Source organism: Leptosomus discolor, chromosome 2 (assembly GCF_034619465.1).
Source record: "Leptosomus discolor isolate bLepDis1 chromosome 2, bLepDis1.hap2, whole genome shotgun sequence".
Lineage (NCBI taxonomy): Eukaryota > Metazoa > Chordata > Aves > Leptosomiformes > Leptosomidae > Leptosomus > Leptosomus discolor.
In genome coordinates this window covers 78,143,839-78,215,121 of record NC_141392.1, presented here as the reverse complement: position 1 = coordinate 78,215,121, position 71,283 = coordinate 78,143,839, and the positions used below count along the sequence as shown (strand labels likewise).

The 71,283-nt window shown below is 44.0% G+C and overlaps 1 protein-coding gene across 2 annotated transcripts; it reads left to right on the top strand.

Annotated features, from left to right (window-relative positions):
* The first annotated feature begins 39,805 nt into the window (after positions 1–39,805).
* PRDM1 (PR/SET domain 1) lies at positions 39,806–70,470 on the top strand. Of its 2 annotated transcripts, none has more exons than XM_086461333.1 (7): positions 39,806–39,865; positions 49,458–49,706; positions 56,560–56,679; positions 59,874–60,126; positions 67,918–69,026; positions 69,335–69,463; positions 69,895–70,470. In XM_086461333.1, exons 1-7 carry the CDS (start codon positions 39,806–39,808, stop codon positions 70,468–70,470), a joined length of 2,496 nt encoding a protein of 831 aa, XP_086317459.1. The 2 variants fall into 2 exon arrangements, with proteins under 2 accessions (XP_086317459.1, XP_086317460.1); XM_086461334.1 differs by lacking the exon at positions 39,806–39,865 and adding an exon at positions 43,409–43,447.
* Positions 70,471–71,283: the final 813 nt, after the last annotated feature.

Sequence of the window (71,283 nt, the reverse complement as noted above, 5' to 3'; positions counted from 1 at the left end):
ATACAAAAGTTGATGTTGGTTTCTTTAATACTCTGCATTCCTGCAAATACAGGATTATTTGCTTTCTGGTTTTTGAATGGAACAGTAGTATGTATAATATATCTGTAGATGTGTTCACTCACAGTGAATGTGGAAATAGGGGAGACCTGAGAAGGATAAATGAAGAGTCAAAGTGAATCTCAGAGCAGATAAGTGGTGAAAATGGGTAAACAGAAAACTCCACTTCTGTGGGAAAACATGGAGGAACAAAACCACAAAAAGGAGAGGAAACAGCCAAATCTAAACAATGAATTGCAGCAGCAGGCTGCAGCAAATGTGATTCTAAAGAACACTGTGTTCATAACAGACAGGCATCACTGCTGAAGATCAAGTATGTCAGCACTGCTTTCCCGTTTCCCCATCCCCAGTACCTCCATGAAAAGCTCAGCCTCTTCTGTCTACCGTATTTGTTCAGTAGTGGACTTCATACGACTGATTCAGTTCTCATTAAACTGATTTACTGGGCTCGCTGGCTCTGCTCAGCTTCAGTTTATTCCTACTTTGTTTAAAATTCGGGAAGTGCTGGGGGAGGGGACAGGACACTAATGGCCGTTCTCGTGCAAGTGGAGTGGTAGCTGATTTATTGCAAAGGTTATAAAGGAAAAGTATTAAGTGTGTTCCATTCTGCTTGGCAAAGCCATCCTGCACAATGTCCAACAAAACCCTGAGAGCGCTGGTTTGTACCAAAAAAAAAAAAAAAAGGGAGGAGGGGTATGCGTGTGTGTGGAGGGGGGACGCTCCACCAAAGATGTGCTCTTCTTCTTTTGAGCATTAATTAAGACTGTAAATCACAGGCAACATGAAACAACTGTATTCGACGGAACGTGGACAGTTCTGGAGTTCTGCTTGCTTGCGCGATCAGTTCGAATACCTACACTGAAACGCTAATGGGAGAGCAAACTTCAAAGAGAAATTTTGGCATGAAGAAGCGGTCTGCAGGACCATTACATGGATAAAGTTGTAAAATAGACTCCTCTGTGCAAACTGGGAAGGGAGGTGGAATGAAAGTTTGAAAGGTTTATAGGAACTTGGGCTTCTTTTCCTTTCATGCACAAAGTCAGTCCCGCATTAATTTGGTGTCGTCTTGAAATAGGCTTGTGTATTTGTGTTTTGAATAAAAGGGGGGAGAGGAGGATGACAGCAAAAAAATGGTACTTGGATAATGAAAAGCTCAGTTAATAGTCTTTAAAATTAATTTTCCTATTCTAATAAATAGTTGAGGGAGCTCTTTTGTCACATCATAAGTAACAGTGGATCACATTCCCAGGTTTATAGAATTTAAAGCCTACATTTATTATAATCAGGTAGTTTTATCTTCAGCAGAACAGCAGTTATAGAAATTCACCCAGTATTTTCTGCACAGATCTCATGTCTTAAACAAATGTGCTAAAGCTTGTTTTTAGGAAGCCATCTAATCTTGATTTAAAGGCATTAAGTAATGCAGACACCCCCCCCCCCACCCCCCTGACTCATGTCAGATTGGTGTCTTTGGTATTATTTATTTAAAATAAAACTTAATCTTTAAAATTCCGATTTATTTCTTCATTAGTTCATCTAGTTTCAGTTTCTTGCTAATGTGTCTGTACTGGGCTGTAGTGGGGCTGCTCTAATGTAGTTGAGAAGATGATCTTCACCCATTGTAGAATATGGTCCATTTGTTCTTCATTTTACTTTGGTGTAAAGCTACTGGATGCAAGTAACATCTTAATGAAAAATGGTCTATCCTTAATAGCTAATTCACAAGCAACTTATTTCCCAGGACAACATATTTACGTAACTATAAGTAGACTTCTGTCCAACTACTTGTCCGGGATTCCTCAAAGCGTTTTTTGTTTGCCAAGTGTGGTTTGAGATGTAATTCATAACGTGGGGGATTCCAGAATGGCTGATGAGGTTAATTTTCCTTTTTGTAGAATACAATACTGTAATAGAGACGCTCTCTTTAGATATACAAGATGTCAAAAAAAAAAAAAAAAAAAAAAAAAAGAAGAAATTAACTTGTAAAGAATAACTTCGAAAAAAATATCTGGAGTTATTTATATTTAGTATATAACAATAAGAAGCTCTGCTTGCAGCAGTAGTCCCCATGCTTGCCATAAAGCTGCTTCTTCCACTGATCTTATTAATTTTATGCCATCAAAGTATATAACCATCTGATGTCATGATACTACTCTGAAGACTATTCATTAATAAAGATACGTTATTTTTATATTTAAATATAGTATAATTTTTTCGCAGTAAGCGGGGGAAAAGAATTTGTTCTATCACAGGAATGTGCATGCTAGAGGGTTTATGGAACAGGAATTCAAGTGCCTTAAACCAAAGGTACGGTTTGGAGTAATTGGACTTGTTGTAACTTGCAGAAAGAGCCAATTTACCTGTATGCTACTTATGTTGTCAAGGAAAGTACTTGATGTAAAGCACAGTGTGTCCACTGCTTTGCCACTGTACTAGTACTTCAAAATAGTACCTTTCCCTTCTTTAATGACAGAAAAAAACACATGATCTGACCTTCTATTACATTTAAGACAGCATCTTTTTTCTTAATTGGGAACCAGGATTGTGCTGGCTTAGCATGCGGTGCCTTTCAGAGGTACTCAGATGGTCTTGAGCAAGAATAAATGCACGCTGTTTGCTAAAAAAGGGTTGAACCATAGCACAGTCATGTGTTTGAAAAGGCTTACACTTGCATGTAAGGCTTATGCTTGCATGTCCAATTGTAAATAGTTTAAAGGGTGCACAGTCTTGAACTGTACCTATGCTGGGAAAAAAAAATAGTCCTGTCAAGAAGGCTGAGGTAACAGTAGACACCTCTGTTATTTCCCCACTGTTCTCTCTCTACCAAAAAAGGAGACACAGCATAAATGAACACTGTATAAATATTTCTTTTTTAAAAAAGAAATTTCAGTGTTATTACAGAAGTTCATACAAGAGGCACATTCTTGGCTTGCCTAATTCAGTGCATTGCCACTGATTTCCGTGGACCTAAACCAGCGTTTCTTAGACGCAGCCAGAGTGCTTGCATTCAGCTGCTAAGGATATCATGTGCAGTCACTTGTTAATCAGTTGTCTTTCTGGCAATGCTGTGGCTAGTTTAGATTGGCTATGGCTAAATATGTGGTCACAGGAAAAACATGCATGAAAACTTCTGACCTGAAATGTTGGGCAGATGTAAGGATCTGTCCCAGGCCCTTTAAAACAAGCATACTATGACCTTGTTTCCCTGGTTGCCCTGGTGTATATATTCCTGCCAATTCTTGGATCATGCAGAAAGAATACCTATCCATAGCCCAGGGATTTATGTCAATTCATAGATATTTTATATGTACAGGAAGCAGGCGAACATTTCTGAATGAGAGGTGATAAAGGGAAGCAAGAACCAAGGAAAGCGCTGGGTTTTCCAGTTCTTGTTGACTTCAGATCAAGATCCAGTGCGTTCCTGGGAAGTACACTCCATGCAAATGAAGTGCATGGAATTCCCAGCCAAGTGAAAAACACCAGCTAGTGCTATGTAAATGAATGGGCTTTCTGCCCGTGCTGGCGGAATCTGTGACAGCAGAACAGCCGAGCAAAGGCCCTTCAACAGCATTTGTTGCCGATGCAGTTGCTGTTCCACAGTGATCTTATATCTCTCTACACATACAGGTAAGCATGCTTAAGTCTTACCTTGTGGCAAGCATAGTGACTTAGAAGAGAGAACATCCAAAATGAATTTTTTGGTCTCCCTTTGTCTCCAGGGTGATTCTGGGCAGAGAGCTGCAGTAGTGTATTTTTCATCCAGCTTCACATGCCTGAATTTGAGTCAGTTCTCTCAGAGCTCTCTTTACTGTCCATGGAGAAAATCAGCCAACATTTGTAACACATTTGTCAATCTTTTTCAGACATCTGCAATGGCAAAGTTCACATTTAGTCAGATGAAACCAACACTCTAGAACGTGTTTAGATGTTTGATGATGCAGGCAGATACACCCTGGACATATCAAAATATGGTGGAGATCACTCTAGGCTATTCTGTGTTCCCCATGGAGACAAAATACCTTTAACAATCAGTCTCTGAGCCTCCGTGTTAATGATGCTGGCCTACTAGGTATAGGAGCTCTAGGTGCTGGAAATCTATACTGCTGACTGGTGGGGATGGTTGCTACTAGTTTTGGCCTGACTGAGCCAACACTCTTTGGACAATTCCTGGGCACAGTTGTGCCAACAGCCTAGGGGTTGTTGCTGGTAGGTGACTTGGATGCAGCCCTGTCCTAGAGGCTAAAAGATGCTGGTAGGGTGCCTCTTCTGGGCAAGTAGTCTGCAGTGCTGTAGAATGGTTGCAGCCATGAATGACTTTCCTTTGGTTGAGAAGGATTGGGTTAAAGATCATTTAGGCAAACTGGACACCCACAAATCCATGGGCCCCAATGGAATGCACCCATGAGTGCTGAGGAAGCTGGCAGATGCTATTTCTAGGCCGCTCTCCATCATCTTTGAAAGGTCATGGCGAACAGGAGAGGTGTCTCAGGACTGGAGGAAAGCCAGTGTCACTCCAGTCTTCAAAGAGGGCAAGAAGGAGGACCCAGAAAACTACAGGCCAGTCAGCCTCACCTCCATCCCTAGAAAGGTGGTGGAACAGCTCATTCTGGATGTTATCTCCTAGTGTGTGGAGGAAAAGGTTATCAGGAGTAGTCAACATGGATTCACCAAGAGGAAATCACGCTTGACCAATCTGATAGCCTTCTATGATGGCATGACTGGCTGGAGAGATGAGGGGAATGCAGTGGATGTTGTCTACCTTGACTTCAGCAAGGCTTTTGACTCTGTCTCCCACAACGTCCTCATAGGTAAGCTTAGGAAGTGTGGGATAGATGATTGGACAGTGCGGTGGATTGAGAACTGGCTGAAGGACAGAGCTCAGAGGGTTGTGATCAGTGGCGCAGAGTCCAGCTGGAGGCCTGTGGCTAGTGGTGTTCCCCAGGGGTTAGTATTGGTTCTGATCTTGTTCAGCATATTCATTAATGACCTGGATGAAGGGACAGAGTGCACCCTCAGCAAGTTTGCTGATGATGCAAAACTGGGAGGAGTGGCTGATATGCTGGAAGGCTGTGCTGCCATTCAGCGAGACCTGGACAGACTAGAAAGTTTGGCGGAGAGGAACCTAATGAGGTTCAATAAGGGAAAGTGTAGGGTCCTGCACCTAGGGAGGAATAACCCCATGCACCAGTACAGGTTAGGGGTTGACCTGCTGGAGACCAGCTCTGCGGAGAAAGACCTGGGAGTCTTAGACAGCAAGTTGTCCGTGAGCCAGCAATGTGCCCTTGTGGCCAAGAAGGCTGATGGTGTCCTGGAGTGTATTAGGAAGAGTGTGGCCAGCAGGTCGAGGGAGGTTCTCCTCCTCCTCTACTCTGCCCTGATGAGGCCACACCTGCAGTACTGTGTCCAGTTCTGGGCTCCCCAGTTCAAGGGAACTACTGGAGAGAGTCCAGCGGAGGGCTACTAAGATGACTAGGGGACTGAAGCATCTCTCCTATGAGGAGAGGCTGAGAGACTTGGGGCTCTTTAGCCTGGAGAAGAGAAGACTGAAAGGGGACCTTATCAATGCCTATAAGTATCTGAAGGGTGGGTGTCAAGAGGATGGGACCAGACTCTTTTCAGCGGTGCCCAGTAACAGGACAAGGGGCAGTGGGCACAAACTGAAGCACAGGAAGTTACACCTGAACATGATGAAAAACTTCTTTACATGGAGGGTGACAGAGCGCTGGAACAGGCTGCCCAGAGAGGTGGAGTCCCCTTCCCTGAAGATATTCAAAACCCACTTGGCCACAATCCTTTCTGACCTGCTGTAGGTGATCCTGCTTTAGCAGGGATGTTGGACTAGATGATCTCCAGAGGTCCCTTCCAACCCCTGCCATCCTGTGATTCTGTTGCTCTAGCCTGTGTGTCCCTGTTCCTTGTTTATTAAATCATGGCCGTAGTGTTCCCTGCCTTGGAGTTGTTTACAAGCATAAGTTAAAGCTTGTGGAAGGGTAGTTTACAGTTGGAGCAATTCCTTGATCCATTTTGCACACAGCTGTACAAATGCTTGTGTCTTTATCATTGGGAAAGACTGGGGTGGGGGAAGGTAAATGTGTCTGCGGGTGGAGAGATGGGCATGGCAGCAACTGCTTTAAACCAGCATTGCTGCCAGAAACTTGTTCCTCAAATGACCCCCTGTTGACTTCACCTGCCAATCCATGTTCGTTTGCATAGTTCAGTATATTGGCTTCAGGGAGCCCCAGAACAAAGGCTTTCCTTAAAAAACTCAGACCTTACTCAGATAAAACGCCCACTCATGCCCCGGGGAGTTTTGCATAAAGAAGGATTACGGGATGGTGTCTCAGCTTTGCAGTGTGTACTGCTTGTAGCCGCTTTTTAGTTTTGTGGATGAGCAAGACTGTGCCCATTAGAGGGAAACTTAGTTTCCATTTGCTCCTGCTCAGTTTGCCTTTTTTACCATGCGCTTTGTAGGCTAGAGGTGGGGCTTTTGAGGAACCTACAGGTGAAGAGGAAGAGCACCCACCAGAAGGAGGTACCTTGGCTGAATGTGGGGAAGGAGAGGGCTTTGAAGATCTTAGCAGGCAAACGGTGGCATTTGAGTTTCGTAAGTCGCCCTTACTCCCACCACATGGGCCCCAAGGTTTCAGAGGTGAAGATTTACTCAGCCCTGGCAGGACTGCTGTTAAGCCTGAGCTCAGCCCGTGAGTCTGTTTAGTGTTTGGGCATCCTGAGATGCTTTTTTCCCCTCCTTTCCTGGTGTGGCAGGTATGCTGCATCAGGTCTTCGGCTTCTCTGATTCTGTGATTACTCATTGTTATTTTGTGTGAGCAAAGCAGGCACATGTTACAATAGCTTCCTCATCAGCATGTCCTGCAGTTTCTGTTTCCTTGGATGAAGCAGTAAAGCAGTCACTTGAGGGCTGGAGAATTAGGCCTCATTTCATCAGCTAGAAGGTGACTAGTTAAAATCTAACTAGCAGTCTCACACCCAGTGCCTGACAGGAACAGTCTTTGAAGACTATTAAGAAAATAAAAATTCCCTGCTCTGTCATATAATGGAAATGAGTATACTTCAACAGCGATCCGCTCTAATCTGTTGGCCAGCCCTTAGCAGCTTACCAAGCCTGTATTTAACCTATTTCCCTAATGGCAATTAAGAAATGTTTTCATTTCCCAGGGAGAGGATTGTCAATGAAATCCCCCTCTCCCCCCCAATCCCCATCCTGTGGCTCTGCTCTCTCCCTCCTCTTCCCCACACCCCAGCTCCTTCTTCCTTAGCCCAAGGCATCCAAAGCATTCCCCGTGTGTTTGGGTAGCATGCAGTGAGGAAGAAATGATTAAGCAGCTGAATGTTTGAAATCCAGCTAAATGCACCGATTATTATCTGCTTAGGGCTTTCTTATCTCGAACTGTGTGGTGCTTAATGGCAGGCCCATTGTTTTCAGCTCAAAGGTATTAATGAAGGAATCAGGGCAGCAGGCTGATGTCATAGGTGGCTGAAAGGTGACTCGCTGCACTGATTTCCCTTACTCCACCCCTTCGCAAGTCCCTTCCAACTAGTTCAAGAGAAGGGTTAGTATTTTTAGAGTGGAGGAAAAAAATAAGGCAAGCAGCCAGGTTGCATTTGTGTGTCTGGTAAAAGGATTGCAGAGGCTCCTAAATATCCTGCTTAAAAGATGTACTCTCTTAGCTTCTGCTCTACTTTCTCACTTCATAAAGACTCTGAACTGCTGGCGCAGGTCTCAGTGTGAAAGCGGCCAGCCGGCCCTTGGTTCACACCTGCCCTAGGCACTGGCCAGCAGACAACACTTTATGTTCTGACCTATATCCAAGGTGAGGCTTCCACTTCGTGTTTTCGATGGGAAGAGTGAGCTGTGAGTAAGTAGCTGCCACCAGGGGTTGCTTCTTGAGGTGGACGCAGCCCCCAAGATGATGTGCAATTTAAGGAAGTGCATATGTAGTCAAGTGTCAGTTGTACTTTTTGTCACTCTTCCAAGTTAAATTACGTTTGTTTTTTTTTTAAAGGTACATAGTTAATAGATGCAGAGCAGTGTATGCTGTGTGAAGAGAGACTCGTCTCTCTGGGGTGGGATGTTGTGAGTATATTCAGTTTTTTGTTACACAGCACAAGCCGGGAAAGAGGTGAAGATTCAAAGTAGATTAGATTTCATTGTCATTGTTTGTATTTTAATCATACATTGTTATTTCTGTAATTGTTTTCGTGACAGATTTAATCTGACATTCCCTTTTTTCTCATAGTCTTGAAAAACGCTGCCGCTTTCTTTGACTTTAAGCTTAAGAATTAATAGTATTGGTCTATGCTGTAAATTTGGCATCACACAGCCTACAGAAATGGCAAACACAAATAAGTAACATTTCATCGACTTTCTCTTTTTTTTACGGACCCAGCTAAGAATTTCAAGAGATGTGTGTTATCAGAAACTGATTTGTGGAGCTTTCGTTCTTTTATGGAACAATAAAAGAAAAATAGCTTTTAGACAGTGATGTCATAAGGTAGCAGGTAAAGAGTTCTTGAGTGCATACGTATCCAAACAGGTCTCAGACAAGAATAAAAAATAATGCCTTTTTTTTTTTTTTTTCCCATTTTAATGAGACAGTCTTTTTGTGTAGTATGTAATTCAATCAGAGTTTTTGTGACTGCAGTTAAAATTAATGTCTTTGCTGGCATGTGATTAGTAAGATAGTATTTCTGTCTTACCTACAGGAGTGAGTGAAGAGTTTACTCCTTTTTCTTAGTTTTGATCGGTTTTGTTTATTTTTTGTCCATTTCAGTTTAGTTTTGGTCTGGTGAACATGTAATAGCTTTCACTGTACACTGGAGTATTTTTTGCCTGTTGAAGGAGCTGTCTAAATACTCTACTAGCAAAGGCTAGACCTCAGAAGAGAAAGCAGAGGCAGAAAAAGAGTGGCACTGAATATGCATACATGCATCAAAGCCAGCTGTCTTGATAAGTAAGATTTGCTTCACAGCAAATCATCAAACATGGAAATGTTCCCTTCAAATTTGCTTTTTCCTAAGGAGAAAAAAAAAAAGTAACTGTATACCACTAGATTTCTTTCTTTCCCCCCCCCCCCCCCTTTCGACTTAACTTGTTCGTGGTTGTTTTTTTGCTATTGGAAATGAAATCAGCTAGTGTTCTGAAGGGAAAAATGGGGAAATTTTAAACAATGTTAGCTGAGGTGTGCCAAAAGGCTTGAGTGAACTGACCGGCACTTCCAGTCCTGTCCTCTCCCGTCCCCCCTCCCTATTTGTGTAGGTTCAGCAGTAAAAACCTATTGAAATGTGAGATTACCAAACTGAAGCAATCAGTCTAAAATGATTAAGGAAGATGACTATTCTTTTCTTCAGATGACCAAAAGTCATCTTGTTCAGAGTTCCTTATCTTCGAGCTGCTATTTCACAACTGTTTCTTTCTAAGTTTGTATTTCCTGTTAAAAATCTAAGAGTGCTTTACCTCATATGTAAGCTTGTATGTAGAAACCATCCCCAGTTATAAGAAGTGGGGTCTGTCTTTCCCCTAAAATTACATTGAGATTTTTTAAAGGAAAAAGTGTTTGTTTATTTCTTCAGTAATTTAGCAGATTATGTGTCAAGCCCAGGGTGAAATTTTGTTTGCTGAACTTATCTTAAACCTCAGGAGGGTAGGAAGGTTCTGTTTAAAGGTCAAAGTGTTTCAGGATTTCAGTTCAGTATATTTTTTACCTTTAAAGTTTTCCCTTACCCCACCCAGACCTCAGGTCCTAGAAGCTTTTCAGTTGTCTTGCACATGTTTGTCCTGTATTGAAATTTTTTAAACAACTCTACATTAAGTCCCAGAATAGTTAAATATCCAGGAACATATTATTATCCACTGTGCACAAACATAGCTCTGGGAAGAAGTTCAGTGTTTGAGGTTAGGGGAGAATGCTGGAGCTGACAAAATTCAGATGCTAATGATAATTAATTTATGTAGTGGCAAAGATAGGTGCACTGCCAGGTGCTTTACAGGCAGATAAGATCTGGTTTCTGCTTCAGTGAGTTTACAATCTGAGGCCCTGGTTTTGCACATAGTTATACACATGAGTTATGCCACCAAGTGCAGTGACACTACTCATGCATGTGAAGTTACTCACCTGTAGTGAGCGTATCTGTGTACAGTTTCAACTACATTAGCTTTTCAATTGATTTCGTGGTGAGTCAGTAATTGTTTAGTGTGATAATTGAAGTTACTTAATAAACTCTGCAAGTCAGAAGTAAAAATAAAACACAGGAGTCACCCTTCCTTAAGGGAACTGAAAACTGAGATTTTTCTGGTAAGTTTTTTAGGATGCAAACAATCCATGTTAGATCTGTCACTTTCATGTCACACTGGCTTAAATTATGTCTATTTGCTTACAAATCACACAGAGAAAAAAATCACCTGATAATTGGAAGGGAAAAGTGTTATTCCCTTCCTCATTTGTTGCGATGCTGATCTTGAGGCCACATTAAGAGTGTTTCTAGTGAAATTACTTTCAAGTCTGGGAAAATTTAATCAGCAAAGGCCTTGGTAGCTGTAAATTTGTGGCAACAGTCCCTAATTCATCTTGTAATTCTGTGACAGGCTCTGAATTGCCCGTATTTGGCCAGGGATCACCTCAGTGGACAGTTAATGAAAGAGTAGAGGGAACTTGAAGGTCAGTTGCACTGAATTCTTTTTTCTTCCTGGATGTGTCTTTTTTATTGCAACCTATATAATTTATTAAACAAAGCCCTTTTTTCTTTCCTGCAAAGGCAAATCTGTCCCTCTTTGTTTATCTGCCTTCTTTCCTTGAAGCATTTGTAAAATCGCCAAAAAAAGTCTCAAAATAAATGTTTCTGTTGAAATTACTAGACAGAATTACACTCTAGCCAGTTTATATTTCTTGTCTGAGTGTGGTCATGAGAGTAAAACAGCAACAGATGCTGCAAACAGGTATGTTTTTGAGAGTGGAATTTATACATTAACATGTAAATCTAATCTCAGTACAATGAGAAGACTTTAGTTATTGGCTCAAGCCCAGAATAAATGAATTTAAACTTCAGAAAACCATGAGACGCTAATCAAAATAGCAGCAGAAAATGCATTTGGGTCTGCTGGATTCAGACTAACCAGCAGATAAGCTGGAATATCTTTTTTTTTAATTGAAACACTATAGTAAAAGGGTGCTGACTTAGCAAAACACAGGATTTTCTTGTGACGTGTACAGCATAACAGATGTGTTGAAAATAAAATGGAAAAAATCAAAGAGAGGGGCATGGAATAAAAATTATAATGGCCTTTTCTTTTTCTTCTTTCCTCTTTCTTATTGAATAAAGTAAGTGCCTGTTAATACTATTTTCTCTTTTTCAGGATCTTTTCTTTCTTTGGAGGACATTAGCCTTACCTCTTGTTTTATCTCATTCACTTTCTTCCTCAGAGTACTTTCTGTCTTAATCTTCTCCCTCTAGCTTATTGCTCCACCTTTTTTGCCTCCTTTTTCTATCATTTTCCTACTGCCTTTTTTTTTTTTCCTTCATTTTGACTTCCATTCCAAATGCAGTGTCTTCCAACCTCAGAGTACCCTTCTCCTGTTCAGCCTGTGTCAGGAAAAAAAATTTGTAGGGCTCACCATGATTTGACACTTCAAGATCAAGTGTTTCGAATGACCACTGTGGCTACATCGGAAAAGGAAGTGTTGGTAGATGAAGTAGTGGTTTTTCAGAACCTAAGCTGTTGGCATCCTTTCAGTCACAAGAAGATCACTGCTACTTCCTTGCAGGTTGAATTCAAAATACTTTGCAACTTTTGGGAAGCTTCATTTACTATTAAATTAAACCTACAAACCTACAAATTAAATTAAACCTACAAGAGGTGAGTACATTTAATTAAAACTAGCCATAAGAATTACCTGCATTTTTATGGTTATCATCTAGTTAACGATGCCCTTAATGTAAATACAGTACGACAAGCTTTTCTCTTTGTAAACTTAGGATTTCGTGTCACTTTTTAATAGGCTTCTGAAGCACACATCCATTTGACTAGCTCTGATACAGCAGAGGTCATTAATAGCTGCAAGACCTGCTGCTTCGTGTGCACTCGCTGTGCCTGTCTCAGGTGGTGGGACATCTCTTGTGGACGGTCTGATTGTGACCACTTGTTATTTACCAGCACCAGGGGATTCCCAGCTTCAGCACTTTTGCAGATCACAAATGTGGAAGCAAGATGATGCCTTCTACCTTGGTCATGCTGTTGTGTCTGTGCAGACAAGAGGGGGTTTTGCCTGTATTGAACCCTTTCAAAATGATGCCAACACAATCTCAGTCAAGTCCTGTGGAACTAAAATGGTCTTGCACAAACCAATGTGGGGAACAAGGCGGCCTCTCACAGTGTTAGCAGCACTGCATTTCTACACGTGCTGAGTTTCCAATATTTGTACAAGAAGCCACTCTGAGAAGGTTGATTGGAAGTGGTTAGGATTGTTTTGCACCTTGATTTTGCATATTTCTGTTTAAAACAGAGTAAGTGGTTGTATTTGAAATGCTGGAGTTGACAGTAACTGCAGAGTAGAGATTGCTTGGAGGAGGACATGAAAATCTTCCATTTGTAGAAGGTTATTGTTAATGTAATGTAATTATGTGTCAAGCTTCAAAAACCATCATGTGCTACATGTTTATAAAGTACTTTTCTTAATGGTATAAAAAAAATCCAATAACAATGCGAGAAAATTCTCATTGTGAGAGGAGAAAAATATTAGTGCCTTTCCTGACAGGGTTTCTTTTCATGAGAGATTCCTCTCTGGAACACTAATCAAGTCCATTCAGAAGGGCCTTAATTAATTTAATTAAAATCTGTCAGATCAAACTGATTAGCCTGACATCCAGCCTGGCAGGAGGAAGGAGGCCGGTACACGCGTTGTAACTGTGTTGAGGTGGGCTTGCCTTCTGCAGAGACGTATGGCCGCTGCAGTGATCAAAGCCGTCTTTCATTGTCATCAGAATAAATGTTATGGCTCCCCCAGGCAAATTATCCAGTTTCTTTTTGTTAGGAAATATTTTGTACCTCTGGAGCCCTGGCAGCTCAGGAGGGGATGGCAGGTACCTGGCTCTGCGTGTGATTGAAGGGGAGCACCAGGTGACCCTTCCTACCCTTCTGACAATGGGAGAACAGATTAAACATTTTTCATCCCTTCACCATCCTCTGTCTTAGCTGTTTGCCATGACCACTGCTGCATGGGCAGGAGAGAGAGGACATGTTGGCAAGGGTGGCTGTGCATGTTGATAGAGAGCGTGGGTATTACTGCAGCAGAGCCTTCCAAGGAATGGTGTGTCCATGTGGGACACTTCCTTTCGAGGACTAAACTGAGGTGGGAGCCGAGAAACTGCACCCTCTGCTATCTGGCTGTGCTCGTCCAAATTAGGAGGAACTACCTCAAACACATAGGCTTCTTAATCCTACAGCTGCTAATAATGATGTGTGGTTTCTATGGCAAACATCAGGGCAGCCAGTGCAATCTGTGTTTGTAGCCCTTTCCCCTTCCCCTACCCCACACATGTCCTTGCGGAGTATCTCTCATCTTCAAAGCTTTTTTTATAAACACTTTTATCCATCGTTATAGAGGGATGGATCCATCAAAAGGGTAATAGCTAGTAAATGCTCAGGTTTTTAGGCCCAAATCCTGCAGGCGCTTAGGCATATGTTTTAGCTTTATGTACTGTAATTCAGGCTTCAGTGGAAGCATTCGCAGTGCATGAAGTTAAGCATATGTGTATGTTAGGAATTGCAAAGATTAAATAGCATTTCTGTTTGCTGGAAATCAAAAGGTAGATGAAACCAGTGACCCCAGCTACAGAGGAACTTGAAAGACTTGCCCACAGAAGACCTGCCAGTGACACATGTTTGGTCTTTATTTGTGAGAAGGACCTTTCTTCTGGCAAAATGCTAATGGGCCAGTTTCTCTGAAGGTGAAAGTCATCTGAGGCATCCAGTTCCAGTTGCAAAGGCACAGACATGGTGAAAGCATCTTTCTACAGTTTAGCAGTTATGTTTCCGATTTTATACTTGGGCTTGACTGAACTTTTTGCCAGTGAAATGGTAGAGATGCTTTGTTGGAAGAAACAGAACGTAAGTTTTGTCTGCAGATATTTTTCCTGACTTGTAGCGTCCTGATATTTTCTAGCCGTGTCAGTTGAATTGATACTGATATCCCTGAAACAGGCAAGGTAGCTTTAGTTTGAACAGTGAGCCTGCAGTAAAAAGAGTATGTTTGATCGGTTTAGGATCTTACCACTGGAGAAGCATGCTTTATGGAATGATTCAGGGTCATAAGGGTAGGGCAGACAAATAAATAAGAAAATAATCCACCAGCCAATATATTTGGCTTTTTTGAAATAAAGTAGTATTTTACCTTCTCTCCTATCTAAGCGTAAGCTTAGACGTGTAGACACATTTTTCCCTACCTACTAAGGGCTTCTTTGATCCTGATCTAGTATAATCTGCGTGCTGGCCCAAGGATCCACCCATGATGAGACCTTTTTGCAAGGGAAGGTATTACACAGTGTCTGCACAGTCTTTGTCAGTGACTAAACTCTATCGGTTTCTTCCTAGTGGAATACCAGAGTTTTATAATTGTTTTTGTTCTTGCTTTTACTGGGGTCTCTTCCCTGGTATCTTCCCAATTTCTCCATTATTTTTGTCTTAAGATAATACTAAACTGAATTTAGTTCAACTGTATTCATTAAATTGGATTCTGCTCCAAATTTTATTTTATGCTTAATCATCAGGTACCTAGCTTGAAAAACTTCCAGACTCCAGTCGTGTAACTGAGAGTCAGTAGTTGGTTCAACACATTGATATAATGCATGTTTATAGATACAAATGGGCAACAAGAAAGAATTTTTAAAGAGCTATTTCTTGGTAGGATTTTATAAAATTTGTCTCTTCCCATAAAACAACTGTACTAACTGTATGTACTACTTGAGTCAGAGTGATTTTTATTTTTATTTTTTCTTCATCTTTTCCTTTCAGCTAGCCTAATATTTGTCAGGAAATAACACTGGACATTATTGATCTATTTTTTTCTTTTCTTCCTGGCTCCTAGGTCACAGTTTAGGCCCTAGTTCAGCAAAGTACTTAAGAAGAGGCTTATCTTTAAGCACATGTTCAAGTCTCAGCGGAGTAAATGAGAATTAAGCAAATACTTAAGTACTTTACTGAATAGGGATAGAATTAAGCATGTAGTTGAATGTTTTGCTGAATCAGGGCCTTAAAATTAAAAATTAATCTTATTTGTGCTACAAAGATTGAAAAGCTAGGCACTAGATTTGGATCCTGAATTAATATAAACCAGGAACAGGGTAGCACCAACTGTCACAAGAAGAAGGGTGTATAGGTGTAAAAATGGGGTAAAGCTGGGGTTGTTAAAATTGTGGGTAGGACATAGGAGAGATGCGCGTTCAGTTCCTACATCTGTTTTAGACTAAATTGCTGGAGACTGACAATCCCTTGTGCTTCAGTCCTGGCGCCGGTGAGCCTTGGCATGCACCAAAAGCCCTATAATGTTAATAGCTGCTGTGATAAGTCTGAAGTTGCAGGAGAAGGGGCTTAATCTTTCTAAGCCTCAATACATACTCTACGTGTCCTGAGAAGTAAAGGTAGTGCCACGTCCCTTCTTTCACTTTGTGTCTCCCTTCTCCATCTGATTGCAAAGTCTTTGAGGTGGTGAGGTTTCTTTGTAGGCATTTACGTGATGCCTGGCATGGTGCTCTTGCTTGTGGCTTCTAGATGGTTTTGTAATAGAAGTCCATAATAATTAATCTTATGCATTGGGCTTGACGAAATAATTTGTGTGACATGACGGAGTACCATTGCAGCTAAGGTTTTTTGTCAAGATTTAGGTTAATAATGCAAAATAATGGCAGCACTAAGTAGTTTTCTGACCAGCATGAGTACATTGTGAGACTCTAGAGGAAAGACTTGAAGAAGCATGGTAACTTTGCACCATTTTTTAGGAGGACAGCTGCTGTTTTCAGCCTCTAGAGTTGAACAGTTTATGGATGAATGTAGGGGAACGTTTGCGTGGACTGGTTTTAGGGACGTATGTTAAATCTGCAGACATTTAATGTGAGTTTTTAGTGCCTGAGAATTCCTTCTGAGCAGTTTTTGCTATCGGTAATAAACATTTGAGTTGTGCAAGTGAAGTATTTGACAACCGTTATTTCTACAAACATGGAGCTTGTGCCCAAGGCTGGCTCAGTGTGTGCATCATAATGTTCTGTGTTGTGGCAGTCAGTGTTACCCATTAGCGATGCTGAGAGAAGACTGACTGGCCCAAGTGCTCCTCTTAAACTGAGCCTCATTTAAGGATACCTTAACAAGTATGCACAGCGAGTGTAATACAATCTGTATGAGTGCTAGCTAATGGTTAACCGGCTCTGTTGAACCTGTGCTCCTTAAACAAACGCTATCAGTGTGGGATGAGTTGTCTTATTTCTGCAGACAGGCGTAGTGCAGGTTGGAGACTAATGCTTTCTTCTTAGGAGTAGAAGACGGCAGGAGGGCTTTCACTGCCTGCTCAAACAGGGATGGGAAGGAAGGCATCACGTTACTAGAGCTGCTATTTTCAAATAAAGACAGGAATGATGAGGGTAGTGGGGTCTCTGTCCTGAAGTTCGTAGGGTGGCTGACCTCAACTCAGCTGTTACTTTGATTTTTTAACAGACTGTTGTCTGAACAGGTGCTTGATGCAGTCTAAAGCTTCTCAGGATAGTTGGCGTAACTTTGCTTTCAGGCTTTGAGAAAGGGGAGAGAACTAGGCAAGATCATGCTTTACGCAGGAGGTTACTGTGTGGAGATACTCTGTACGGTGAATGAAGGGGCAAGATAGTGCTGAAACTTTGTGAGCTTTCTGTACAAGGCAAAAACCTAATAGATCAGGTGAGTCAAAACTCCGTGGATCTTGCTTATATGCTGGGGGCTTTGAAAACTGAAATTGCTTGTCATAAGGCATATGGGATAACATTCGTGTTTTTTGAACTTTTACGAAGGTAAAAATTTTCACTTTATATATGGGAGAGACCTCTCACCCAAGCACCATTCTTGGAGTGACAGCATTGCATGGTCAGCTTGGTTTATAAATGGGTTGAGTTAGTATCTTTAATCTGAACGGTTCTTCAACTGTTAGGAAAATGCTGGTTCTGGATGAGTCGTAATTGTCTTATTTATTTTTAAATAGCAAACACAAATCCCCTCTATGCATTTGAAATAAGAAAAGTAGGCTTTTGTTGAGCATAAGCAAAGTATTCACTGCTACAGCTGGAAACCCAGAACTCAGCATGGAAGGCTTCAAAAGAACATCTACAGCAAAACCAATGTATTTTGTGTTTTCACAGTAACAGGCAGAGCAAGTTGCTATTTCAGTTTTTTTGACCATGGCTAGTAGGAGATACATTAAGTACTTCAGAAATTTTCTCTTTGTGATTATTTTTTCAGACTAATTTTTCCTCCCTTGATGACTTAAGTGACCTACTTCTACAAACAAATGAGATTGTTGGCTTTGAATAAAGTAATGGATTTATAACTGCATAGCTTCTACTGCTCACAATAGAAGCCTCTGTTCAGGACACAAGCTTAGAATTTGATGCATTTAAGGTATTTTTATTGACCAGATAAAAATTCTTTGTTAATACATTGTTGGGCATTCAGCTCCCTCTTCATTTAGGTTATCTTTGGAGCAGAGTGAGTACATTTAATTCAGTGAAGCTCCCTGTGACTTAGAGCATTAAACATGTGACAAGATACAAAATCATGGGAGAATTAAAAGATAACTCTCTAATTTTTGTGTTTATTAACAGTATGCTTCATTTGACTTTGGTTGCACTAAAGCTGTGTCAATGAAGTTAATAGTAAATGTCACTTTCTAGTTAACATGTCATGAAAATCTCTGGAGTACTTCATGATTATTTTAAGAATCTTTCATTCATAAAATAAATACATAGCTGTAAATCTTTCCTTATTTAGTCTTTTAAAATTACTTTCAAAGAACAAAACCTTAATTTGTAGCCTGAAGGTATTTTGTTAAAATAATTTTTTCTTGACAGACTTATTCATGCATGAGTATGGTTTGATATGATAACTGAACTGATTTATAATTGAGAATGAAATAAAAGTGAAGGTATTTTAAACAGATCAATGAAGTATTGACAGGTCTGAAACAGATGATTTTGGTTTGTGAATTCTCCAGTCACTTTTTTCTTAGGCAGAAAAATCACACTTGGACTATTTCTATGAATTATTTGAGTAACCGCAGAGAGTTTAAGATAATAAATCAAAATTTTTGAAGCGAATCTGAAATTCCTGAACGGGAAGGCTGGTTTTGGACTCCATGTTTGTGAAACAAAAATGCATTAGTATTTGCAGGGAAAATCCTCTTTTAAGCACAGTGAAGTTATAAATATTTATCTCCTTAATACCTTTTTGGATTAAAGTAATAAAGTCTAAAATGACTTTATGAATGCAAGTTTAAGGTTTTTTTGTTTTGTTTCACTAACATGCATTTTATGGAGACTTTATGAGTTCCAGTGCGCCTTCCAAATATTGACAGTGCTGGGGCTGGATGGAAAGTTCAGACCAAGTCTTGAACCTCCTCCTGTTGGTTCTACAGACTGTCTGGAGTCCAAAGGTTATGAACTGCTTGTAAACTATCTCCAGAATAAAAGCCTGTGTGCCAGGACATCAGTGCTGGTATTGTGTTCTCTATTCTTTTCCTAATTTGCAGTTTCTCCCCACCCTGGCCCCGTGGATTCTCAATGGCCTGAATTGCTTCAGTCTACTTAATTCAGTGAGGCTATGCTAATCGGTGTCAACTGAAAGCCCGTCCTGAAACCCCAAGACTTTTCAGAGATGTTAATTCGCTTAGTACTATAAAACTTTAAAAAAAAAAAAAAAAAAGAAAGAAAGAAAAGAAAAGAGTAGTTCTAAATTGTGCACTCCTGAGGCACAGACATTAAACCCCTGGATTCAGCAAGCTCTTTAAGTGCGTACATAGCTTTCAATGGTACTGATTTAACAAAACTATTTTCTTTAACATTAAGCACCACGTACAAACGTGAGGTAACTGATGTAATTTGTTACCAGTAAAGGATGTCTTTGCAGGTTTTTTTTTTCTTTCTTGGGTCTGGCAGCATAAAGATTAAAATTTACATTCAAAATACTCTGTACAAGATCGGCCCAGTGACCACTGAAGTCAACAAAAGTCTTCCTGTGAATCCGAATTTAAGATTAAATTTTGCTTTTCTTAGCTCTGCAAGATGCGCCTGCTAAACTAAATAAGACCATTTATGTCCTTAAACATGAGGCAGTAACACACTGCTCAACCTATGGGTTTCCCAGAGTGGATGTGGAACTCTGTGGTGGTTACCTGGAGGAGAATCTTGAAGCTTAAGTTAGGTCCTGAGGCTCTCCAGGTGGCTCACTGGGGGAAGATACTGCTCAGGAGAGGACTCCCAGCAGGCAGCAAGCTCAGCCAGAAGCATCCTGAGTTCAGTTCAACAGTACGATTTGTGCATTTTTGTAAACTGGAGGAAGGGATATAGTCCAACCCCATCCTCCCCCCAATAAACTGAATTGCTTCTCTATGCTTTGGATATCCTTTGAGGATCTGGGCTCCACCTCTCAGGCAGAAGTGCAAATTGGTAGATTTCTTCAATGTAATTAAAAAAAAAAAATGGTTCTAAATGAACGTTTCTGCCTGAAGCCCTTTTCCAAAGAAATACTTTTGCTAGACAGACAGGGAGCAATCACTTACAGCAGCTTTCCACGGGCAATCACTGTACCAATTTTACTCCCAACTGTGATAAATTTACCTCTGTTTCAGTTCATTAAGAAAACTTCAGCAGGGAAATGCAATTTCTCCTCATTGTGTAAACACAACAAATAGCACTTCTCTCTTTTGACTGTTGTTTTTCAGACATGAAATTCCTGATAAATGGATCTAATTTAATATAAAAATTAAAAAATCACAACACTTTTTTTCCCCCCTGCATCAGTGTGTAGTTTTTAGTTTGTAACAGAGTATGTAGGATCAGTGGTTCATCAAAGTGATCAAAGGTCCAATGAAGGCAACTTATGTGAGTCTTTTACTCTGAACTGATCCTCAGCGATCAGCTTAAACTTGTCACTTTATTTGCCAGAAATAACTATTTTTTTGTAAAATAGCTTTTACAGAAAACTTCTTTGTATCAGAGTTTTTTAATGTTACTGTGGCATATGCCTCATGGGTATACTCTAAATACCCTTCATACCCAAGAGTGATCTCAATGATAAAACATTTTACACGGCTTCAAACGTTCTTAACTCTTAGCAAACTAACCCCAAATTTAGTGTGTTAAATATTTTCCACAAATAGGCCTGCGGGCTTTTAATCTGCAGGTCTGTTTTGTACAGCATGCAGTTTCCAGGTGCTCAGTATCTTGAGTGCTGCGTAACCCGTATCGTGTGCACAGCTATCTAATCTCGCGGGAGGTGAGAAGCTGTAATTTGTGGGGCGTCTTATCAAAATACAGAAAACTGATGTGGAAAGAATGGCGATTAAGCCATATTTGGCCCATACAGTCTTAATTCTGTTTTAAAAAATAGGCAGCAATGAATGAATAACCTTCAGAGCTGTTAAAACATTGCAGGTTGCATGGTGCGAAGGCGAGCCCTGCGAAGGTGAGCTGCGCAGGGCACCAGCGCCTGTCACTCGCCAGGGTCTGAGCATCCCCCCCGCGCTCGCCAAGATCTGTTTGTCCAGTGCTGCAAGAGTTTGCTAATTAAACAGTTCACAGGGGTGTTTGGGGCAGAACCTGTGGACATTTAACCAATTGAACAATTTATTGCTGTAATTGAAGGGGTTAGCTGGTGTTTATTAACTAGCCTTCCTGTCACGTTTGAATGGCTGGACTAACCCTTGGTCCCTGACTTGTTTTCAAGCGTCCCACTGGTGGTGTTGGCACTGCAGTTGTCACTCTTCAGGCTGTTGCTTCAAGGCCAGAACTTTACTTATCCCCCTTTTGCAACGTCAGCAACATTATTGGGCATTTTTTTCCTTCCAGGAGCAAGCGTTTCATTACGAATGAAGTACTGTCCCTTTAGAGCAAAAAGGAGATTTTATCTTAGACAAAAACTAAATTGGGATAATTAGGAAATTTCAGCAAACTGCTTCTGGCTTGAAAATGGGTGTTAGGCTTTGTAATCTCAGCGTAGCACTAGTTTATTTTCCTTTTACGGTCATGGTCACCTCTGCCATCTCCATCCTCACTGAAGCGGGTTCGGGATAGGATAAAGGCGACGTCGCAGTGGCGTGCAGCAGGGCTTCCAGTCAAACCGCTGAGACACACGCAGTTCGGGACACAAATCTATTCAGGGGAACAATGAGTCCTGATTGTGATAACAAGCTGCTTCTCCCCCTTACCCATGAAAGCTTCTATAACTAGAACTAATTGGCCGTTCTTAAAGTGCAATTAGCAGGGATATTAATCTAGGCCTGACAGGTGTGAAAATGTGTTTCTTTGAGTCCATTCAAAAGACACCCTATCTGATCAACCATAGTAGGAGCCTGAAGCAATTGTGTCTATAAACTTGCAAGGCTTTAGTTTGTTGGACCTGAACAGCCCGCTTTTATGAACCGCGTTTGAGTCAGATGGCATGAACTGAACAGAAATGGATGGGAGGAAGTTCACTTAATACTAACATAATACTTGCTATCACTTCCATCATCTGGAAAGGAAATCTTTGCTTCCGCCTTCATTTGAGTACAGAAGAAAAGAGAAGACTTTTTTTAAAAAAAAAATAATTAGAAAGATAGGTCTGAATTATTTTGCATCAAGGTTCATTCGGTGTTCCCCTCCAGTTCACTTCTAGTGAAGCTTGATAATCTCCATTTGTAATGTTTGCTACTTTTCTCAATTATTGTTCTTCATCCCATGAAGCACAACAAATAGCAGTGACTTTAAAAGGTGGTGCCACCGAAGGTGGCATTCTCATCACCTGTGCAGTTATTGAATAGTACTAATGTAACAATCTGTGATGGAGCTTCAGGATTTAAGTTTAAGGAACTCAGGCTGGACGCATCACTACTCGTTCAGCTTCTTTGCGGCTGGTGTAAACAGGCAGAGCTCAGTGGAGCTGCACTGATTTATATGTGTCTGACAATCCTGAAATCAACCAGCAGACTTACTATGGGATGCTGAAAGAGTTGCAGCTGAATCTGCAGACAGCTGCTTGTGCTAGTGGGCTTCAGGCTTGGAACTAGATGAGGAAATTTATATTTCCCGTTTTAATTAAAAGGGATATTCACAGTTTAAGACTAAAAGACAAAGCCTACCCCAAAGACATGCATCTGTTTTACATAAATGCATTATAAGAGTGAGAAATTGCTTGAAGATGGTCTTGATACTGAAAATAGTGTGTGTTCATCGGCATGCACATGCATGTATACTGCTCAGTTGGCTAGAATTTTCTCCAAAGGTGGAAAATTCTGGTTTGTTTTACTATGAATGGTCTGCTCTGAAAAATGTATGCATAATGCTTTCATCCTTCCGGAAGTATCCAAATGTCTAGACCACTGTGATATTTCACAGAAATATCTTAGAAGATATCCTAGAAAAAGACCTAGAGGAGGTCTCCCTCGTCACTCAGCCCAGTCTCCTGATGGGAAAGACAACTTAATTAAAAAATAATTTTATTAATGAGCAAGGCCTGTCTTTCCAAGGCTAGGATTTTTTGCCTTACTGCTGTGACGGAAAAGCTCCTCTCAGGCTAAAGAACTTCTGGCCCGAACTTGCTCAGGTCAGTTTTGTTCTTCTGTGAAAATCTTCAGCTGAAAAAGCTCAAGAAATAGCTCCTTGCTGTTTGCCCCATGACGTGTTTACAGAACACAACCATATCCTTTCCCAACCTTGGCAAAACCAGAAAGCAAGAAAGATCATGCTTGCGTTGCATAATGGAACAAGGTTCAGCGGCCTTCAAGAGCATAAGCAGTGATTGAGATAGCCTTAGAAATAGTATAAATATGTCCCCAGACTTAAATTTGTGTGCCTTTCTGAGCTTACAAGGCTTATTAACTTAGCTGCTAAGGTATCTGCATCGCTGTCTTGATGCAGCGATACCCCTCATGACACTACACTCCTCCACAGTCAGGAGGCTCTGAGCTAGCTCTGCAGCCTTTGCAGTAGAGCATGCCGCATGACGTAGGCATGGTCTTTTCATCTTTTCTAAGAAGGGCTCTGCATTTCCTAAGCTACTGCCGTCTAAATTGATCTTGATTCAACAAGGATGACCAGCATAGGAAATTACACCCTCCTGCCGGAGCAATAGCAAGGCTTGTCATTTCTTTGGAACCCACTGCCCTTCTGTCAAGGCATCTGAATTTTCCAGGTGATTTATAGCTTTAGTATTCATTTACTGATTTAGGAAGGCAAGGCAGTCTTTTTCTTGATTACCCTAGGTAGTGCAAAACATACAAGAGGAAGGAGGGTCTTATGATTGAGACGAAGGGCTGTGATTCAGGATGTGTGGGTTCAGCTCCTGTCCCTGCTTTGTGCTTTCAGTGAAACCTTAGGGAAGTAATTTGATCTCCTCCTCTTACGCAAAATCTCTTGACTCTTTCTGTCTTTTCTATTAAACTGAGAGATTCTTGTCACCAGCTGCACATTTGTATGCCTTCCCCACCATCATTGTCCATCCACTAAGGCTAGCTGGACAGCCTGCCTTCTCACATTTGGGGAGGAGAGTTCAGGTATGAGAGTTTTGGGGTCTGATCTTAGAACAGAGAACGTGGTCCCATGCCTAAATCTGCTACCAGGACTCTTGCTTGCTTTTCCATCTCTCCCCCAATTCTCTTGACCTCAACACCTCCTTTCCTCCCCCATCCCTCCTGAACCACCCAGAAGTGGAGAGGAGAAGAAGGGCTAGTTTTCACTCTCACCACTGTGAAGCCAAAATATATTATCAGTCTTCTCTTAACCAGATGTGGGAACAAGATTACTGAAATTGATGTCAACTGAGTACAAGTTATGCAATTTTGCAAGTTGCTGACTAAAATTGTTGGAATCACCCAGAGCTAAACAATTTGTTATAGCTGGAAATTGAAGAGCCTCTGGTGTTTACACCATTGTTCGTGGTGGAAGGGATGAGTCCTGTTGCTTCACCTCTTCACCCTTTTTATAGACAAAAAGAGCGCACAATGTAGATGTTAGTTCATACTTGCTTAACCTCAAATGGTTTGAACAGTTACTTTCTTCATACCTTAGTTATATTTTCATTCGTATTCAGAGTTTTCATTAGCAAGTCATTTTGCGGCTACCCAGAGTGATGTTTAATAATTGCATTGAGATGTTTCTCTCTTTGAAATCTAAACTGTAATAATGCAGTGAAACCTGCTTTTGCTGAAGAGATACCAGAGCAGAAAGAAATCAGTGATTAAAATAATGGCTAGATAAGCACTGCTGTGGTATTGATTGGTAGAAAGCTGCAGCTCTTTGCTGCACGGCTGGTAAGAAACAAGAGAATGAATAATAGCTACCAGTGTCCCAAGTTTGAAAAGTCAGAGGAAATGGCAGCAAGAAAAAGCAAATGAAGATGGATGAAACCCCAGGAGGGTGAAGGGAGACGTCCTCCATGCTGGACGAGGCTGGGCGGCTGACTCCTGGGTCACCTCAGCTGTTGCTTTTCGGAGTGGTGTTTTGAAAGGGCACTGTTTGGGAGAAGTGCTTCCTGGCTGCCACCGCCGCGCACCACTTGCAGATGCTGCCTGTGGGTCAGTGGGAGGTCACCGCCAGTTAACTCAACACCTCCAGCGAGGAGAAAGCTCTTGGGGATAAACTGCCTTACTGTCACTGTCTAACCTGCACTGAGAGAACTTGCAGATGCTTAACTTGCCCCTTTGCTTTGTCCCGAAGTACGCTTTCTTGGCATCATTAGCACTCCCGACCAGTACCTCTCCCCTCACTCCGTACAGCGGGTTCAGCATCAGTTTCTCCAGCCTGGTGGTTGGGGTCTCTCCTGGCAGGTCCCTCTCCCCATGCTTTCGCCAGGGCTGGGCTGCCCTCCAATGCCTCCCCGGCACCTTGGCGAAGATGCCAGGGACAGAGCGAGACCTCGGGGTCTGCGAAAGCAGCAGCGTCCCGTACACGCTTGGGTGCCGCCAGAGCACACATGGGTGTCTCTCCAGCATTTGCCCCATTGTATCAGGGCATGCCACATGGTCCCACGGGACCTAAAACAAAGCCAGCTCCCCATTGCCGTGGGATTCGCAGCTCGGTGGCTCAGCGCCAAAGGGAAGAGGCAGCTGCAGCTCTTACACCTCTGCCTGTACTCTGGGTGTTGTCAGTAGTGGCATCAAGGGTGACATCAAGAGGGGATAGACTGAATGTGAAGGGGGATGGTGTTTGCTTATAAAATGTAAAGTCTGAGTATGTTCAGCAAACTGCATTGAGTCCTGTAGCTCTCCAGAAGTGGAGCAGTTGCGTTTAAATCATTGTGTTTTGAAAAAGATCAAAGGTGCAAATAAATGGCACAAGTAGTGCAGGAGCCAGTTTCTTACATATACCTAGAGGTTTGTGAGAAATTGCTGTGTTTTACATTGTTCCCACGTTTTTGCTTCTGACAGCAGTTAGAGAGCCCTGCTCACAGGTGAGTCTGGGTGCAGGCACTCCCTGGTTGTTACTTCCCTGGGTGTGAGAATTGGTGGGGCTTTCTCGGGTATCCACAGGGATTCTGGGCAAAAGTCTGGAAAAGGTAAAATGCTGAGGCAAGGGGATTGAACTCTGCAAAACCTCTGCAGGTTGCAGGCTGCTCTGTTCTTCTCCATAAAAGAATTTAGTAGGCATATATTTTATGTGTGTGGGTACATCAGTAGATGCGTAAAAATACGTATGTCTGTTTTCAATAAAAGCGTTCCATGATCTAAACATCTTAAAAATCTTAGGCTTCACATTTTCTTGAACAGGCTTGTTCAGGGAAACAAAAGAGGGTGCTTGACAAGATTATGGTGTTGCTTCTATACATTTCCTTTATTCTTGTGGCTAAAAGGAAATTACAATGTGTTGTTAAGTCAAAGTGTGGTCTGTGGAACTGAACCAAAAAAACCTTTAAATGGACTAAAATTCCCCTTCTGATAAAAGGGAAAACTACACAGCAGAGAGACAGGATATCTTTAATTTAAATAGTGGGTTTAGGTATATTAATTTGAGTTCAAAGCATCTTTCAAAGGGTATGATGCCCACATTTTTAATTTTACCTAATACTGAGCATCTGGTGTGGACTGGTTTGTGGTACTGAGAGCAAAAGGAAATACATTACTCATAGATGAAAGGAGTGAGGGGGAATCACTGTCCTGACTAAAAATAGCCTTTTTTCCACCAGTTAATATCAGCTGGAGGTTTGATTAAATAGTAATTGTCTAGAAAAAGACAATAATTGAGTGTGACTGTTTCCTTTCAGGGGCCAGGCCCAGGTGGTGAAAGTTAAGTATTGTCCTTCAGATAAGGTCCTGAAAGCAGTTTTCCTGGATGTCCATTGAACCCTTCTGCAAAATGTCCTTTCTGGGTGCTGAGCTGCAGACAGACAAAATCCAGGCCTTTTCGCAGGGCAGCGGCAGCTTTCGGGGACGTAGCGCCGGAGGGTTTTATGGCTGCATTGCAGATACGAGCCGGCTCACCTCTTTGGCTGGAACTCTAACCCAGAGGCGCAGAGATCACAAGAGACAAATGTCTTGAATTAAGAAATGGGGTTGACATCTATAAAAGTCAGAGCACATCTAGTAGACAACATGTGTAATATGACTATAACATTATATCTAATAGAGAGATTGGAAAGCTGTCTAAAAAAAACACAGCTTCCATTCAGATCTGCACGTTCAAAACCAAAATACCCCAGATTAACACTTTCTGGGTTTCCCCCCCCTTTAATACATTGATCTGAGTCCCTGTGATCTTTTCCCAAAAATCAGTCTTTTTCAGTACAAGGTTAGTGATGATACTGGTAACAACTTTGCCTAGCTTTATTGGAGCCCGTAGTGAAGAAACGCATATTTCTGTGAGGTTAACAATATTTTCCTCTAGTTTTCTGTAAGTTTATTCTCTCTCAATGATCCTTTTATGCTTCATAACGTTAACACTTATCACTTGTCTGGGACTTTATATATTATGAATATCTAAGCATTACTTAATTAACCTTTGCAAGTGTCCAGTGAGCCAGAGGGCCATGAGATAGAGCCAGGCAGGAAATGCTTTTTCTGCCCTGTGAAAGTTTTCAAGTTGCTACTTACTCTGGGTGGAACGGACTCAAAACTTTGGGGAGTTTTTCGCAGAGGAAAAGTGGAGGAGGAGAGAGCGTGAGAGACCAACTGGTCTGCTGCAAAATAGCCAAAAGTTTGAGCGCTCCCCAGGGAAGGGGAAAGCTATCATTTTAGCCCTTTGTCCCTCTTGGTGAAGATTTGGGACTTTAGCCTTACGCCTCCACATGCTGAATTGGGACCGTAATGGCTGGGCCAGAGTCAGGCCAGCTCTGCTGGGTGGCCTGGGGACAAGCTCTTGGAGAGGTGGCCACCGTAGCCTGCTAATGAGAGCAGCTCCCAAAAGCTTTGCTGCCTGTAGCTCGGACTGTCTTTTCTGTTGTGGTCCAGGTAGGCGGTCTCACTGCAAGGGGAGGCTGAGCTCTCATCCAGCCAGAAATATCACTCACTTGAGAAGTAGCACAGGTGTTCTACCAGGAAGCCTGGGTTTTGGGCAGTCAACATTTTCCAGGAGAAGCTGACCCCTTGAGTAGGTAAGAGTAGTTGCTTCACAGCCACAGCAGAAATTGATACCGTATTCAGTTTGAGAATTCGGATGTCTTGATTCTGTGGTTTAAACCACTAGACCACACTCTTTCTGAAATAGGTAGGAATATTTGCATTTTTATATAAGGAAACTGAGGCACGGAGAGGGTACAAAGCATGCCAGAAGCCACGTAAGAAGCCCGTGGCAGAGCTAAGAACAGATACCAGGTTTCCTGATACCAGCACCTGTGATTCAGCTACAGCGCACTGTGAGGGCAGGACAGGAAGGAACAAAGAGATAAAAATTTAATTTCTTCTGAAAGTGAAGACTCTTCTTGCTTCAGTTAGTGTTTTCCATTATACCCAGAGCAAAGATAAAGTCATATTCATTGCTGCATCCCTGTACTCTTAATTTTTCTTTTCTTTAACAGTTGGGTTTAACAATGAATATCACTTTGGCACCTACCTCAGGAAACTACTGGCCTTTTGCTAACCACAGATTGGTAGGCTAAAGTAGGAGACTGCCCATTGAGAATATAATCCTGGTCTGCAGGGGGGCACAGAGATTTCTTCACCTCTGGGCGGCAGCCTGTAGTTTAAAGTAACTAGAGCCTGATACTCCTCGTTTAGGTACAGCACAGCGTGCTGAAAATTAACATGTACTTTAAAGAGGGGGAGAGTGGTCTTTAGCTGATGAGAAGAGTGATGAGATTGCTAGTGACAACTCTAAATATGTAAAAAATACATACTCAATTTTAAAGGGCATGTTAACCTCGAGTTCGGAAAAGCAGGTATTTTCCTGTCTTCCTTCATTGCAAATATAGTGGAAAAACAGTATAATTCTGTGCACATTTATCAATATGTTTTAATAGAAAAAATGGGGTCAATAAGTCCTCCGAAAAGAGGCTGAAATGAAGGAAGATTGAGAGTTCATCGCTTTCATATTTTGAGCCTGTGACTTCCAAAATCAAAGGCCTAGTAATCCTAATGGATTGACTTCCAAAATTCCTTGGATTTGTATTGCTGGACTTGTCTCTCTCCAGGGCTTAGCTGGATCCCTGCAGATAGATTTTCAGGTTTATATGCTGTAATTCCACTTAGTCCAGCTGTAAACTTGTGGTGGCTGAATTAATACATTGTAGGGCGGAAAAAAAAAGAAAAGAAAAGAAAAAAAAAAAAAAGAGTATACCTACAAACCCCCTAGCTTGTATATCAAATCCTGAGGGGGGAAAACTGGGCATTTCAATTAGTTGGTTGTGTGGCCTGATTGAAGAACAGCCCCGTGGCTAACAAAGCTTTGTCTGTAGTATCAGCTTGCTCCTCATCCACCAGGACAAATAGAGTGGTTGGTCATTAACGGGCCAGCCATCGGGTAGGGGTTTTGTTCTTAAATGGGGGCTTTGTCTTATCCCTGCTGTTTAAGCCCTCTCCAAGCACTCCTCACCTGTCATATCTGTCATACATTTAATTCATCACGCTCTCTGGTCAAAAGCTACACTGATAGTATCAAAAGAAGAGGAGGGGGCTTCTTATAACTTTAGCGATCAAAGGAGATTACCAAGCAAATAAGATTTTAATGAAGACGGCAGGTTTGGAAAGGAGAATTTACTGCATTGCGAATCGCTAACACATAAAGGTTCATTTTATCTGTATAGTATTTGAGAGTGGAATCCCAAACTATTACAGAAAGAATAATAGATACATGTGTTGGTTCATGGTTTTAATTAAAAACACAGGGAGGGAGGAGATGCACAGGGGAAAAAAAGAACCCTTTTATTTCACTTATAAAGGTCATATTTTTAATCTGTAAATACGGTAAGTGTAGCAGACTATGTTTAAACAGAAGTTTGTTGCAATGATGACAAATACATCAAGCAATCTGCTGCTGAACTTGTATTGTCAGGCCAATGCTCTCTGTTACTTGACCTAAGTTTCAAAATATCGGTCACAACGCTGAAATACACTTGGCCTCACTGTAACCACTCCAGAGGCAAAGCAGGCAGGCAGTTCCCAGTCGCAGGCACGGACACCCGCATATTGCTGTGGTCGTACCTGACAGAGGCCGGAGGTAACAGAAATGGCCCCTTTGTGTTGGCGGGCATTTTCCAGGATGGCAGCCCTGTCCCGGGGGAGTGGGGAGCACCGATCGCCTTCACTTGCACGGGAAAGTGCACACTGCCCCGTGGTGCTTTGTCAGGGAATGTGAGCCTGCAGCACCCCCTCCTTAATTCACAGTTACTTTCTGTTAAACCTCCAGTCTTTCCACAGAGGAGTTATCCCATTTGGGACTGTCAGTCCAGAACACCTACTCCGTTTTCTGATAAAGTGGAAACAACCGGTGGGGAATTATCTGTTGCAGTTCCTACTGCTACTGGCGTGCAGTAGTCAAGTGCTGTACGGCCAGTCGTTCAGAGATTCAGTTAGCAGCTAAAACGCTCTACTGGAAACATGAAGGAGTGCTTCAGCCATCAGCTGGCATCCGTGCAGTGTATAGGGCCAAACCTGCCCGGTTAGCAGCAGAACTAGGCAGCTTTATTTTTGCAGTTTTTCCTTGTGATGAAAAGAAAGCCACCCTCTGCGATTGCTGAAGCTTTTGATAAAAGAAGGGTTAGTTGTATTATTAGCACGGATGTTAACATCTTTACTTAAAAGACTGGGGGGAAGTGGCTGCTTAGCTTTCTTTAAATTGAATTAAAAATGTGGGGTCCAGGAAGGAGATCACGAAAACATGTCTGAGCTTGTCAGCCTTTACGGGTTTGGGTGGAAAACTCCAGTTCTCACTTTCCGCTGAGTAATACTGAGAGCTCATTATTTGTGTGGTTTTCAACCTGGCTATGAATTATGAATGATTTATTTAAGAAGTGATAAACTATGGGCCTGTCCTTCAGCTATGAGGAGGTCCCTACAGCTGAGGTGTTCTTCATGCAGCGAGAAGATGGGTCTCAGCATCCTTCTGACGTTGGAGCAAATTTCTTGTATTTTCAGTTGTCTTTCAGTAGCCGTGCCTTTAGCTGCTTTTCTGTAGCCCCCCGGGATCTCCTGATATGCAAGGCACAGTGAACTATTTTTACTGAAGGAAAGATGAAGAATCAGATGCTGTCATCTGGTGACATGAATTTAGCTGAACCAAAGTCAGACCCAGATTTATTTGCAAGTGAAGACGGGATAAAGATACAGGCAGCACCAGTTCAGAAACTCTGCTTGAACCTTGCTTTGAGTAAGCAAGTCAACAAATAGCTTCTAAACTAATTTGCTTGAATCAATAACGATAAAACGTGTGTGTGAATAGGGCCTATATTTATCTGACAACTGTGATGAGACAGTACGGCAGAGGCAGCTGCAGCAGGGCTGTCCTGGTGCTCACACCAGTTCACTGGATGGGTGTTAGTGGCACTGGAAGTTGTTCTGCAGAACTGTGCCCTATAAACAGGGTTGGCGTGCGTGCCAGACTCAAACATTTGCATTTACTGTTGGTTTAAGGTCCTCCATGCTTTTATTCAGCTGGAAACTGGGTGGGTTTTCTCTTTTTTTTCACCTCTGTAAGTTAAGGGGGGGCAGAGGCTAACTTACAATGTCGGCTTTCTCTTCACGAATTAGAAACTCTGGGAAGGTGCATGGGTTACTTGAGGTATGGACCAGCCATCTCAACTAATGTGTTCTGGTTATAGATCTTGAGAGGTATTTGAAGGACCAAAGTACTTATGTAAAGAAGTGTTTTTTAAAATAACGTGAGTCCACATGACAGCATATAAAAGTCAAATGACAGAGCAATTCATGGGTTATTGTTACAAAACTAACCTTTCAAATGAGCTCCTAAAATACTCTGTCATTGGAGTTTCACTTAAGGAATTTGCTTTTAAGCCACTTTCTCCGAGTTTAAATCTGTCCACAGAAAACTTCAAAACTTTTTGGTTTTGTTTTTGGGTTTTTTTTAGGAAAAAAGGGAAAGAAAAATAACATGCTTTTTTCTGCGTTAAAGCGAATGCTTTTGAAACATACCACCCCATACCTGATTGGAATTTAAAAAAAATGAAAAAATTTTACCTTCAGAAACTGGGCATCAGTTTTCTTCGACAGAACAAAAGCCACTGTGCCAACACTTAGAAATGCAACACATTGACTGCTCTTATAGCTCATACTTTATTCTCTGCATCAAAGCTGTGGTGGGGGGGAGAAAAAACAGAGAGTGAGAGAGCGAAAGAGTCAAGCTCTTCAGAGCCTCTAATGACGCGTGCCAAACACGTGGAAGGTAAATCCCCTAATTCAGTCTATTCTTTCAGCATTCCCTGGCGGGCAGCCAAGCTAAATATTTCTGCCGGATAAAAAATGCACCCTCGTATGCGGCACTTTCTTAACAGGATGGCTCTCCAGCTTTAGCGGAGGGGGCTTCTCTGGGGGAAAGCCAACATGTGTGTTCTCTTATCTATTTATTTATTTTATTAAAAAGGGGCTTTATGGGCTGTGATTGGATTAACTTAGTGAACCCTGGAGGAAGAGGAAAAACAAACTGGGAAGCTGGTTTAGCACCCCCACCTTTTTGTCATCTTCTTTTGGGATTTCCTGGCTGGCTGCCACCTTGAGCCTGTTGAATGTTCTTTAGATCAATCAATTAAAAAGGCTTTAATATTTGGGTGATTGGAACGCAACATATGGGCTGCTGGTGCGGATGTCATGTGGTGCGTGGAGTTAATTGAAATGATTAATAGAGGTGTTAGTTTCTTCGAGACTAATTGAAGAAAGAATATAATTGGAAGCATGGGCTACCCATTATTGTTGATTTTTTTAACATATTTTGTCCCTTAAACACTTTTACATGTTTATCAGCATGCAGATGGATTTTGTTTAGATTTGTTCAACACAGTGATTTGCAAAATCACGTTTAGCGTACATCCAAAAATCAAATCTAGTTTTTATGTAAATTAATCTGAAAAAATATTTCCATGTGTCTTGTCAGTTTCAGTAATGAGCACACGCACCAAATTTCTGGTACCTGTTTGTCTTTAGATCCTCGCTAGACTTAAACGAATTTACCCAGCCTCACTGTTATTTGTGGGGTTGCAGCATCCATCCTCAGAAACTGATGGTGAGCTTCTGAAGGTCTGGTAGAGCACTCTTCTCTCTGTGCAGTGAGTTGTGGTAATTTACGCTCTTCTGGTGTCCTAACACTGCAAATGTGCCAGGTATTTCAGGGAAATAGTATCTCAATCATACTGCCCCACACTTTGTGCTCTTGACCATATTTCAAAGCGATCCAGTTATCTATACATAGGACTGGCAAAAGCTTGGATTTGACAGTCAAAAAGAAATGTGAAATGAGAGAAATTCAGAGGATTGAACTGAGATCAGATCTTTTGGCCTCTCCACCTTCTTTAAGAATAATACATACTTTTTCAGTATGTTGTTGTTGTAGTAGTAGTAGTAGTAGTAGTCGTCTGTGAATTTTTACCAACATTGTTAAGCTATTGTGAAATACAAAATGAAAGCCATGAACTGGCTGCAGAGGACATCTGACAGCAAGGAGAGGTTACAAAGGATGTATCTCTGAAAGTCATCCCCCTGCACAGGGTAGCTCTCAGGTTAGAAATGGGGAAACTGAGCAAACATGTCAGTCTCTTGTCTGTAGTCAGCAAGCACGGGCTGGCCACCCCGGTGCGGCACGAGGAAGAGCAGTGTTGCGCCCTGCTCGCTGCTGGGCTGTGGTTACGAGTGCTGCGGCAAACTTTCAGCTGGGGATTTCTTAACACTGAAGATCACGGCTTAAATAATTTGTGAATCTGCTAGAGGGCAAGCAGTTGCATTTGGGAGAAGAAAATCGGGCAAGATGGTAACGGAGTGTTGATCCAAAAGGCAAGTCAGTTCGGATTTAGGACAGAAAAGCTGCATTTTGAAGCGCAGTATTTGCACACCAGCCTTCTTTTTTGCCTGCTTTTGGTAACAGAGGACAAGCTGATGCATAATTCTCATGTTCTAGAAGAGAACTGTCTGTCTGGAAAGGACATACAGTTTTTCTCTATCGTTTTCCTTTGCAGATATGGTACAGCTTATGTATTTGTCCAGTTTTTTCAGTAGTCAGAAAGTTTATTCTGCAGCCCAGAATAAACTAAACAGAGAAGTGATAGATAAGTTTAGAGAGGGTTTGCTGTTGGCGTAGAAGAAAAGATTATAGGATGGTTTTAATATTTGAGAGTCTTCCCACACAGATTTCTAGTGATGCTTTGAAGGCAACTGTGCGTCTGCAAAGACTTTGAGCCTCCCCGGAAGATGTGGCCTGTCTTGTGTACAGATCTGAGCGAAGCGTTTGTAGAAAGGAAGTGGCTGTCCTGTACTGGGGGCTGAGAGGAAGGGAAGATATTAGGTCTGATTGCAAGCTTCCCTTACTCCCTGTTGCCTGATTTGTGTGCACGTAGTGCTAATAATTTTAGATAAGGGGTATGCTGGGACAGACTGGTGCAAATTAATCTTTAAAAAAAGATTTATTATTATTTGGTGATGAAATTAGTCACTTAAGTATCTGGTTTTATTACATCAAACTACTGCAATTAGATAGTCACTTGTTTATTTTTCTGATCTTAACAGTGATGAAAAATAGTAACACCGGCATTTTTGTTGTCTCCATTGCCCTGTAGGATTTAGTATATGAAAAGGAGCACTTTATGTAAACTTGTTGAACAGGAGCATCCTTTCTGTCTTTATCAAAACTTGCCATGTTGTATAATTAATGCAATTCTAATGCATTGGCCTGGGCCACTGAAAAAGGAATAGCAGGCCAAGGAAATAGGGTTTAAATCTAAGCCTGTGCTTTGTATGTGATCTGTGGGTGATGACAATATTCTCATTCTCATACAAACAAGAATATTCAATAACATTGCCCTAAACTTAATCTCAGGAAGCTGATCTCTAATATAAGCAGGGCTGGTAGCATCACCTGTTGCTAAGACAGACAGACCATTTGCATTAGGAGATCCCACTTTTACATGCTCATAAATCTTCCAAATTCTAAACCTGTGGCTCAGTTGTTTCTTACATTTTACTTTTCCTCAGGCTGTGTTTTTCCTCCAAATCTATTCTGCCATTTCCAAGAACTTGGCTATGTCAAAAAAGGTGTTGCTAACACTAAGAGTGTGATGACTTTTCTTTTGAAAAGCAATATCCACCATGACAGCCCCAGTTCAGTGTCCCAGGGAAGGACAACATATGTGACAGGGGAGGGTGGTGGCCATTGTTGTCAGGGATGCTCGGATACCATCTCTCTGCCAGGAGCATCTCTTACATTGGGTCTCTGTCAGAACAAGACAGGACACACACCAGCCCTGTCCCCACCTCCATCCCTGACTCCCACACCCAGGAGAATTGCTTTTGAGCTAGAAGCCAACCTAGACAACTGGCAGAGCACACACCCCACCCGCAGCTGTAGGAGAGCATCATGCCTCATTTCAGTGAGTGAACGCTGTTAGGTCTAGAACTGAGCGCCTGAACTGAGAGCAGAAGAGTGCATGTTCGGTGGATGCTTACTGCAAACCATCCTGAGGCCAGAGAGTCATCAAAAGGAGCTGTTTTTAAAAGCTTATGGACAAGAGCTGAACCTGGAGGGGATTATGAAGAAGGAGAGACTGCACCTGGAGATCAGCAGTGTCAGGGAGGAGGGAAACTGAGAGTAAGGTTGGTACGAGACGGAGGGATTTATCTTTATGGGTTATTGTAGATGAAGACGAGCAAGCTTGGTGTTAAAAGCGGGTGGGATGTAAGCCAGCTCTCATACAAAAGCTGCCTGACTGCATTAGCACGGTGCTAAGCCCAAGCTAATATATCCGGCTTCTCACCAGGGCTTATTAGCTCGGGCTCAGTGCCATACGAACATAGTCACAGGACTTCCAGTTGGCTTGACACCATGTCTGCTCAACGTTCGAACTGAGCTCACCGCTACATGCCTGCAGAGGAGCACCAGGAGATGCCTGGAGACTTGACTCTACCACATTGCTGTTCAAGCTGTGGAGGCCAGGCCTGCTAGTCAGCGGAAAGTGGCACATGGGGATAGACAGTGTACCATGTTTGCTTTAGATCAGGAGGGGGAAGAAGTGCGGTGCAGATGAGGAAGCAGGAGGGACTGAAACTGGCTTGATGAGAAGACTTGATACACGAGAATACTTGGTACACAGAGCCTGGGTGTGGGAGTGGAAAATGGGAGTGACTGGAAAGGGAAACTACAAGAGCGGTCAGAGGAACAAGGTGAGCAAGGGGCAAGGAGACCAATCAGAAGTCTGAGACGAGGTCTGGAAGATGGGCTGAAACAGGCAGAGAGGACAGGAGGAACAAACTCCACATGAACCTGGCATGAAACCGAGGCGTCTGAAAGCAGTTGCTCCTCTGCTTCCAGCACATCACCTGGGGAAGCAGACGTGTCCTGTCCCTTCCAATGCTTGTGCTGCCGTTGCCGAAAACAGCCGTATGGTTGCTCTAAGCCAGGCCTGCTAGCTTCCCTGCAGAGGTCTGCCCATGGCAGATCAGAGTCTCTCAGATCTGCTGCTGACCAGTGTGGGCATCAGTGTGATGTCAGGTCATGGGATCTCTGCTTTTTCCATTTGCAGTTTCAAAAATTAACACAAAACCTGTTGAAGAACATGACTAAAATTGCAAACTCAAGTTCTCCAGAGTTTAGGTCATTTGCCTAACCCAAATTTCATCCTCTTATGCATTATGATACAGTCTTTAATTACTCATTTAATTACTGTTTTTTTTCTACTGGTTACTTGCCTCACTCAGGCATCAGACAGGCTTGCTAGGGGAGATGAATTGGGGTGGTGTAATAAAATGTTATCTTGAAGACACCTCTTCCCCCCATCTCATTCGCTGCAGCGTAAGGAAGTAAAACAGCTGTGGTAGGAAGAAGTGTTGCTCTTCTCAGGGCAGGTGAGCTCTGCTCTGAGGAACCGGGTATTATTTCTGCCTGTGATTCTGAATAAGATTCATGCCAGTTCACCTCAGCAAAGGCTTTTGCAGGTGGTCATTAATTTGGACATCTTCCTGGGTGTCTGATGTGAAGCCTGGCAAAACACAGAGCCATCACAGATACCAGGAAGAGAAATGCTTTGAACATAGAAAGTAATACACCGTGCTGAGTAAATCAGATGCTCTGCATCCCAAAATTAATGTACACTTTTGATGTTAATGTCATTGTGTCTCCATAGCCCTTCTGCAGAGTGAGAATAGCAATAATACCTTCATCAGCATATGGGGGAGGTATTGTGAAAATCAGATTAGTCATTATTTGATATTTGTGAGGCATCAAGTGCTGCTGTTGCCATGAGCAAAGTGGAAAAATACAAGACAAAATTGGTTTGTCTTCCATTTGAACAGTCTGTGGTAAAAGTAAGGCACTGGGCTTTCAAGGAGAAAAAAGAGGGCAAAAATCTGGAAAAACTACTTTTTTAGTCAGGCTGTTCTTTCTAAACACTGAATGAGGAAGAGATCTGGTGGAGAAAAAGATGGTGCACCATATGCCAGGAGAGCAGAACTGAGTTTCTGTATGCACTTCTACACCTGGCATCTCCTACCATTTGAAAGAGTGCCTGATTTTGCACCATTATAGTCTCAGTTTACTGTCATTTTGGAGTGATTGTCTCACTGCAAAGCGTGGCTTTTTATGTGAGGCTGTTGTCTTGCAAATCTGATGGTTCACTGTAGGTTTTTACAGAACTTTGACTCAACTTCAGGGAAGGAGGAATGAAGAAGCAGAAGAGTGAACTTCTGGAAGCTGAAACCCTCCTTTCCCTGTGTTTGAGCAATCTGCGCTCTTATGAAACCTTTTGAAATCTCATTTGCTGATGTCTTTCTGACCCCCAAAATTATTCTTGTGCAAATGTTGACACCCAGCAGAGATGAAATCATTGACTTAGGAAAACATATCTTGCTTATCAGAAACTGCAGGATTCCAACAATACGCTAGCAACACCAGCCTTTCTTTTTTTCTTTCCTTTTTTTTTTTTTTTTTAATCGTTTGTGGTTAGTTGGCAGATGGTATTGTGAATCAGTTTATTCGTATCTGAGGGAGCAGAATGTTTTTTCAGTTCAGACGAACCCAAATGTGTGTCACATACCAAACTGGTTTTATTTTCTGGTCTTCTCTTCTGCTCGTCAATTTTTTGTGTGCTTACGATTTTGATATGTTTACTAATTTTATGTTGACAGTTTTAATTACACGCTCCCGGAGTGTATAAGCAGAACAAGAACTAGATATGTTTTCCAACTGAATTCAGGCTGTGTGTAAATTTTCTGTGTGGGTTGGACCCATAGCTCACTGAAATCAAAGGACATCAAAGTTTCTCTGCTGACCACCTGAAATTAGTCCTCAATTGTTGGGTTTTTGATGATTGTGACACTAAATTTCTTTGATTTGATTGCTGAAAGAAAGTGATCTGAAAGTGGATGGACAAACATCAGAAAAATTTTGAAGCTTTGGTCTAGATCATGCCGTTAGACACCAGGCAGGGCAAAAGGAACAATTACAATCCTTTTATTCGTGGACATCTGTAAAGCCAGAAGATGCATTTAAACTTGGTATTACATCTTAGATTTTTAGGGTCACAAAGTAATTCCAAAAAGAAAAACATGTTTCTGTGGAGTTTGCTGTGCATAGGAGGAGGGAGTTGTCCTCGAGTAAACTAGCAGAAAAACAACATAGTCTCGTTGGTCCAAAAGCGACAGTTTTGAGTTCTGCCGTTCAGATGTGAGTTTTGGGGGTTTGTGTTTTAAATCAAAGGCGTGGCTGAATGTGTATTATCGCTATGATAAAAGCAGTAAAAATAGGTGCAAAATGGCTGTTGTGCAATGTTGTAATTTATCTTTATTTTAAACTGGCTTACACATCTTAATACATTATGACAATCAGAATTATCAGGCCACCAGGCGGAGAGGAGTTTGTTTTGTTAATTGCTCTTGTTAAGCCTAATTACAGAACGGGGTGGAGTGGATGCGAGGGGAGGGAGGAATCTGCTAGCAAGAGGAAATTCTGAAATCCTCGGAGCGGTTCCAGGCAGTGCGTGTTGGGGAGCGAGAGCGCGGGTGTGGTGTGCGTGTACGGGTGTGCGAGCATGCGTGTGTGCGTGTAAGGGTGTGAGAGTGAATGACAGACTTTCCATATGGACTAAAATCCTGAGATGCATGAGCTGGAGGTGGGGAACCTGTGCTGTGTGGACACATGAAGGTACAGCTGAACAAAGAACTGCTATATTTTGCTTTATGAATTAACTCCTTTTTCTTTGGGGGCGGGGGGGGGGGGGGGCATGATGCAGACTACTTACTTTGCTGATAACTTTTGAGTTTTGTGTTAGATTGAGTGTTAGAATGGTTTGCTGATGTGATGTGCCATCCTTTGATATTACGGGTTGCCAGCACAAGGTGTGTGTACGTAGCTGTGGGTTGGCATTCTAAGTCCCTTTGAACCATTTTCCTTCTTTCCTGGGGATTGCAGCAGAGATGTGCTGCCCAAATAACTGTGTTATTTGTTTAGACTTTCCAATGGAAAGCGTGCATCCAAAGAGCCCGTCTGCCCTGCATTATTCCAGTTTGTTTGTGTGCCCCACATTACGCTGCTGGCGACTTACTGTGCCTGACCTGCATTGTCAGCTCCCTCTGTTGCCTCGGGAGCCTCCGGGACAGAAGTTTCTGATAAGGCAGTTTTGAGCAAGCCAGACACAAAGTAAATGATTATATAACAAATCTGTGCTCTTCTCCGGGGTATGTTACCTGACTTGTTTGCTGCCAAGGTGGTTTTATTGTTTTGGCTACTGGGTGGAGGGAGGAGACTAGAACAGCAGAGGAGTCACGCTTTTGTTTTGCTTAATTATAATGTACGCTTTTAATAAAACCTTTTAGTGCCATGAATTAAATGGCATTGCAATCCTGCACAAGAAGAAAAATGCTACTGCTGTTGCAGCTGACAGCTGAGTGGTTAGATGGTCAGCGTGGGTCTGAGGCTCAGAAGCCTTTTCTTTGCTGGCTGGAGATACTGCTGGGTAAATGTGTTTACTTTTTCCTTAGTATTTATACTAGTTAATGTGTCGCACTAGATAAATCTACTTCCTGAGTCCATCTTTCAGCTTGCTCTCTTCCCTCCCAATTGACAAATGGTTTGAGTTTGACACCGTTTTATCAGTTGAGCCCCTGCTGGGTGCTGCATGCCTGCTTGTTTCTGCTTTATCGTGAAAAGTGAATTATCTCCAATATTTTGTTACCATCTAACTAGCAGTTGGCAGGCTTTCCTATACGAACTGATTTAGATTTCAGCAAGGGGAGGCTGTTGTCTTTCTCTGCAAAGCCCCGTTGTTGCTCTCCAGGAAAACAAAAGATCCCAGAGCTTTCTGCACCGCAATCTGCTGCTGTCCCACTTTCAAGGAGGTGTTTTGTTTGTTGCGGCAGCTTCCTATCTTAAAATGATAAATTGAGCGGACATGTGTACTGTTTTAAACCTCTGTCTCCAGGGCTTTGTGTTCACTTAGGATAAAATACATTATTTTGTGGTAGGCTCTGGTGTGATTTAAACTTGGTTTAAAGATTACAAAGCAAAAGGGAAAGCATCAACATCTTCAGCAGTGGTATTTTGATGAGGAATAGCTGTCAGGAGAAGAACTCTACTGACTTACCTCAAATGGGTTGCAAATGCATTAGGGATTCATTAATATTAATAGTTGAATAGACATTTCCTGCATTCGTTTTGACATCTTCCACGCTCTTGTTTTTTTCCTTCCCCCCCTCCTTTTTTTTTTTTTTTTTAAAAAAAAGCACCTTGGTGTGCAGTTTTAACACTTATTCAAGTTAATACAAGGATGATAAGCTAAAGTTAAACAGAGGGAGACCCCTGAGTGTGTGGGGTCGGTCTCTAAGAGTCCTGGAATTCAGTGCTGTGCTTTAGAGAAAGATTGTGGCAAACTCTTGGGTGAGGCTTTCAGGGTAGTTTGCAAAATGGGTCCACTAGGTACCATTGTAACCAGAAGAAATTGTTGTCAGAAGAAATTGTTCTATGAGAGTGATGGAAAGGTCACTATCAAAATGGCATGTAAGGGTTAATAACTGTAGATTTCTAAGGTGGACACAGTAGTGGCTTGTTCACAAGTTCAGAGGTGAAAAAAGAAAACTCAAACCATTCATCAGTCTCCAAATGTTTTGTAAGGTTGGCTGAACAGTTTGGTTTGAAAAACAAATAGATCCAAGGTAATTTTTACTTGTTTTCCATCTTTTAAGTCCTGTGATGCACATTTTCATACTTCTGCTCTGTCACTAGCAGGCTTCCAAGCTTTCTTCAGGGAAAAAAAAAAAAAAAAAAAAAAAAAAGAGAAAAACACCAAGTATCTTTGAGACATAAAACCAAGAATACTGTCAGCACCAGGAGGGAACATGTATGCGATGATCATTTTTCAGCATCCTGCACAGCACATCACAATTTCAACCACTGAGCCCTTTAACTAGGAGAACTCGTGGTAGTAAAGTGAGGCAGGGGCTTGCTTTTTATAGAAAACACAGCTAGGAGTCCCAGTCCATAAAATGCCAAAAGAAAAAAGATAAGCCCCCACAAAGCGCCTAGTCTGGCAAGACCAGTGATGCAGCAGCTACAAACGCAGAAGTGCACACAAGTTTGGCAGCTCTTTCTGACAGGGCAATTTGAATTGTCAGTGTGCGTCTGCTCTACTTGTTGAGCCTAATGAAAAGTACAGTTTAATCACTGGTGTGCCAAATTGACCATGATTAGCTGTTATTGCAGATTAGTGCATTGTCTGGGGCTCCAGAATTATTGATCCGGGTGCTGTGCTCTGATGTTTTCTGTGCCCTCTATCGTAACCTCTTCTTAATGCTTAGGGGAGGGAAGCAGGAAAGGAGAGTAGGAGGGAAGAAGTCCAGATGGGAAGAAAACAGGTCCTGAAAAGACCACATAGGAACTAGGTCAGGTACTCTGGAGATTAAAGAAGCATGCTTCATCCCTGGACGCAGGAGGCAGGGACAAGTAGCATACAATTACGAGGAATTAGAACGGCAACAAGTAGTGCAGATTTATCAGCTTTAATTGTCTATTGTCAGGACAGAGCCCTTCTTGTAGATCAGGCGCTGCCAATGCTTTAATACCTCTAATGGACTCTCTATTGTGGGATTATCTCTCCTAAGGACAATGTCTTTCTTAAAACTAGTTGTTTTGGGAGAGGGAGGAAAAAACCGAAGGGGTGAAAAAAAAACACAAAAAAGAAGTAGCTGCAGCCCTCGTTTTTTTTCTTTCTGGTTTGTTACATTCTGCAGGAAGTAGCTGAGAGCCCCGTGTTGCTCTTCTGTCAGCAGCGCTATTCCTTCAGGGGAACTGATAGATACCTATTGAACATTAACCCCCTTTGCTCCACCTTCCCCAACGAACTCCTCCAGAAACAATAGCTGGTTGATAAAGAGCAGATAAGCAAAGACACCCGGCTTAAGAATCTCTCTGCTATCTTTATTTTAAAAGCTTTCCTGGGTTTTGCAAAGTAAACATTACAACATTTAAAGAAGGATAAGGTGTCAACTATTTAATGAGAAGTTGTGTTTAATAGCAGAGGAATTCTTCCCTCCCCCAGCCAACACACAGGTATGAAAAGACTGTTATTTCACCACCCTGGGGTAGGAAGGCTGGAGAAATGACAACTGTACTCTTAGAAGCTTAAAAAGTGGTCCTTCAGCCCACCCCTGACAGATTCCCTAATCAGCTCTAAACATACAGTCACTATTTCGAATCCTTTGGTCCTAGATGCACGGTAGTTGCATTGCTGGATCTGTGATAATCTGTGGGTAAATATTTTCGTTTCCACCATATGCGCTTTGTCATGGTGTGTAGCTGTTGTTTTTGTTAATCTGTTTTGAAACGCGCTCTGTGGCCAGTTCTTTGTCTGAGAAAAGTGGCGTGGTTCCACCCATGGATCTCGCCCTCCTTCTGATGTGTTCATCAGCTCCACGAGATTGGGCAGCCTGGAGAGTACTTGAAACGAAAACTGAATTGTGCAGGAACAGAGTCCAAAGTTTCACTGTGGTTCGTATCACTATGACACAAAAAGTGTCATGACTGCCAAGTTGGGCAGAGACATGGAAGTTGAATTAATGCAATTAATTCTGAGGTGGCTTCGTTATTTCAGATTGTTGTGAGCTTGTGGTGGGGCTGATGTCTTTGAAATATTCACAGGAGTGAGCCTTCTAATATATGTATACAGTCGCATCCCTCCTGGCTAACAATCTCAAAATCAGCCTATTTTAAAGGCAAATTTCCAAAAGCATACCCTTTTTTCGGTCCTTTGTCACCAGTAAGATTGGAAAGTGGTTGGAATGGGCTGGCCTGTTCTCATTAATTTTCCCTCAGACTCGGTTGCTATGGACAGAGTATGCAAAAGTCTGTGTTTGGGATGTGGAAGGTTGATTTTTGTGCTCAGGTTTTCTTGCCTAGTATAAACTTGAGTTGGTAGAAACATGCGAAGACAATATATAAGCGTTGTTGTATGAGCTCCGGGCTACCATCCCAATCTTTCCCAAGACCACCATCGCTCAGAAACATGATGGGAAGGCTGATGTTAACTAAGAGGGGAACATCTGTGGTCTCTGCTGTGAGGCATTTCCCTTCTTGTGAGGGACAAGGAGTTGGCTCCTTTACATTTAGTCCAGACCCTGAAGTCTGCTGCCTTTTCCCACCAGGAAAAGAAGTGCAGTGACAAAGCCTGTGCTGTTGCTGCTTTCTCAATACCTTCACCCCAGCTTGCTTCTTGGGAAACAAGCGCGAGTGGCTTCAGAGTGTTTTGTCTTTGCTGCTGAGCTGCGTTCACAGTGACTTCTCGCCCTCCTGATAGCAAGGCCCAGACAGCCTCGGCTCCTTCGTCTCAAACTCAAGCCTCAACAAGAGGAAATGGCTGAAGCTTAGTTCTCGCTTCTGTGTGCTGCAAGAATGTTTTTTTCCATTGGAGGAGGGTTGTTCTGGCTTATTCATAAGTCATCTGAGCAGTATTTTAATAAGGCCTAACTGGAAACAAAAAGGGATATGGTATTTTATTTTGACTCCCTTTTTCTCTTTTTAAGGAAAATTTCTTGAGAGGATGAAACAACAGAAATCAAAAGAGATGTTAAGGCTTGCACTAGGCAGTAGCTGAGAGTGCCGCCAAAAGATGTACTCTTGGTATTGCACTGCCGAGACAAAAATAAACGTAAAGGCATTTGGAAGTGCTACGAGGCAATGACCACGGTGCTCTGTAATTAAAGGCAGTCCCTGAAAGCTGCATGCGTTAATTCAAAAGCCTCCTGGCTACAACATACACCACCCCAAATGCCCTTGCAAAAACCTTCATGTAGATTCAAGTGCGATTTTAATTTCTCTCCTTATAGGCAATACCATGCTGAAGCCGTCCAGGGCATACAAAGCCTCTGAGATTGTATCTGAAGCCTATAGGCTGTGTTTTGCAAAGGTCAGGCCAGTCTGTGAGAAGAAGGCTGTAACTTTTCCTGTTGCAGAGTCACTAGGGTGTGCTGGGTCTCGCTCTTTCCCTTGAATCTGACAGCAACCACGTTTTCAGAAACGTGGCCCCAAAACACGAGTGTGTCTCAGCAGAACTTGAAAGCCAAGTTCTTCTTTGAGTTTGATTTCTCAGTTGGCTTTTAAAAGATGTGCAGTCGTGCAACTACATCATGTACCTTCTCCGAGTAATGACCACAACTGGTCCCCAAATGTTTACCAGCACAAGGATGCCTACATGCAGGAAGTGGGAAATGGGGGTGGGTCTGGTAGTTACTCTTGATGTGGTCAATCTGCCACTGACCTTGTTTGGGGAAGGGGAAGGGGAGGATGTGAAAATGAGACTCTGCTTTAATCTCTTGTGTGCATTTTATCTCCCCTCCAACTTTCTAAAGAAGTTTCGTCTATTAGAGCCAGCTCCCTTCCCTCCTTCTTCCCCTTACAATTACAGCAGGCGCAGGGTGAGCAGCGGCGGCAGCAGCTGAGGCCGAGTCGCGCAGGCTTGTTGTTGAGCTGAAGTGGTGATAGCATCAAAGGAAATGGATGGGGATTTCTGAGATCAGAGCTGTTAGGGCCATTCATGATTTGTTGCCAGGCTGAAAGCTGCTGCAGAGAGAGCTGCCTGAGAAATGCTGATTAATACAGTAATTGAGGTTTTCTATGAGCGAGAAGGAAAAAATGAAAATATGACTAAAAATGTTCTTTTTGAAATGAACAACATTTTGAGATTGCACATTCCAGACAATAGTGGCTACTGGTATGAAAGATTTCTATAAAAGAGCAGAAAACTTTTGGTTGAACAGGGCGTCTTTTTATGTTTCTCTATTAAGGAGGAAGGTCAGAAGGTCAGTCTGTATATTTCTTTAATGGCAGAGTTTCCTTTGTGAGTCTTACTTTAATACACATCCTTAACAATTTGTTTCTCTCTTTTCTTTCTTGCTAAACTTAGTCTTATTCCAGATCAGGCACCGTTAGGCTAGACCTGCACACCAGCGAAATCCCTTCTCCTGCGCTACGGTAGTTCTGGGCTCAGCTTCAGTGAGACACCTGGAGCTAATTTCAGGATAGCCTCGGAGTGTGCCACAGAGTTATTTGAAGTCCGTAGGCTTCATAGGCTGTACTCTCCTCCCCAGGCTCCAGGGAGAGAGCCGCACTGACCTGGGATATTGGCATCCTCCTGTCATCCTGACGAATATTTCTCTTCGTCTGATCTGATCTAATCTCTGCTTCCTCTCCTTCTCCAGCCCAAAAGCATTCTCAGTTCCTTGAAAGGCAGATTTGCTTTTCTCCTGCTCTCCTTCACATTAAGAAGATCGGCCCCTGAAGGAAATGCATCAACCCTTTTTTCTTGCCCCCCCCCCCCCCCGCCCCCCCCCCCTTTTTTTTTTTTTCTCTTTCAAGCTAACAGGGAAGTGAAAAGCTCTGAAACAGCTGCCTCTCAGAGTGAGACTATTTTTCGGTAAAATAATCACCTTCAGTATGACTACATTGTTTTTCTGTTCTATACGGTGTGACTCAGCATCAGTTAATTAACCCAATCAAGTAGGCCGGATTTCTCTCCTTTAATGAATGGTTCTTCCTACTTCAGAGCCTTCCTAGACCTCATTTTGGATGTGCCTCGGTTTTACTGGGTATATCCAATTACATTTATATCCTTCAGCCCAGTGCTCGGGCCACCTCTCTTGTGGAATTACACTGTGGTGGAAGTTAAGCCAGGACACTCACTTGCAAGCAGTTGCCCTACTTATGTCTGTTGCCACGAGCCCTCCTGTGTTAGCGCATACGGAAGGTCTTTACACAGATATACTATTCTCAGCATCGCAGACCGAAAATGGCAAGTAATCCTTTCCACACGTCTTTTGATCAGAGGGAGGAGGAGCAGGTTAAGGGAAAGGGATGTGTGTACACCCGTCAGAGACGCAGACAGGCACTCGATTGCATAAAACGTGCTTTTTTTTTTTCCTCTTTCTCCCTTTTTCCTGTGAAGAAATACGTAGCACCCAGATCACTCCAAAATGTAAGTGTGCGTGTGTTGAGAAGAAGAATGTGAAACTGGCTGCCACGTAAAGTGCTGGGAAGGCGATGAGAAATATGCTTGCAGACGTGTGTGAGAAAAGGAAAAGTAGTAGAGCCTGCCTCGCAGTGAAGCAGCTAGCGTTCGCACTGGGCTGTAGATGGCTATAAATGGAATTGTGCATCACTGTTCCTCTAAACCCGAGGACGCCTCGCTGAAGAGACAGGACCACTGAAGGAAGTAAGGCATCTGGTTGTTTTGTAATGAGAAGCAGGAATGCTCTTAATAATAAACAAACAGGACATTGTATGCCATCATCACAGGATGTCCTTCCTTCAGCCGGCACGCTGACTTGGATTGGAGGGAAGAAAACGGGGTGCGGGGTCTGCTAATTGCTGTACCAATCCTCCTTCCATCACCAGCGTGCTCCCGGATGGTTGATTACGTATCACCCTGCGCAAGATCGGCGCTCGTTTTCTTACCGTGCTGCGAAAGACACGTCGAGTTAGGAAATGCTGCCTGCCTTGCTCTGCTCCTGTGAGCTTCCCTGCTGTTACCTGGGCAGGCGCGGGGGGATTTTATTTAAAGGAAGAAACAGAAATGTTTTTCCCAATTCCTTTTACAGGAGGTGATTCTATAGAAAGAGCCTCTGGAAAGGGATAAAATCGAAACTCTGAAACTCCCAAATTGGTCATTTCGAGTTAAAGTACTGTGGTTGTTAAGGTTTGGGAGTAAGTGCTTTAAATCGGGTTTTAATCGATATTCTGGAACCTGGGAGTCATTTTATTGGTTATTTTTATACTGTTCTATCTAGTCAAGTTGAGGGAGAACGAAAGCGGGCACATGTTGACCTCTGGAGCTTAAAATAGCCCGAAAACCAGATTTCTAGTAAAAGCCGTCCGTGCACTTCCCGTGCAGCGCCGAGGTGCCTGCCCCCCGCCGGGCCCAGGCCGCGGGGCAGCGCCGCGGCTCTCCCTGCTCACCCAGCGGCCGGACCCGGCCGCCCCATCCTGGTCGAAAGCGGCTGAAAAAAAAAAAAACAAACAAAAAAAACCCAACTCAAAACAGAAAAAAAATTAGCAGTAATTTAAAAAAGAAAACCTACCCCAAAACACCCCTCCATCCCGGCGGGGGCTCGGCGGAGGGCAGGGGCCGGCAGGTAGGGCCCCACCTCCCGCGCTGTGGGGAGAGGGAGGGGCCGGCGCGAGCCGCGCGCGGGCCGGGCCGTGCCGTGCCGTGCCGTGCCGCGCCGTGCCGCGCCGCGCCGCGCCGTGCCGTGCCGTGCCGTGCCGCGCCGCTGTGGCAGGCGGCCCCCCAGCGTTTCCCAGAGGCAAGCGCAGGGCGCGGGGCAGCACCTGTCTGACAGCGGGGGAGGAGCGGGCGGGAGCGGCGGCTGGAGGTGTGAGTCAGTCTCCCGGGGACCCGGCCGCTGGAAGGGAGGAGAAATGTTTACTCGGTAGAGATGAGCCAGGTTTGCCGCCGACGGTGGGCTTCGGTGTGGAAACGCGCGCGGACTCTGCCCCGGTAAGGAGCGCGATGCCTCCCCCCCTCACCTCCCCGGCTGCTGCTTCTCGCCGGCGCCCGGAGGACGGAGCAAAAGTTTCCTCTCGCGGGTCGGGAGCGCTCCTCCGATCGGCGTTAACCCCTTCGCTCCGCCGTGCAGCTGTCACCGCCACCCTGCCACCTCCACCCCCCCACCCCACCCCCCCCCCCCGATCTTCGCTGTTCGTCTCCTCTCCCCCTTTCAACGCCGGGAGTCGGTAACCGGCGCCCCGCTCGGGCGAGCAGTCGGGGCCGGTCCCGCGGCGGCTGTGGGGAGCTACCCGCCGCCCCCCCCCCCCCCCCCGCCTCAGCCTCCCCGGGCGGCCCCCGCTGTGCCTTCCCGGAGCGGGAGAGGCGGTCCCGGGGGGGGGGGGGGTGGGGGGGTGGTGTGCCGGGGGTCTCCCCTTAGCCCGGAATGAGGCAGCCCTTAACCTCTTCCTTGGAAGATCGTGCTCTCTCAGCCTTCGCGTTTCGCTTTTTACCGGAGGAGGGGTGTGAATTTCACGGCAGCTGCGTATCCGAAAAGGAAAATGAAGGGATTTTACGCCGGGCTTCAACGTCATTCCCAGTTACCGGTGTAGGCACGGATTTCGGTCCCTAATGAACCTTAGGGAAAGAGCCTGAGCGAGTACCTGTTGGGGGATAGATCTGGTAACAGTGCTTCTGCCCTGAATAGACGGAGGGGCTGAAGGACTTGGTGGAATTGTCCTGCGAAGCTCCCATCCAGTGCTTTGAGACAGTAATTCTCGGAGGTACCGTCAAAACCAAAAGGGATAGAAAAACTTTTTTAAAAAATTATTTATTTTATTTGTTTGCTCTGCTCCTATTTATTTATTTATTTCTCCTGATCCTTTTTTTTTTTTTTCTTTTTTTTGGCCCCCGAGAGCATGTTGCAGTGCTTTGTGCAGGGCTGCTGCTGCTGCAGTGATGCTGGCAGGATGTCGGCTTTCTCAGCCTTCCATGCCAAAGGATAAGGGGACGTCAGGAGGAGGCGGGGGGGCCAGGTTGTTTTGAAAGTTGTTTGTGTGTTGAAAGCCGGTGGGAAAGTTCAGGCTTCCCCATTTGGAAGAGGCAAGGCTGGGTTCCGCTCTTCCAACATGCGCTTTCCATTTTTAGCTTCATTCAGACGCAGACAGCAGCTCCTTTCCTCTTCCTCTCCTTGTTTGTGACACTTTTCTGAGGCAGCTTTTCCACAGGCGACTAAGTGGTCTCGCGGCCATCACCCCACGTTTTCTTCAGCATGGAATATTTTTTTATCTCTCTGAAGCATTAAGGAAAGGGTCTGAAAAAGGTAAAGTGGTTGTCAGCCTAGGGATTTTTTCCTCTTTGTTTTTGTTCCCTCCTCATTATTACCGAGGCTGGCGTTGTAAGGCACTGCTTCAGTCAGAGCAGCTTCGTTTACACTGCTTTTTGGCTATTACTCAACTGTACCAACTATCCTGCATATGCTTTTAAAGTGTCACAGACTACTGTATTAGTCACGCTGTCTCAACGGAAACCACAACACTGAAGGACAATGAGGATTAAAGGCTGTTTTCTTATTTTCCAGGCTGCTACACAGTGTAGCTCGGACGCTGTGAGTTTCAAGAATCTGGTGAAAGGGAGAGAGTGGACAATGAAAATGGACATGGAGGATGCTGACATGACTCTGTGGACGGAAGCCGATTTTGAAGAGAAGTGCACATACATTGTAAACGATCACCCGTTGGATCCCAGTGCCGACGGAGGCACCCTAACTCAGGCAGAGGCTTCCTTGCCAAGGAACTTGACTTTCAAATACGCATCTAACTGCAAAGAGGTAAGCGGCAATGCTCTGGGGAAGGCTGGAGTCAGACAAGCCAAATCACAGTGCTTTGGAAAGTGTGTGCTCACCCTGGCTTCCATTCTTTAACAACACACACACACGCACCCCCCATGCACCACCACCACCAAATGCTGCCCGCTGGCTTTTAAGATGGGACCCTAATAACTCTTTTAAGAAACTGTGGGCTGTTCATCTGTCATGTAATATTTTCACTGGAAATCACAGCCAGCCTATCACTGAAACTGGTTCTGTACCAATTCACAAACAGTTAAATTTTCACACAATTTGAACAGCATCTGAATAAGCATATTTAAACTGTGGGGTAGTTCTCTGCCAATTTCTAGACTGCTGTTTGCCAGGACCATTCATTGCCTCTGGCTCAGAGATTAAAGTGCCTCGGTTGTCCAATAAATAGCTTTAAAAAACATAGAGGGGGAAAAAAAAAAAAACAAATTCCTGGAAATGTGTTTAATTATTTCTTTTTGTTTTCCCTTTGGTTATGAAATTGCTTTATTCTTTTCGTGAGCTTGCTGTATTCCTGACTTCCTAAATTCTTGAAAACTCCAGCATGTCAGTTAAGGAAGTGATGGTAGAAGCTTGACAGAAGGGTGGCCGTATCTTAAATTAACTTTTGTTTATCTGGGACAGTATCTTCACTGGTAGCCAGCCGTGCAAGTCTGTCCTATCCTTGTCCCTGGAGTGGGTACATTCTTTGTTGTTGTTTCAGAAGGGCTGGAAAGAAGTGAGCCCGGATGAGCAATTTGGTTTTGTGTTTACTCCTTCATATAGAGTAGCTATTATAGCTAGGTGTGATGTTCGGCGGGGTAATAACCCAAGGGACAACCCTTCATTTCTCCTTGTGCTGAGACTTGTGGTATAGCAGCTATTACCTGTGCTTCTACTCTGGCTAAACACACTGACCACAGAGCTGAAAAGAAGAGGTACACTCATCTGTGCCTATCAAATATTTCCTCCCAGAGTAGGTGCTTGTTTAATCCTGCAAACAGATACAGGGCCAGACCCCCAGCTGGAGGTTGTTGGCATTGTGGATTTTAGCTTGGCAGTGCATAAAGCAGTGTCTAGTAGGTTTAGTAAGAGGTTAAAGCTAAATTCTCCTTAAAATCACTCTTCCCTTCCCATCTGCCCTGCCCTGCCCTGCAGAACTTTGGCAGAGAAAGGACACGCTCCAGAAGTGTGAAACCTTGTTTGGTGCTATTGCATCGTTAGATAGGTCTTGGTTTGACAGGGAGTGGAGGCGATAGAGCTGCGACTCCAGTGTATGATATGGGAGGATTTCTTGGTTGAAGGATGAGCTTGCAGCATGACAGCTCGGGCAGATCCTCGGCAGCCGGCTGGTGGCTTGGGCTGCTTGCTCTCTCTACTCCCGTTTAGTCCTGCTGCTGTGGCAGAGGACATCCGAGGAGCTTTCAGAATTCCCGGTGCTGTGTTTGGAAACGTGGAGGTGTAATTCCCTTACGCTCTAGCTCAGGTCAGTGGATCAGGGTAGGAGGATTGCTCCCACTTCTGTATAAGAAGTGGGGGGAGAGAGAAGTCGTTGAAAGATTCTTGGTTCTTCCTTGTAAAATGTGACCCGTGCAGCTCCCTGCTAGTGGGAGTTTGAATATAGGACATCCTCCTTTTGTTCTCCAGAGTTCCCCCCGGTCTTTTATTTGCGCTGAATAGCACCTACCGTAAGGAGCAACAGGAACTTTCAAACCCTGACTGTTTCTACAGTAGCTCTGAAAGAAAGGGCTGATCTGATCCTTTTTTCCCCACACCTTCTGTGAAACCTATGGTCTTGTGAATGTGCGGACAGGTCACTCATTTGCTACTTGTCTGCGGGGTGAAATAGTTGTAAGCGGGTAATCCACTTGCATTCTAGCAACTTCTGACGCGAAACATTATTTTTCTATCTGCCTTCCAAGTTTGATTCTGTTTAGTGGGGTTGAGGGCTGGGTGCACGTTGCTCTTGCACATCAGTGTTTGTGGGGTCAGCGAGGGAGCCTGATTCTGGTTTTGACCTCATGGAAAACCACTGGAGTCCTGACAGCTCGATAGGGTGGGTTTTTTTTTCACTTGCGAAAGGATGAGGTAAGACTTTGGGGGATGCATGCGTGCGTGTTTTGCCAGTGGGTTTCAGATGTGAGCTGTCTTCGTTGTTAACTTAGGGGAGAGCTGTGGCTTCATCTGGTTGAGAGTTTTAAATGCTGAGTCAGTTTATTGACAAAAACATATATAATACATCGCTTGTGAAATGCTAGTACTGTCATGATTAGATCATGAAATCCTAGTGCTGTCATGATTACAATTATATCCCCACTTGGAGTAGGAAAAGTACTGCGTGCCTGCTTGGGAGGGAGGAAGTACAACCGCTGTTGTTTGGGGAGGGTTGCTTTTTGAGTTTCTTTTCCTTGCATGCTTTGTGAAGTGAGTAGCTCCTCTTTAAAGGTTCATTGAATTTGCAACGGAGTCCATGACACGTCATACTCTTGTTTATTCTTGGATCTTGATTGGGAATTTTTCTGAAGGACACATTTTTCATTATGAGTTCACAGTATGTGTCAGCATTTAAAAAAAAATGAATTAGCGCTGCTCGTAACATGTTAGGCTGCTAGATTTACATGAAGTCATTTATTTGTTTCTATGCGTGAACTATTTATCCTTTCCTCCAGTCTTAGCAATTCACAAAAAGTGATGAAACGTGGTGCCAAAATCACGCTCTAGAAGGCTGTGTGTGAATGATCTTTTTCATGCAGACATGTGAAAACATTTTTTTTCAATAATTTTGCCCTTTGGTCTCAGTCCTTAAAGCCTGAACAGCCGTTCTTGATATGAAGTGCCAATTATTCTGCTGTCTTGACTATTACTAGTGCCTCATCCTGGTCCGTGAGCTTGACAGAGGGAAACATATCTCAGCAAACCTGTTACTTGTTCCATTTCTCTGATAAGGTTGTTTCATAGAGAGAGACTCTGAATCAGGGATTTTGATGAAAGCAGTGATTTTTGAGCTGTTACGAAATGTGCCTCACTGACCTCAGACACTTGCTCTCCCTTATTGCTTTTGTTTTATTTTTTTTTATATTGAATCACAGAGGAAGCCGTCTGAAAGCATTTCGTTTCACGGCATCTCTTTTAGAAAACTGGTCACTGAACGAAGGGGTAAAATCTGTGTGGGCTTATGTAACTGTAGAACTAGTAGTTAAGAGAAAATAATCAGTGTTATTCCAGGACACATGATGGCCTTCCCTGTTTGCATTTGGAGAGCGCTGTTATTTCACTAAAGCCAGTACGAGTTTGTTCTGTGTTTTGGCGATTGTTGTTTTCCTTCCAAGCGGTTCAGTGGTGCCGTTCCAAACTGCCCTCCTGGTGCTGAGCTGACAGGGGTCGTTGTTTCCTACCCGTGCCCTCTCCCCCAGGGAACATGTAGGAGCGTTGGGCTTCCAAAGCGCCTTTTAATCCCCAGTTAGGAACCGGAGCTCGCCCGTCCCCTGTCCGGGGGCTGCGGGCAGGCCGGGCCGTGCTCTGCCCCCCGCCCCGCTGACCGAGCCTGCCGGGCTCCCGCCGTGCCCCTGCCCCCGCCCGCCGCCGCCTCCCGCCGCCGCATTAGGACCCTGGTCAGTTCCAGGGCCGCCGCCGCCGCCGGCCGGGGCTGCTCCCGGCCCCGGCCCCGGGCTCCCCGCGCCGGGCCAGCCCGCAGCCGGCCGGGCTCTCCGCGCCAGCCCGGCCGGGCGCCACCGCTGCAGCGCCTCCGGGCTGCCGCTGGCTCCCGCTCGCCAGCCGGCGGCCCCCGCCGCAGCCCGTCCCGCCCGGAGCGAGGGGAGCGCGGGTTAGCTCAGCCCGGCCTCGGCGGGAGCCGCAGCTGCCCGCAGCGCCCGGAACCGGCCTTGCGGCTTCGGGCTGACGTTTGGCTTCATCTTCGTGCTAAAAGTGCTGTTTCACTGAGGGGAAAAATGCGGTCGCGGCCGTCTTGCAAGAGTGTTGAAAGTTGGAGCTTTGAAGGGAGAGGGGGTGAGCGCCTGTAGAGAGGAAATTGGTCCGCAGATCGCACGTTGCTCCCTTACGGCGCGGTTCGGCCCCAGAAGGCTGGAGAAGGGCGGTAGGCTTTTATTTGCGGGGAGCGAGCTCAGGTCATGCTCCCCTGCGGTTCCCTGCGAGGAGGCCGCTTCGGAAGGTCCCGGTCGCCGAGAGGCAGCAGCAGCCGCCGCAGCAGCAGCAGCAGCCGCTGCAGCAGCAGCCGCAGCAGCAGCAGCGTGCCGAAGGACACCTGGTGGACACAAGTCTGAAATGCCTCTCTGCCGCGGCTCGGCGGCGGCCCGGAGGCGGCCCCCCCCTGCTCCGCTCCGGACGTGGACTGCTGCCTTCGCTGTTCTGCCTACCAGCCCTCGGCAGCTCTGTGCTTCGTGGCCTCTTGTTAAGCTGCCCCCGCCTAAGTTGCGGCAGGGCAGGAGCCCCTTTCGGCTGCGGGGGGGCGGGGGCTGCCGGCAGCCTGGAGCTAGCCTGTTCTGGCACTGCCGGCACCCCTCTCCTGGAGGGTACCCCGCCTCGACCACAGCAGCCGAGCTTGTGGGGGCACAACGGAGGCCGAGAATTGCTGACCAGAAAGCCACCCTCGGTTAGAAGTCGCCTGGACAGCTTTAGTCTGGTTTAGCAAAACTTCGGTGTTGGCACACACAGAGATGTGCAGAATGTCCTCTGCCAAAATAACCTTCTGGTGGGCACGGGGTGAGAAATCATCTTCGTGTTCAGCTGCTCCGGGGGAGAAGCAAACACTGCATGTAAGGTGGATATCAAAAAGTATCTGCTGTGTCAGAGACACCAGTTCAGTGAGTGTTTCAAGTTGACTAGTTCGAGGAGTGATTTCTAGAGATTCTGAGAATTTCATTAAAGTCGTTTTAATTAAGGCCAAGATATTTTAAAACCATGAAAAAACTCCAGTTACCATGCAGTAAACCTGGTAGGGTGTGCTGTAGCTTGGTTGTGAACTTTTCGTGAGAGGGCAGATGGATGTAAATGAAGATATATGGGGAAGATGAGAACAACATCTGCCTTTTTCAGCTCTCTATGAGAAATGTACAAGCAAGACAAAAATAAAACTGAGCCACTGAGCTTGTTTCAGCTTGTGGTAGGTGTAGGAAAATTTCTGGAAGTCCCTTTTCTCTCTCTTCAGTCCAGATGCACAGATCAATGGAGCATTTAACTACCTCTGCTGTTGATGTTTAATTTTTTTTTTTTCTGTAGTGTGCTGAAACATATGTTGAAACGCAGACAAGCACCAACAGCCACCACGTACACCCAGCAATCTGTTTCCGGGTGGATTACCTCCTTGAGTCCATGGCTGTTATTTGTCCCTTTTGTTTTGACATTTAACATGAAATTGTGCTAGGCGTTAGTTGTTTACTGGGATTTTTAATCTTGACCAATACACAGGAAAGTATTTCTCTGTCCGTCTCTCTCCCTGTCTCCCACCAAGGGTGATATAACAGAAGAAAATGTAGCATCAGAAAATCACGAGGCTTAGCTAATTGGTGAAGTGCTGTCTACAGTCCAGGGCTTTTACCATCCTTTGCTGCAAAGGACTGTTACGAAGCAAAACGCTGACCAAAGTGAGCTTTCTGCAGGGTCTGATGAGCGCTGATCTGCTTTGATAAGAACGTTGATTCCTTGCAGGGTACAGACAGCAGTAGTCCCAACTCTCGGTGTTCGTCAGCCACTCCTGCTGTTCCTGTTGTCTTCTGAAATCCTGGCGAGCAAAAAGACAAGGGGCAAGATGTGTGAAGGGGATACGATTAATCCATTTTGCCATGAAAGTTTGGTTATAATACCAAATTAATGGGCTTTTTACCTTCCTTTTTTTCCACTATCTGTGCAGCAGGATCAGTCTTGCAAAGGCTTGGGGTTTTTGGTTTACAAAATTGTTGTTTTTCTAACATTGTTTGGATACATTACATTTTAAGAAGATTGGTGAGGAACAGAGAGAGACAAAACCAATAACTCAGCAGTGTTTTGCAAAGGGTTACTCCAAGGCACGTTCTTCTGAATAATGATGAATTGCTTCCTGATTTGTGGTCAGTGACTTTTTTTGGTATAATTACTGTCAAGAAGGAAGCTGAACAACTAGAGTACATTTCTTAGACCTAGCATAGTGGAGCATTTTCATCAAAAACCTTACGCCTTTCTGACCAAACCCACTTGACTTATGTTACCGGAACTGCAGTCTCCTTTTTATAAAAGAGGGTGATCTGTGAGTACGTGTCCCAAAGCCATTTTGTACTCTGTTTTGTATGCCACTGTATGCTGGTGAGAGAGTTGTAGGTCATCTTTTTTTTGTTGTTCTCCTTTTAGCTATCAGGACGGGTATAGAGTGCAGAAGGTGGTGTGGGGGGGAAGGTTTCATTTTGTTCTGGAGGAGAAGTTATTCCAGTTCCTAACTTACTGGAAAAGCAATCTCTGTAGCAGTAAAGTGATTGATAGCTATTAAGTATTTTTCTTTGCTGGAACTAGTTTTTGAGGGTTGCTTTGATAGGAGAAGCAAATTCTGAAGGTATTTGGCAGTCTCTCTGTACGTTTCACTTACTGTTTCTTCTTCTAAATGTATTTCCACAAAACAGGTTTTTCAGGCAGTGTTCATCTTTGGCTTTTGTATGTCTCTGTAAGATGCTAGTATCTAACAAAGCTGGTCGTATTGTATCCAACACGGTTGTTAATGTATTTCTGTTTTGCTGACCTGTCACTAAAAATTTCTTGCCTTGGTTGCTTTACCCTGTTAAGTTCGGGGGACAAGGGAGAGGAAGGATGACTCTTTGATTTCTGCTGGCGATGGACTAATCCTGTGCTGCTCTTCTTGTAGGTCACTGGAGTGATAAGCAAAGAGTACATCCCAAAAGGAACGCGCTTTGGACCCCTGGTAGGAGAGATCTATACCAGCGATACGGTTCCCAAGAATGCGAACAGAAAATACTTTTGGCGGGTAAGCAGGAAAAAACAGCACCGTGTTGTTGCAGTAAGCAGATCACTAAATGAGTACAGCTGAGAAGCTGGGTCACTTCCTGCTTCAGACCTGTGTCAGTGCAGGGGGCAATTCTGCGCGCTGCCAGGCACGAACAGAGCCAGTGGGGTGAGCTAAGCCGAGTAAAAGCCTGGCTGTCTTGGATGTAGGGACTGTGTGGGTGGAGAGAGCAGGGGAGATGCACGGAAGATGGCTGTGTCTTCTGAAGTGGATCAGTGCTCGATTGTGTAAAGAAATAGTTTTGCTACTTGCTGTAAGGGCAGGTTATTTTGCATTTCTTCACAGCAGAAAGTCATTCTTGTTTATGCAAATATCACGCATCCTTGATTTTTCCAGCTATGAAGGAGCTGTGAAAGTGCTGCATAATCTTTTACTCTGGAATTAGGATACATTTTGTGACCTTTTTTCCTGGGTTTTGAATAGAACAGCAGTAACACAGTGGTGGTGATCTTCAGCATATATCATTCAAGTCATAAGCTTTTCTAGTCCGCTTCAGAAAGTGTTAAAAGAACAGCCCAGGAATCTTAGTGAGGGGAAAATAATCCATTAATGGCAGACAAATACTAGAGGTGATGCCTAATTTGTACGATGTAGTATAAGCTGGAAGGGAGCACCAGCCAATTTATTTCAGCTTGGGAAGTCTGTGCTGGGGAATATGCTTCCAGTTTATCAGTTGATATAATCCTCAGTTTCCTTTACAGACCTGTTATTAATTGTTAGAGAACATTCCTTCAGGCCCATCTCCTTCCATGGATTTATTTTGCTGCTTTCTGGCCGTTTAGGTTGTGTCTGAATCGGTGGATTTGGGAGTATATCCACGCCTCTGTGCCCAGGTGCCTGCCTGCCTTAGCAATATCCCAACCTCATATCCAGGTGAAACCCAGGGCAAGCACCAGTGTTCCCCACACCCCTTTCTTCCTACCTAATTGCATCATTTTGGTTTCTCAGATCATCTTTGTGCAATGTAATACAGCATTGCACAGGCAGTTATTTGCATGTGTGTTTCTTACAAAGCAGGCAACTGTTTCCACATTCCTAAGGCTACAACATGTTTCTTTTAGCCAAATTTTTCGGGAGTTTGCATCCAGTGTAGGAGAAGACCGGTGTGCCGGCCCTGGCCCTGCCAGTTGTTAATGAGGCAGCAGACATTGGGAAGAGGAGCTGCTAACCATCTTGCAGGACTTCATTCATAAATTGCAGCGAGAAAGATGACATCATTCTCATGATGTGATTTTAAGCCTTAATGCAGAAGGATCCTCAAAATAATATCCTAGGAGCCATCTAAGCATCATTAAATTCCCTGTTCTAATCTCTTGATTCGTTCAAGACAGGCTGCTGCACCAAAAATGAATTCCTTCCTAGGGGTCTGACACAGACTTGCATATGCAAAGGAAATTGTGGGAGATAACTTCCCACATGTTATTAAAGGCATCCTGGGCTTGCTGGCAGGAGCAGGAACATCTGCTGTGCGCGCGGGGGGACGCTGCCTGCGCCTTGCCCACACAAGGGGAGCGGGGCTGCCCGGGGCCAGCGTCATTTCTGGGAACCACACCGTGACTCAGCACATCTGGTCTCGCCTTCCCCAGAATAGGTGGGGGCTTGGTGGGGCACCTTCGCCCTAAAGCCAGAGCACAGTGACCCAGCAGCATCCATGGCCCTGCCATGGGATGCCATGGGAGCGGTGGAGGGCCGGTTTGGGAAGCGGCGGAAGGCGTCAAGCGCCGGAGCCCTGCGTTCCTGGAAGTTTGCGAGCCGGGGTGAACAGAGAAACCCGAAGGCTCCTCTTGATGCAGCACAAGTTGCCCGGCTCCCTTCCATTTTCTCATAACAAACACACCGCAAAATCTCTCACAAGCTGCTTTGATGAGGCCACATGTATTTCCCCCTTCTCAGTTTACAGGAAGTTACTCTTAAAGAAAGTGATTCTGGTGTTTACGGCCTGCATTAAAGGGCCAGGCTGCCTCACCCGTCTCCACCGGCAGCTCTCTTGGGGAGAAGAGGAGAGGTCCTGGCCGGCCGGTGGGCGCTGGCAGGGCGTGCTGCCCGGCCAGGTAGGTGCAAGAGACAGTGGTGTGAACACAAAGGCAGGAACACGCCGTAGGAGTGTTTTCCCCCTGAGATAAGCGCTGTCTCCCCTTTGGAAAGGCATTTCCTGCTCAGTGAGGTGTGTCGCTGGTGCAAGCTGCTCACGCTTCAAGGGCTGGCTTTTGCGCGGTTGTCTGTTTTGCGAAACCCAGGAACCGCATTTCATCCAGCATGGAGCTAGTTCTCCCCGAGAGTAGGGGATGTGTCTTTAACAAACATGTCTCCTGGATTTTTCTTGCCTTTTTGAAAATTTTTTTTAAGTAATTCTCTTATTCTTACCACTTTAAAAAACAGTAACTTCTGTCAGTGACTGTGACTTCTTTCCCCCCAAGCCACTGAGCAGTTTTTAGATTCATTTTTTCTTTCCCTTCTGTGGACAAGCCAGAACATGTACCTCGATAGCAAAAGTGACTTCTCATCGGCTGGCCCCTCTCCAGGTCTTGGTTAAGTTATGGCAGGTGAAGTTCATCTTTGCCTCGCCCAGGCTTTCTACAAAAGGGTTACAGTCCAACTATGAGCAAGTGTTGCTTTAGAACTCTGGGGGGGTGGAGGATGTTTGCATAGTTTAAACCTTTGGGTGGAGGTGGTAGGAAACTGCAAGTACAGAGGCCATAGAAAAAGGCGAGAAGGACTCTGACGTAGCACAGCCAGTCAGTCTTATACGCAGGTGACTCAAAGCATTAATGCAAGCATGCACCCAGACCTGCAGTCATTAGCATCACCCACTTGTTGATCATAGCACCAGGAAGAGGACTCAGGTAGACTGTTCACGCAGGGACAGTACTCTGCATTTCAGATTTTGGGTCTGATCTGTCCATAACTAGCAGAGACACAGCCTAAGCAGAAATGGAAAAGGTGACTGTGGACTTACCTTTGAGTAAGCATCTCTTTCTTAATGCAGAGGATATCACAGTTGGAAAGGGGGAACCTGACTTGAATTCTTATTTCAGTAGTATCTGCTTGTTAAAAAAAAAAAAAAAGCAGCTTATCATTTTTCCCTCCTGGACTCTGCGCGCACGTGGTGCGCGTTGTGCGTATATATATTCACAAGCACTTCCTCTCTATTCCAGATCTATTCAAGTGGCGAGCTTCACCACTTCATTGACGGATTTAACGAGGACAAGAGCAACTGGATGCGTTATGTAAACCCCGGCTACTCTGTTCAGGAACAGAACTTGGCTGCTTGTCAGAATGGAATGAACATCTACTTCTACACCATCAAACCCATCCCTGCCAACCAAGAGCTGCTTGTGTGGTATTGCCGAGACTTTGCAGAGAGGCTGCACTATCCCTCCTCCAGAGAGCTGACAATGATGAACCTCAGTAAGTGGATTACAGTATAAACAAGGAATGCTAGTAATGTCTCTTCTGCCTGTATGATCTAATAATAAGTTGTATAATTACACAGCTGCATCATCTGTTGTGTCACAGTAGGTAGCTTGGAGTGAAAAGGGGAATTAAAAAACCCAACGCAACAGAATGAGTTCCCTGTGCCCGTTCACATGTAAACAGAGTATAAAAAAATCTGAACAGTTACTGGTTTACAATATGAGTCTTATCTGATGAAATTCTGGACAGACAACCTGAATATATCCTCTACCTTCAGAACCGTAGATCTTGGTTCACTTTCAGACTTGCCAAGTCCGGATCTCATAGTGCGTTGAGCAGAAGTCTGCTTTGATAGCGTGTACGAAAGGCTGTCCAGTCACGCTCCCAAAGGGCTGCCCTCACTGTACAAGGAAGTGGCCGTGTGCCATGACTCCATCTAGGTGTCTGACAAAATACGTGTTGACTGCACAATACTCTTTGAGCCTTGCATCTGCGCTCACTTACCTTATGGGAGTAAAACTCCTGTGGTCTTCTCATCTGGTTACTTGTTTTTTAAGCACAGTGCAATTTGTCCCTGTTTCTTGGCTGTGTATCACAGCTTTCATTTTCTGTTAAAAAAATAATAGCACTGGTAGGAGGGGGAAGAGGTATTTCCAGGAGTTTGTGTTCCTCTGTGGTTTCTGACCATTTCCAGCCTCAGTGCTTTACTCATAGCTTAATCACTGCTAGAACCTCCCCCAGAGCCCCTTGAAGAGACAGAGAGGTTCTTGCTGACTTCTCATTCGACTTCTAGGCTGCCTCCCCTCCTGCTAGCTGCTCTGAGATAGAGCAGAGCGTTCTTTTGTCTTTCTGCCAGCACCTGCGCTGAAATTTGAAGGAAAAACTGCAAGCAGGCTTTTTTTATAAAAAGGACTATTTCCTGTTCTTCGGCAACAAATAATGGGTTATAAAATATCACTGTTACTTTGGGGATCATTAGAGCTAAAATGTAACCCCACATCATGAAAGTGGTGTCACGTATTCAGATGAATCAAAACTACTTCTGTCCTCTATGGGTGCCATCCTTTCACCAGTTTTTGGTCTTTCCCTACATATTATAGAAGAAAATTTGCATTCTCCTAATGGCGGAGGGAGGGGATGTCCTGTGCTGCGATATCCCCAGTTCAAAAAACATCTCACTGATTCTGTCATCTTTGCACATACATCATTTCACCACTTGCTGTGCGGTTTTATTTCCTGATATGATGAACTATTGGCTTTTCAGTGGGACCTGCAGGTGGGATGAGACAACAGCGTTAAGGGTTCCTGTGGATGGCGAGTTTGCAAACATCCAGCCAGATCTAGCTAGGAGGATACACAAACACAGCCTCAGTTTCCTGCATCTGCTGGCATCTTAGGTTGCCTTGCAGTAGCAGTGAGGAATGTGTTTGTAAAGTGTCAACTAATTAGCTGGTTACTCCTACTTAGGTCAAAACTAGGGGTGTCTGGAATAATATTTAATAGAATAATTTATTTTAGTAAAAGTAGGCTCAATATGTGGATTTAAAGAGATGGGATTTTGAGCAATAATTATGTAGTTCAGCCTTAACATTCGAAAGAGCATTTAAAATTTCCAGACACTGAGGTTGAAATATCCCTTCTTTTTTTTTAAAGATAATTCCTTTTAAACCATTTAGAAATTTTATGTTAGCCCCCTCTACCTACAGAAAATAGCTGTTCAGAAAAATGAGAAAAGGTTCTTACTTGTTTTGTCTTTCCCCCTCACCTTTGTGACAAACACATTCAGGCCTAAAGCTTGCAGTTGGGCCAGAAACCCTACAGGTGCTGTAAGGATTGAGCTTCTCTAAAATTTCAGTGCCCTTTCTTGAAGAGTACCAAAAAACCCCCAGGGGTCTCCCAAAAATGCTTATTTGCTGAAGGCCCTGTAGCAAAAGTGCAACCAGGGATGGTTTTTCCAGCGTTAGTACTGGAACCAGATGAGTTTAAAGTGAATGTCAGCACCGTTCAGTTTTCTTCTTCCCCTTCCTGCCAGGCCACTTCTAAGGTTAGTGAGCACCCTGCTGCCTCTCTATTGCAAGCCTGAGGTGTCCTCACACTGCGTTCATCTCTGCATAAAGTGCAGAAGGCTTGTCCCCCAATTGCTAGCGTCCTGCACCTGCTGCAGGCATGGGGCTTTGCCCCATCAAATGTCTTAACACAGTCTTGCTTGGGAGGACCCCCCCCCGCTGGTCACCTCTTCCACCCGCTAGGAAGTCAGGAAAAGTCCTGACTCCAGCCAAATGGATTGCTGATAATTCGGTGTTTAAAGTGGCATGGCTTCCCTCAGAGGAGCAGGTGAGCGTTGCTGCCTCTCTCAGCTCCTCCTGGCTGCTGTTTTTGGTACCCTGTGAGGAATGGGGAGGGAAAGTTGGGGTCCAGCTCCCACCACAGGCTGAAGTCAGGGCTGGCGGTGCCAGTGCGAGCGTGGGGCAGCAGCACTGGAAGCCCACGGCCGTGGTACGTTGCGCCTAGCTCCCTCCCTCCGCCGTGTCTTAGGTGTGCAGAGCATGTCCGTGCCCGCAGGAGGCTTTGGAAGAGCTGTGCCTTGGCTGGTTGCCCAGCGCAGCCCAGGAGAGGCCACCTGGGACACACACCTACAGAGAACTTCCCAGTCTTGCCAACTTAAAATGCAGGCAGCTGCTTTAGGTGCCTCAGGGGTTTGGGGATCACGGTCTTGGAGTTCAGCACCTCAGTTCCTCTTTAAGTACCCGAGCGGGATTGGCCTCCAGAGAAAAATGTATCAGAGAATTTCTCTGGCTTTATTTCCTGTAATTAGTGGCCTCAAAAATGAGAGAACTACCACTTTAGAGCGTAAATATATTTACACATCCACATACAACATCTACTCGCCTCTGTAACAGGAAACTTTCAAATTAAAGGTAACTTCTCCAGCGTTAGTTCATTTGTGCCGTAGAAGGAAAGCATCCAGATTGAAGACAGCAATTAGACATGTACTTAGTTATGGGTTTAACCCTGTCCTCAGTGTTTTCTTGAACTGGGGCCTTTGACCCAGTCCTTCAGACGCTGAAGCACACACCTACCTTCACAGCCGTGATTATCTCTGAGTGGAGCTACGTAACTTTGAGTGGATGTTGAAGTGCCTGCAAGGAGTTGCACAACAGTGGCAGGGGCAAGACTCCATATTATCCCAGCAGTGGAAACTCAGTCTCGTTTCAAACAATCCCCTTCTCCTTCCTGGCTCTTTTGAGGCCACTGATGTTGTTTTCTATCAAGATTTGAGATACATCACCTTCAGATGGTGACAGTGTCCAGTAAATGTTGCAATAGCACAAAATTTCTACAGTCTGCTGGCCAAAAAATCAATTTTCGGTAATTTACTAAATACGCTTAACCTCATTCAACTGGACCCTCAGATTGTCTTTCAGTTTGTGATATTTTATTTTTGGACTAGCAAACAGACCAAGGAAATTTTCTTCAGGGGTCCCACATAGTTCAGCATTTCATTCCTACCTATTCGTAGGAGGATTATTTTGGGATGGAGGGTGGAAAGGGTAACAGTTTTGGTTTTATTAACTCCCCCCCCCCCCCCAAAAAAACCAACACGCCCCCCCACGCCCCCCTCCCCCCCCCAAAAAAAAACAACCCAACAAACAATTGCCTTGACTCAGGACACGACTATTTGATAATAATGTTCATGTATTGCAATCATATGATGCAACTTCCTGCTGCTCATGTCATATTTGTCTCCTCAGTCAAGCCCAGGCAGGTGACATATTTTGGACAAACTTCAGGAAAAAAGTTTGAGTTGGGGGAAGACAATTTGCATATTTACAAAACATTTGGCAATCTCTTTGTTTCATTAACAGGTTTAACGAGGTATTATTTAAAATCTTTTGGATTCTATGAAGATTAACTTTTTAATGCTTGTTTCTTAAATGTGATTTATGCTTTTCTTCTTCCTGCTGGCCCTGACACGCTGGCCGTTAGCTAAGCCCTGCCGCTCGCTTTCCCTTTTGTTTATGGGCAGTTTCACTTTCTGGTTTTGAAGCTTTTCTGTTTGGGTTGAGAGGAAACATCTGCACTTGCTTAAAAAAATGCCTCCTGGAATCTTCAAAAGGGCTCAGGAAAATGATTTTGAAATTATAGGAAAGGTTGTCTTCACAAAACCAGAATTCGGGGGCTAAAGTTGACTTAGTATTGAGGATTATTTGAAAGCTCCCTTAAAGACCTTCTCTGAGCAGAATGTTTTCAAAGGCATGCCACCCTGCCTTGGACACATTTAGAAAACAGATGATCAAATTATATACTTCTAAGTGTTGGTCTCCATTCTCATTTTGAGTGGAAACACTCTTTGTTTTGCCTGCTTCACAACTTCGAGGTTCTCTTTCTACTAGCAAAAGAGGTGCTTAATTTAGATCGAAAATGTGAATTGGCATAATTAAGCTTCACCACTTGAAGTGTTCAGTACCATCTCACTCCTGAAATTACTATTGAAATTACTGTCTGCCTACAACCGTTTTTCAAGTTTTTATAAAAAACAGATCATTGTTTTTATGAAGTCTTTCTCAGGCTCAGAGCACAAGAAATGAGAGCAAAGCCTACAGCTACGCAGCCGTGTGTAGCTGGAACACCCACATTGGAGTGACTTTGGGCAGCCCCTCTGCTCAAGTTTTATTAATACTTAAAAGTAACAGGAATTTTGTCCGTTTTCCTCTTGCACACACTCACTAATCTCAGATCTGAGCCAATAACCTGTTGACCTCGGTTAGAAGTGGATCAGGCTCCTAGAGGCATGTCTGAGTTTTTTTTCTTTCTTTTCCCCCCCCTCTCCCCTCAGATCAGCAGCTGCACTGCTCTTGTTTTGTCATGAACCTCTTTTCTGTGTGCGTCTCTGACCACAGAAACTAGACAGACCTTGGAAGAGTATGTGCCTATATTTAGTGTATATGTATGTGTATGGGGGTGGGAGGGAGAAATGCATTTCAAGAGCAAGGGGGAGACATTGTGATCAGTAAGAACTTAAATCTAAAAATCACAAGTTAAAAAAAAATCCATTTATAAGAAATACCTCTTTTTAACTTTGAAGTATGGCTTCTTTTAAGAGCAACAAGAAGGGTTGTAAACCTCTCAATCAGTTCCAGCCCTGGTTTAAGTCCACCTTCAGTATAAAGCATAAGAACCTCTCCTTGGCCTCCGACATTACCTTCTCTTATTTTACACAGTGCTGACACACTTGTTTATGTTTTGATCTGTCTGGTGTTCCCAAGCATCTCTTGTGTTCAGGTAATAGGAGAAAAAGCTGAGAGGGGATTTATGGGCCAAAGATAGCTTGCAAACTAAAGAGAGCTGTCACAGTTAGACTTGAAAAGTAATCTTTAAATATTGCAACTTCTGTCTATGCATGGAAATGAGTAGGAGGGGAGGCTTTACCGGGAAAACTTTGAAGGGAAGGAAAGAGCAATTATCTTTAGTCTGTCAAGTGAGGACGTGGGCCCGTTGCACAAAGTTGCGTTCTCGGTGTGAGCTTCCTTTCTGTAACTCGTGGGCTTGCTACAGCGCATGAGGCACGTACGTCCCCGCCCTGATGTTTAACCTTGTGACAGTGGGAGCCGCTCCTCCAGCTGAAGTGGCCCCAGTTTCTCTATCACTTTTCCAGCAGTGCTTCCCCTTCCCCTCCCCCCGGATTTTTTTTTCTTTAAAAGAGAAAAGTGTCAATTTGAACTTCCTGCTCGCCAGACCCCGCTGAGAAACTGATATGGACCTGATAAGGTGGTATTTATTTATTTTTTCTGCTGCGAGACTTCACAAGTCCTGCTTCCCCCCGCCTCCTCCCCAGCTTTCAATACTTCGCAGTCTTGATACTTCCCAATGCTGATAGTGTCACCAGGAATGTTTGCTCTGAGACGCTGGCATGGTGACAGGCAACTGATAAGAAGATGTAGATAATATTATCCACAGCGCTGTTTTGGAGCTTCTTGAAGCTGGTAGGACCTCTGTTACACCCGAAAATCTGGATGGGCATTTAGAAAATGAGCTGCCAGGCCATGAGTACAGACAAAATGACCAAAGAAAGCAGATGATTTTTAATGCCAGACTATGCGACACACTATTAATTTATTTTTGAAACAGCTTTGCATTAAACTTTAACATTGAGAGAAGTAATTGGGAAGCTACCTGCGCACTTAGGTGTGTACGTACTTGCTGTACAACGTGCCCTACATTTTATCATAAATATTTTAATTGAACATAACTGTGTTCAACTGCATTTCATTTGCAACTTGAAAATAACACAAACTGCCCACATATCTCAAATTAAATTTGGTTGCTATAAGTCTAATGCTGTTTGAAAAAGGATGCCACTGTAAAAGTGGGTTGCTGTGAGCAGGAGCGTGCTTTGAAAGCAGCTGTTTTCTTGGATACGTTTAATAAATGGCTGTTTCTTTGCCTTATAGGGTAATGTTGCCAAATGATAGATTCCGTCAGGGTAGTGAATAGTGAAGCAAAGAATCTGCGTTGAAAGCAGTGTGGTCGTTGCCTGTTCCCATCTTCCTCACTGGGTTTAGCCGGTCCTCCAAAAATCAGAAATAACTGTTTCTCACCTCGGTTAGTGAAGTAATAACAGTCAGTCACAAAAGCAGAAACTTGGCTAAAGGGCTGTGGTGCTGTTGAGTGACATACCTGTCGGCGCTGACTTGTACCTCCTGATGGAAAACCTTGCACATAGCTCACCACGAATATGAAACCTTCTTGTGCTTTTCCCCCTGTAATAAAATATCTTGCAAGCTGCCATTTCAAGATTATATAACTATTATTAACTTTGGGAGATTAGATAAAAGCGGACTTCTTTTTCTGTTGAAGACGTCTTTCAGTGTACTGTTTATATTATATTATGTCCAGATAACAAGGTGCAGTCTTTGAATACAAATAAACAGTGTATGCGCTGAACTGAGCCGAATGGATGCTAGCTTCTGTTTCCTTCTAAATACATACTTCTTTTTCCTTTTTTTTTTTTTTTTAAAGCATATTTCAACTGAAGCTGGAGCCAACCAGTCTTGCTTTCTTTTGCTTTGCTTCAGCATTTTTTTTTATAAAGTACAGCTGTAAGCAGAGGAGTTTTGCATAGACTGAATGCCACAGAAATCTGCAGTAAATAGTCTGCTTTGTTGTAGATGTTCCTAAGCAGTATATTTAATGAGTAATGATCTGTTTACTGATGGAGAATACCTTCTCTTTGAAGAAGGCTTTCATCCTAGCCAGCCATGGTTTTTTTGGTACTGTAAGTAATTGAACTGGCTGGTGAAGTGACTGCTGTGGTTTGGCAAAAGCCGATTTGTCGTGCCTTGTTATTTTACTGAGGAACATTTCTGGGAGCTTGCCTTCTGCAAAGTCCTTCTGTTAAACCTATGTTGTGAACAAATGCTTGTTACCGCATTTATTAAAAATGCTGCTTAAATAGACATTCAGCAGCGAAGCTAGTCAAATTTAAGGGGAAAGAAAGGTGAAATGAGTTTGCAACATGGAGACTAGCACTCTACAACTGAATCATCATCCGGGTTTGTATGTACTGGCTGGTATCCTTTAAATTAGCAATGTTTTTTGTTAACACTTAATACCACCAGGCATTTCTTCACACAGAAATTGGTTTTTTTGGTTGAGTTAAATGGTTGCTTATCTCTGAGGGTGGTCCTTCCTTCCCACTAAACTTGTAAGAGTAAGATTGTGTTTTGAAAAGAGCTAATGACGGTAGCATATCTAAATAATCATTACCTTGTCTTTGTATTTCAGCACAAACCCACATTAATCCAAAGCAGCACAGTGCTGATAAAGATGAGCTCTATCAGAAAAGCATCCCAAAGAAGGAGCACAGTGTGAAAGAAATCCTGAAAATGGAATCCAATCCTCCAAAAGGAAAAGACTTCTTCCAGACCAACATTTCACCAGTTACTCCAGAAAAAGACTTGGATGATTTGCGTAAGAACTATAGCCCGGAGAGGTGTTTCTTCCCTCGAGTTGTCTACCCGATCCGACCTCACATTCCAGAAGACTATCTGAAAGCTTCCTTAGCATACGGGATGGACAGACCCAGCTACATTACTCACTCGCCCATCCAGACGTCTACTACGCCAAGTCCTTCTGGGAGGAGCAGCCCAGACCAAAGTTTAAAAAGTTCAAGCCCTCACAGCAGTCCAGGGGTCACAGTTTCACCTCTGGCACCTACTTCCCAAGAGCACAGAGAGCCGTACTCTTACTTGAATGGATCGTATGGCTCGGAAGGATTGGGGTCTTATCCTGGATATGCACCCCCTGGCCACCTCCCACCTGCCTTTCTACCGTCCTATAACCCCCACTACTCCAAATTCCTGTTACCTCCATTCAATATGAGCTGCAATAACCTGAGCGCTTTGAACAATATCAATGGCATCAACAATTTCAATCTCTTCCCAAGGATGTATCCTCTTTATGGCAACCTGCTCAGCGGAGGTAGCATTTCCCACCACATGTTGAACCCCACCACACTCCCCAGTTCATTGCCCAGTGAAGGAGGCCGTCGATTGCTGCAGCCTGATCATCCGAGAGACTTCCTCATACCAGCACCTAACAGTGCCTTCTCTATCACGGGCGCTGCTGCCAGCATGAAGGACAAGCCATGCAGCCCTACCAGCGGGTCACCCACAGCTGGTACAGCAGCCAGTTCAGAACACATAATGCAACCTAAACCTACCTCAGTGGTGTTGGCTGCCACCGGTGGTGAAGAAGCCATGAATCTCATTAAAAGTAAGAGGAATGTGACCGGTTACAAAACCCTCCCATACCCACTGAAGAAGCAGAACGGGAAGATCAAGTACGAATGCAACGTTTGCTCCAAGACCTTTGGCCAGCTCTCCAATCTGAAGGTAGGCAGCGGGGAATAAGGCACAAGCCTTCTTGGGAGGCTCTGGTTTCTCCCTGTAGGTTACCTAGGAAAAGAAGGGACAGGCCTCCCTTGCTTGTTCGGCTGATTATCAGTCTGGGCTTAATATGGCACCCCCCAGCAAGAAAGCGGGGTTGTAAAGACAGTGTTCTAATGCTGACGCCACCTAATTAACTAGATAACATTGTATTTTGGCAGTGGGAGCCTTCCGCTAACTTTAGGAAACATCTGAAAGTACTTTTGTTACAGTGCTGGAAACTGCAAATTGTTAATTGCTTTGTTTCTCCCTAGGTGCACCTCCGAGTACACAGCGGAGAGAGACCATTTAAATGCCAGACTTGCAATAAAGGCTTCACGCAGCTGGCTCACCTCCAGAAGCACTATCTGGTGCACACGGGAGAGAAACCCCACGAGTGTCAGGTATGTAACGCACCACAGAGACAGCTTCCCTTGGAGGCCGAAGGGGCGGCGGGGCTCGTGCACGCCCCGTACGGCGTGCGGGGAGGGCCGCGTGGCAAACCCTCGGCTGCTCGGGGCTGGAGTCCGTATCGCAGCTGTTTCCAGCCCTGGTGCAGCAGCGTCTGTGAGACAACAGGGTTGCCTTTAGCCTGTGGTTCTGCTAGAGCAACATCTGCCCGATACAGTTTTGCCATCGGCCGTACTCGAAATGCTATTCAGCAATATTTAAATAAAAAAAAAAAGGTGGGGATTTTTTTTCCCTTTGTGAGAAAGTGCGAAGATATAAAAAGCTGCTGCTTCATCCTGCCGTCTCCTCCTAGATGTCTGCGATTTAAACCATAAAATCCCCTCCCACTCATTCGCTGTTTCTCTGCCACCCCCCCCCCCATTAGGTTTGTCACAAGCGGTTCAGCAGCACCAGCAATCTCAAAACCCACCTGCGGCTCCACTCTGGAGAGAAGCCTTACCAGTGCAAGCTCTGCCCGGCCAAATTCACCCAGTTTGTGCACCTGAAGCTGCACAAGCGTCTTCACACCCGGGAACGTCCCCATAAATGCATCCACTGTCACAAGAGCTACATTCACCTCTGCAGCCTCCAGGTCCACCTGAAGGGCAACTGCCCCGTCGCCCCTGCCTCCGGCCTCTCCATGGAGGACCTGAACCGAATCAATGAGGAGATCGAGAAGTTCGACATCAGTGACAACGCCGACAAGTTGGAAGAAGTGGAGGACAATATCGACTTAACATCGATCGTGGAGAAGGATATACTGACCGTGCTCAGGAGGGAGATGGAAGGAGGTAATCTGAAAGTATCTCTACAGAGGAACCTGGGAAACGGACTCATCTCCTCAGGATGCAACCTTTACGAGTCGTCAGATATGTCAATTATGAAGTTGCCTCATGGTCACCCACTACCTCTGTTACCTGTAAAGGTCAAGCAAGAAACAGTTGAACCAATGGACCCTTAAGACTTTTTGGCAAAGTGATTTTTTTTTTTTTTTTTTTTTTTAATTTATGACTTGGCAAGTCAGGGTGCCTGTAGCAGTTGCTTGTACATAGTTTCAATGCTGCAAAGCAATCTTGGCTTACAGTAGTTTCCCTACGCTCTCCAGCTGAAAGAAGGAACTCCAAAGTTACTGTTTTCTCAGGGCATAAAAAGGGGCAAAGGACTGTGCATTGCCTCGCCAGTTACTAAAAGACAATCATCTATCCATAATTATTTTTTCAATGATAGTACTTCATAATTTATTATGCAATTAATCATTCTAAAAGCAATAATTAGGAAAATGTTTACAATGACTGGAAAATTCATTGTAATTTTTACTTTAAATGTTTTTATTTTTCGTTTTATGGCCATTCTTTGTAGATATTTTTTCTGCACATCTGTTTTAAGAACCTAAGATTGGGGTTTCAGTAAATGTGTTTTATGTACCGATGTCTTTTAAACAAATGTGGTTTTTCTATTGCCAAAGTTGGACATTTGACATACAGAATCCTAGATCCGTTGGTTTGAAAAAAATGCTGTGTACTTTTATGTGCAAATCACCCCACTGGGAATTGAAAAGGAAAAAAAAAAAAAAAAAACAAACAACAAACCCAGAGTAGTAGCAGGCAGGGAAGAAACTGCTACCCCTGCCTCTCTCAGGGTAGGAGAGAGATTCTTCTACCTGCAGCTCTACCCGGAACAGATGTGGCACAGCAGACACCTACCTGCCATGGACAATACCACAGGTTTTTAGAAAACAGCTATAGCCCCACACATCGTCCTGTAACTTTATGAC

Coding starts and splice junctions, on each gene's coding strand:
- PRDM1 (XM_086461333.1), top strand. CDS start 39,806: ATGGTCAGCGTGGGTCTGAGGCTCAGAAGCCTTTTCTTTGCTGGCTGG. Junction 39,866..49,457: donor CTGGCTGGAGATACTGCTGG/GTAAATGTGTTT, acceptor CTTATTTTCCAG/GCTGCTACACAGTGTAGCTC. Junction 60,127..67,917: donor GCTGACAATGATGAACCTCA/GTAAGTGGATTA, acceptor TTTGTATTTCAG/CACAAACCCACATTAATCCA.